Here is a 72,089-nt window from a genome sequence, read left to right as displayed (position 1 = left end):
AAGTAAAACATTGACTGGGTTCAAATTTGCACAGGCACACTCGGGTGGGGGTATCCGCAAGAAGTAATCATGCTAATTCGGCTTTTCGGGAGCTCGAAAATTAAAAAGTTTATTCCCCTGGCAGGGAAAAGGGAAGAGCGGCCATCTTGTTTTTCTAATAGTCAACTCTGGAAATCGCGTTTTGACGGTGCAAATCGACCAAGTTGAGCATCCTGAACAACTTTCCTGTGTGGAGTCATGCAAAATTCGTACAACCTTGGGATTTACAACTTTTTGGTGCAAAAGTGACGTCATAATTTGTCCAAAAATCGTCGATTACCGCCAAAGTAAAACATTGACGGGGTTCAGATTTGCACCGGCACACTCGGGTGGGGTATCCGCAAGAAGTAATCACGCTAATTCGGCTCTTCGGGGTGGCTCGAAAATTAAAAAGTTTATTCCCCGGGCAGGGAAAAGGGAAGAGCGGCCATCTTGTTTTTCTAATAGTCAACTCTGGAAATCGCGTTTTTACGGTGCAAATCGACCAAGTTGAGCATCCTGAACAACTTTCCTGTGTGGAGTCATGCAAAATTCGCAAAACCTTGGGAATTACAACTTTTTGGTGCAAAAGTGACGTCTTAATTTGACAAAAAATCGTCGATTACCGCCAAAGTAAAACATTGATGGGGTTCAAATTTGCACAGGCTCACTCGGGTGGGGTATCCGCAAGAAGTAATCACGCTAATTCGGCTTTTCGGGAGCTCGAAAATTAAAAAGTTTATTCCCCGGGCAGGGAAAAGGGAAGAGCGGCCATCTTGTTTTTCTAATAGTCAACTCTGGAAATCGCGTTTTGACGGTGCAAATCGACCAAGTTGAGCATCCTGAACAACTTTCCTGTGTGGAGTCATGCAAAATTCGTAAAACCTTGGGAATTACAACTTTTTGGTGCAAAAGTGACGTCATAATTTGACAAAAAATCGTCGATTACCGCCAAAGTAAAACATTGATGGGGTTCAAATTTGCACAGGCACACTCGGGTGGGGTATCCGCAAGAAGCCAGATTAGCGTGATTACTTCTTGCGGATACCCCACCCGAGTGTGCCTGTGCAAATTTGAACCCCATCAATGTTTTACTTTGGCGGTAATCGACGATTTTTTGTCAAATTATGACGTCACTTTTGCACCAAAAAGTTGTAATTCCCAAGGTTTTGCGAATTTTGCATGACTCCACACAGGAAAGTTGTTCAGGATGCTCAACTTGGTCGATTTGCACCGTCAAAACGCGATTTCCAGAGTTGACTATTAGAAAACAAGATGGCCGCTCTTCCCTTTTCCCTGCCCGGGGAATAAACTTTTTAATTTTCGAGCTCCCGAAAAGCCGAATTAGCGTGATTACTTCTTGCGGATACCCCACCCGAGTGTGCCGGTGCAAATTTGAACCCATTTAATGTTTCACTTTGGCGGTAATCGACGATTTTTGGTCAAATTATGACGTCACTTTTGCACCAAAAAGTTGTAATTCCCAAGGTTTTACGAATTTTGCATGACTCCACACAGGAAAGTTGTTCAGGATGCTCAACTTGGTCGATTTGCACCGTCAAAACGCGATTTCCAGAGTTGACTATTAGAAAAACAAGATGGCCGCTCTTCCCTTTTCCCTGCCCGGGGAAAGAACTTTTTAATTTTCGAGCTCCCTAAAAGACAAATTAGCGTGATTACTTCTTGCGGATACCCCACCCGAGTGTGCCTGTGCAAATTTGAACCCCATCAATGTTTTACTTTGGCGGTAATCGACGATTTTTTTGTCAAATTATGACGTCACTTTTGCACCAAAAAGTTGTAATTCCCAAGGTTTTGCGAATTTTGCATGACTCCACACAGGAAAGTTGTTCAGGATGCTCAACTTGGACGATTTGCACCGTCAAAACGCGATTTCCAGAGTTGACTATTAGAAAAACAAGATGGCCGCTCTTCCCTTTTCCCTGCCCGGGGAATAAACTTTTTAATTTTCGAGCACCCAAAAAGCCAAATTAGCGTGATTACTTCTTGCGGATACCCCACCCGAGTGTGCCTGTGCAAATTTGAACCCCATCAATGTTTTACTTTGGCGGTAATCGACGATTTTTGGTCAAAATATGACGTCACTTTTTCACCAAAAAGTTGTAATTCCCAAGGTTTTGCGAATTTTGCATGACTCAACACAGGAAAGTTGTTCAGGATGCTCAACTTGGTCGATTTGCACCGTCAAAACTCGATTTCCAGAGTTGACTATTAGAAAAACAAGATGGCCGCTCTTCCCTTTTCCCTGCCCGGGGAATAAACTTTTTAATTTTCGAGCTCCCGAAAAGCCGAATGAGCGTGATTACTTCTTGCGGATAGCCCACCCGAGTGTGCCTGTGCAAATTTGAACCCCATCAATGTTTTACTTTGGCGGTAATCGACGATTTTTTGTCAAATTATGACGTCACTTTTGCACCAAAAAGTTGTAATTCCCAAGGTTTTACGAATTTTGCATGACTCCACACAGGAAAGTTGTTCAGGATGCTCAACTTGGTCGATTTGGCGCGTAAAAACGCGATTTCCAGAGTTGACTCTTAGAAAAACAAGATGGCCGCTCTTCCCTTTTCCCTGCCCGGGGAATAAACTTTTTAATTTTCGAGCTCCCGAAAAGCCGAATGAGCGTGATTACTTCTTGCGGATAGCCCACCCGAGTGTGCCTGTGCAAATTTGAACCCCATCAATGTTTTACTTTGGCGGTAATCGACGATTTTTTGTCAAACTATGACGTCACTTTTGCACCAAAAAGTTGTAATTCCCAAGGTTTTACGAATTTTGCATGACTCCACACAGGAAAGTTGTTCAGGATGCTCAACTTGGTCGATTTGGCGCGTAAAAACGCGATTTCCAGAGTTGACTCTTAGAAAAACAAGATGGCCGCTCTTCCCTTTTCCCTGCCCGGGGAATAAACTTTTTAATTTTCGAGCTCCCGAAAAGCCGAATTAGCGTGATTACTTCTTGCGGATACCCCACCCGAGTGTGCCTGTGCAAATTTGAACCCCATCAATGTTTTACTTTGGCGGTAATCGACGATTTTTTGTCAAACTATGACGTCACTTTTGCACCAAAAAGTTGTAATTCCCAAGGTTTTACGAATTTTGCATGACTCCACACAGGAAAGTTGTTCAGGATGCTCAACTTGGTCGATTTGCACCGTCAAAACGCGATTTCCAGAGTTGACTATTAGAAAAACAAGATGGCCGCTCTTCCCTTTTCCCTGCCCGGGGAATAAACTTTTTAATTTTCGAGCTCCCAAAAAGCCAAATTAGCGTGATTACTTCTTGCGGATACCCCACCCGAGTGTGCATGTGCAAATTTGAACCCCATCAATGTTTTACTTTGGCGGTAATCGACGATTTTTTGTCAAATTATGACGTCACTTTTGCACCAAAAAGTTGTAATTCCCAAGGTTTTGCGAATTTTGCATGACTCCACACAGGAAAGTTGTTCAGGATGCTCAACTTGGTCGATTTGCACCGTCAAAACGCGATTTCCAGAGTTGACTATTAGAAAACAAGATGGCCGCTCTTCCCTTTTCCCTGCCCGGGGAATAAACTTTTTAATTTTCGAGCTCCCGAAAAGCCGAATTAGCGTGATTACTTCTTGCGGATACCCCACCCGAGTGTGCCGGTGCAAATTTGAACCCATTTAATGTTTCACTTTGGCGGTAATCGACGATTTTTGGTCAAATTATGACGTCACTTTTGCACCAAAAAGTTGTAATTCCCAAGGTTTTACGAATTTTGCATGACTCCACACAGGAAAGTTGTTCAGGATGCTCAACTTGGTCGATTTGCACCGTCAAAACGCGATTTCCAGAGTTGACTATTAGAAAAACAAGATGGCCGCTCTTCCCTTTTCCCTGCCCGGGGAAAGAACTTTTTAATTTTCGAGCTCCCTAAAAGACAAATTAGCGTGATTACTTCTTGCGGATACCCCACCCGAGTGTGCCTGTGCAAATTTGAACCCCATCAATGTTTTACTTTGGCGGTAATCGACGATTTTTTTGTCAAATTATGACGTCACTTTTGCACCAAAAAGTTGTAATTCCCAAGGTTTTGCGAATTTTGCATGACTCCACACAGGAAAGTTGTTCAGGATGCTCAACTTGGACGATTTGCACCGTCAAAACGCGATTTCCAGAGTTGACTATTAGAAAAACAAGATGGCCGCTCTTCCCTTTTCCCTGCCCGGGGAATAAACTTTTTAATTTTCGAGCACCCAAAAAGCCAAATTAGCGTGATTACTTCTTGCGGATACCCCACCCGAGTGTGCCTGTGCAAATTTGAACCCCATCAATGTTTTACTTTGGCGGTAATCGACGATTTTTGGTCAAATTATGACGTCACTTTTTCACCAAAAAGTTGTAATTCCCAAGGTTTTGCGAATTTTGCATGACTCAACACAGGAAAGTTGTTCAGGATGCTCAACTTGGTCGATTTGCACCGTCAAAACGCGATTTCCAGAGTTGACTATTAGAAAACAAGATGGCCGCTCTTCCCTTTTCCCTGCCGGGGAATAAACTTTTTAATTTTCGAGCTCCCAAAAAGCCAAATTAGCGTGATTACTTCTTGCGGATACCCCACCCGAGTGTGCCTGTGCAAATTTGAACCCCATCAATGTTTTACTTTGGCGGTAATCGACGATTTTTTGTCAAATTATGACGTCACTTTTGCACCAAAAAGTTGTAATTCCCAAGGTTTTACGAATTTTGCATGACTCCACACAGGAAAGTTGTTCAGGATGCTCAACTTGGTCGATTTGCACCGTCAAAACGCGATTTCCAGAGTTGAATATTAGAAAAACAAGATGGCCGCTCTTTCATTTTCCCTGACCGGAGAATAACTTTTTAATTTTCGAGCCACCCCGAAAAGCCGAATTAGCGTGATTACTTGTTGCGGATACCCCACCCGAGTGTGCCGGTGCAAATCTGAACCCCGTCAATGTTTTACTTTGGCGGTAATCGACGATTTTTGGTCAAATTATGACGTCACTTATGCACCAAAAAGTTGTAATTCCCAAGGTTGTACGAATTTTGCATGACTCCACACAGGAAAGTTGTTCAGGATGCTCAACTTGGTCGATTTGCACCGTCAAAACGCGATTTCCAGAGTTGACTATTAGAAAAACAAGATGGCCGCTCTTCACTTTTCCCTGCCCGGGGAATAAACTTTTTAATTTTCGAGCTCCCAAAAAGCCGAATTAGCGTGATTACTTCTTGCGGATACCCCACCCGAGTGTGCCTGTGCAAATTTGAACCCCGTCAATGTTTTACTTTGGCGGTAATCGACGATTTTTGGTCAAATAATGACGTCACTTTTGCACCAAAAAGTTGTAATTCCCTAGGTTTTGCGAATTTTGCATGACTCCACACAGGAAAGTTGTTCAGGATGCTCAACTTGGTCGATTTGCACCGTCAAAACGCGATTTCAAGAGTTGAATATTAGAAAAACAAGATGGTCGCTCTTTCATTTTCCCTGACCGGAGAATAACTTTTTAATTTTCGAGCCACCCCGAAAAGCCGAATTAGCGTGATTACTTCTTGCGGATACCCCACCCGAGTGTGCCGGTGCAAATCTGAACCCCGTCAATGTTTTACTTTGGCGGTAATCGACGATTTTTGGACAAATTATGACGTCACTTTTGCACCAAAAAGTTGTAATTCCCAAGGTTTTACGAATTTTGCATGACTCCACACAGGAAAATGTTCAGGATGCTCAACTTGGTCGATTTGCACCGTCAAAACGCGATTTCCAGAGTTGACTATTAGAAAAACAAGATGGCCGCTCTTCCCTTTTCCCTGCCCGGGGAATAAACTTTTTAATTTTCGAGCCACCCCGAAAAGCCGAATTAGCGTGATTACTTCTTGCGGATACCCCACCCGAGTGTGCCGGTGCAAATTTGAACCCCGTCAATGTTTTACTTTGGCGGTAATCGACGATTTTTGGACAAATTACGACGTCACTTTTGCACCAAAAAGTTGTAATTTCCAAGGTTTTACGAATTTTGCACGACTCCACACAGGAAAGTTGTTCAGGATGCTCAACTTGGTCGATTTGCACCGTCAAAACGCGATTTCCAGAGTTGACTATTAGAAAACAAGATGGCCGCTCTTCCCTTTTCCCTGCCCGGGGAATAAACTTTTTAATTTTCGAGCCACCCCGAAAAGCCGAATTAGCGTGATTACTTCTTGCGGATACCCCACCCGAGTGTGCCGGTGCAAATTTGAACCCATTTAATGTTTCACTTTGGCGGTAATCGACGATTTTTGGTCAAATTATGACGTCACTTTTGCACCAAAAAGTTGTAATTCCCAAGGTTTTACGAATTTTGCTTGACTCCACACAGGAAAGTTGTTCAGGATGCTCAACTTGGTCGATTTGCACCGTCAAAACGCGATTTCCATAGTTGACTATTAGAAAAACAAGATGGCCGCTCTTCCCTTTTCCCTGCCCGGGGAACAAACTTTTTAATTTTCGAGCTCCCAAAAAGCCGAATTAGCGTGATTACTTCTTGCGGATACCCCACCCGAGTGTGCCTGTGCAAATTTGAACCCCATCAATGTTTTACTTTGACGGTAATCGACGATTTTTTGTCAAATTATGACGTCACTTTTGCACCAAAAAGTTGTAATTCCCAAGGTTTTGCGAATTTTGCATGACTCCACACAGGAAAGTTGTTCAGGATGCTCAACTTGGTCGATTTGCACCGTCGAAACGCGATTTCCAGAGTTGAGTATTAGAAAAACAAGATGGCCGCTCTTCCATTTTCCCTGACCGGAGAATAACTTTTTAATTTTCGAGCCACCCCGAAAAGCCGAATTAGCGTGATTACTTCTTGCGGATACCCCACCCGAGTGTGCCGGTGCAAATCTGAACCCCGTCAATGTTTTACTTTGGCGGTAATCGACGATTTTTGGACAAATTATGACGTCACTTTTGCACCAAAAAGTTGTAATTCCCAAGGTTTTACGAATTTTGCATGACTCCACACAGGAAAGTTGTTCAGGATGCTCAACTTGGTCGATTTGCACCGTCAAAACGCGATTTCCAGAGTTGAATATTAGAAAAACAAGATGGCCGCTCTTTCATTTTCCCTGACCGGAGAATAACTTTTTAATTTTCGAGCCACCCCGAAAAGCCGAATTAGCGTGATTACTTGTTGCGGATACCCCACCCGAGTGTGCCGGTGCAAATCTGAACCCCGTCAATGTTTTACTTTAGCGGTAATCGACGATTTTTGGTCAAATTATGACGTCACTTATGCACCAAAAAGTTGTAATTCCCAAGGTTGTACGAATTTTGCATGGCTCCACACAGGAAAGTTGTTCAGGATGCTCAACTTGGTCGATTTGCACCGTCAAAACGCGATTTCCAGAGTTGACTATTAGAAAAACAAGATGGCCGCTCTTCACTTTTCCCTGCCCGGGGAATAAACTTTTTAATTTTCGAGCTCCCAAAAAGCCGAATTAGCGTGATTACTTCTTGCGGATACCCCACCCGAGTGTGCCTGTGCAAATTTGAACCCCGTCAATGTTTTACTTTGGCGGTAATCGACGATTTTTTGTCAAACTATGACGTCACTTTTGCACCAAAAAGTTGTAATTCCCAAGGTTTTACGAATTTTGCATGACTCCACACAGGAAAGTTGTTCAGGATGCTCAACTTGGTCGATTTGGCGCGTAAAAACGCGATTTCCAGAGTTGACTCTTAGAAAAACAAGATGGCCGCTCTTCCCTTTTCCCTGCCCGGGGAATAAACTTTTTAATTTTCGAGCTCCCGAAAAGCCGAATTAGCGTGATTACTTCTTGCGGATACCCCACCCGAGTGTGCCTGTGCAAATTTGAACCCCATCAATGTTTTACTTTGGCGGTAATCGACGATTTTTTGTCAAACTATGACGTCACTTTTGCACCAAAAAGTTGTAATTCCCAAGGTTTTACGAATTTTGCATGACTCCACACAGGAAAGTTGTTCAGGATGCTCAACTTGGTCGATTTGCACCGTCAAAACGCGATTTCCAGAGTTGACTATTAGAAAAACAAGATGGCCGCTCTTCCCTTTTCCCTGCCCGGGGAATAAACTTTTTAATTTTCGAGCTCCCAAAAAGCCAAATTAGCGTGATTACTTCTTGCGGATACCCCACCCGAGTGTGCATGTGCAAATTTGAACCCCATCAATGTTTTACTTTGGCGGTAATCGACGATTTTTTGTCAAATTATGACGTCACTTTTGCACCAAAAAGTTGTAATTCCCAAGGTTTTGCGAATTTTGCATGACTCCACACAGGAAAGTTGTTCAGGATGCTCAACTTGGTCGATTTGCACCGTCAAAACGCGATTTCCAGAGTTGACTATTAGAAAACAAGATGGCCGCTCTTCCCTTTTCCCTGCCCGGGGAATAAACTTTTTAATTTTCGAGCTCCCGAAAAGCCGAATTAGCGTGATTACTTCTTGCGGATACCCCACCCGAGTGTGCCGGTGCAAATTTGAACCCATTTAATGTTTCACTTTGGCGGTAATCGACGATTTTTGGTCAAATTATGACGTCACTTTTGCACCAAAAAGTTGTAATTCCCAAGGTTTTACGAATTTTGCATGACTCCACACAGGAAAGTTGTTCAGGATGCTCAACTTGGTCGATTTGCACCGTCAAAACGCGATTTCCAGAGTTGACTATTAGAAAAACAAGATGGCCGCTCTTCCCTTTTCCCTGCCCGGGGAAAGAACTTTTTAATTTTCGAGCTCCCTAAAAGACAAATTAGCGTGATTACTTCTTGCGGATACCCCACCCGAGTGTGCCTGTGCAAATTTGAACCCCATCAATGTTTTACTTTGGCGGTAATCGACGATTTTTTTGTCAAATTATGACGTCACTTTTGCACCAAAAAGTTGTAATTCCCAAGGTTTTGCGAATTTTGCATGACTCCACACAGGAAAGTTGTTCAGGATGCTCAACTTGGACGATTTGCACCGTCAAAACGCGATTTCCAGAGTTGACTATTAGAAAAACAAGATGGCCGCTCTTCCCTTTTCCCTGCCCGGGGAATAAACTTTTTAATTTTCGAGCACCCAAAAAGCCAAATTAGCGTGATTACTTCTTGCGGATACCCCACCCGAGTGTGCCTGTGCAAATTTGAACCCCATCAATGTTTTACTTTGGCGGTAATCGACGATTTTTGGTCAAATTATGACGTCACTTTTTCACCAAAAAGTTGTAATTCCCAAGGTTTTGCGAATTTTGCATGACTCAACACAGGAAAGTTGTTCAGGATGCTCAACTTGGTCGATTTGCACCGTCAAAACGCGATTTCCAGAGTTGACTATTAGAAAACAAGATGGCCGCTCTTCCCTTTTCCCTGCCGGGGAATAAACTTTTTAATTTTCGAGCTCCCAAAAAGCCAAATTAGCGTGATTACTTCTTGCGGATACCCCACCCGAGTGTGCCTGTGCAAATTTGAACCCCATCAATGTTTTACTTTGGCGGTAATCGACGATTTTTTGTCAAATTATGACGTCACTTTTGCACCAAAAAGTTGTAATTCCCAAGGTTTTACGAATTTTGCATGACTCCACACAGGAAAGTTGTTCAGGATGCTCAACTTGGTCGATTTGCACCGTCAAAACGCGATTTCCAGAGTTGAATATTAGAAAAACAAGATGGCCGCTCTTTCATTTTCCCTGACCGGAGAATAACTTTTTAATTTTCGAGCCACCCCGAAAAGCCGAATTAGCGTGATTACTTGTTGCGGATACCCCACCCGAGTGTGCCGGTGCAAATCTGAACCCCGTCAATGTTTTACTTTGGCGGTAATCGACGATTTTTGGTCAAATTATGACGTCACTTATGCACCAAAAAGTTGTAATTCCCAAGGTTGTACGAATTTTGCATGACTCCACACAGGAAAGTTGTTCAGGATGCTCAACTTGGTCGATTTGCACCGTCAAAACGCGATTTCCAGAGTTGACTATTAGAAAAACAAGATGGCCGCTCTTCACTTTTCCCTGCCCGGGGAATAAACTTTTTAATTTTCGAGCTCCCAAAAAGCCGAATTAGCGTGATTACTTCTTGCGGATACCCCACCCGAGTGTGCCTGTGCAAATTTGAACCCCGTCAATGTTTTACTTTGGCGGTAATCGACGATTTTTGGTCAAATAATGACGTCACTTTTGCACCAAAAAGTTGTAATTCCCTAGGTTTTGCGAATTTTGCATGACTCCACACAGGAAAGTTGTTCAGGATGCTCAACTTGGTCGATTTGCACCGTCAAAACGCGATTTCAAGAGTTGAATATTAGAAAAACAAGATGGTCGCTCTTTCATTTTCCCTGACCGGAGAATAACTTTTTAATTTTCGAGCCACCCCGAAAAGCCGAATTAGCGTGATTACTTCTTGCGGATACCCCACCCGAGTGTGCCGGTGCAAATCTGAACCCCGTCAATGTTTTACTTTGGCGGTAATCGACGATTTTTGGACAAATTATGACGTCACTTTTGCACCAAAAAGTTGTAATTCCCAAGGTTTTACGAATTTTGCATGACTCCACACAGGAAAATGTTCAGGATGCTCAACTTGGTCGATTTGCACCGTCAAAACGCGATTTCCAGAGTTGACTATTAGAAAAACAAGATGGCCGCTCTTCCCTTTTCCCTGCCCGGGGAATAAACTTTTTAATTTTCGAGCCACCCCGAAAAGCCGAATTAGCGTGATTACTTCTTGCGGATACCCCACCCGAGTGTGCCGGTGCAAATTTGAACCCCGTCAATGTTTTACTTTGGCGGTAATCGACGATTTTTGGACAAATTACGACGTCACTTTTGCACCAAAAAGTTGTAATTTCCAAGGTTTTACGAATTTTGCACGACTCCACACAGGAAAGTTGTTCAGGATGCTCAACTTGGTCGATTTGCACCGTCAAAACGCGATTTCCAGAGTTGACTATTAGAAAACAAGATGGCCGCTCTTCCCTTTTCCCTGCCCGGGGAATAAACTTTTTAATTTTCGAGCCACCCCGAAAAGCCGAATTAGCGTGATTACTTCTTGCGGATACCCCACCCGAGTGTGCCGGTGCAAATTTGAACCCATTTAATGTTTCACTTTGGCGGTAATCGACGATTTTTGGTCAAATTATGACGTCACTTTTGCACCAAAAAGTTGTAATTCCCAAGGTTTTACGAATTTTGCTTGACTCCACACAGGAAAGTTGTTCAGGATGCTCAACTTGGTCGATTTGCACCGTCAAAACGCGATTTCCATAGTTGACTATTAGAAAAACAAGATGGCCGCTCTTCCCTTTTCCCTGCCCGGGGAACAAACTTTTTAATTTTCGAGCTCCCAAAAAGCCGAATTAGCGTGATTACTTCTTGCGGATACCCCACCCGAGTGTGCCTGTGCAAATTTGAACCCCATCAATGTTTTACTTTGACGGTAATCGACGATTTTTTGTCAAATTATGACGTCACTTTTGCACCAAAAAGTTGTAATTCCCAAGGTTTTGCGAATTTTGCATGACTCCACACAGGAAAGTTGTTCAGGATGCTCAACTTGGTCGATTTGCACCGTCGAAACGCGATTTCCAGAGTTGAGTATTAGAAAAACAAGATGGCCGCTCTTCCATTTTCCCTGACCGGAGAATAACTTTTTAATTTTCGAGCCACCCCGAAAAGCCGAATTAGCGTGATTACTTCTTGCGGATACCCCACCCGAGTGTGCCGGTGCAAATCTGAACCCCGTCAATGTTTTACTTTGGCGGTAATCGACGATTTTTGGACAAATTATGACGTCACTTTTGCACCAAAAAGTTGTAATTCCCAAGGTTTTACGAATTTTGCATGACTCCACACAGGAAAGTTGTTCAGGATGCTCAACTTGGTCGATTTGCACCGTCAAAACGCGATTTCCAGAGTTGAATATTAGAAAAACAAGATGGCCGCTCTTTCATTTTCCCTGACCGGAGAATAACTTTTTAATTTTCGAGCCACCCCGAAAAGCCGAATTAGCGTGATTACTTGTTGCGGATACCCCACCCGAGTGTGCCGGTGCAAATCTGAACCCCGTCAATGTTTTACTTTAGCGGTAATCGACGATTTTTGGTCAAATTATGACGTCACTTATGCACCAAAAAGTTGTAATTCCCAAGGTTGTACGAATTTTGCATGGCTCCACACAGGAAAGTTGTTCAGGATGCTCAACTTGGTCGATTTGCACCGTCAAAACGCGATTTCCAGAGTTGACTATTAGAAAAACAAGATGGCCGCTCTTCACTTTTCCCTGCCCGGGGAATAAACTTTTTAATTTTCGAGCTCCCAAAAAGCCGAATTAGCGTGATTACTTCTTGCGGATACCCCACCCGAGTGTGCCTGTGCAAATTTGAACCCCGTCAATGTTTTACTTTGGCGGTAATCGACGATTTTTTGTCAAACTATGACGTCACTTTTGCACCAAAAAGTTGTAATTCCCAAGGTTTTACGAATTTTGCATGACTCCACACAGGAAAGTTGTTCAGGATGCTCAACTTGGTCGATTTGGCGCGTAAAAACGCGATTTCCAGAGTTGACTCTTAGAAAAACAAGATGGCCGCTCTTCCCTTTTCCCTGCCCGGGGAATAAACTTTTTAATTTTCGAGCTCCCGAAAAGCCGAATTAGCGTGATTACTTCTTGCGGATACCCCACCCGAGTGTGCCTGTGCAAATTTGAACCCCATCAATGTTTTACTTTGGCGGTAATCGACGATTTTTTGTCAAACTATGACGTCACTTTTGCACCAAAAAGTTGTAATTCCCAAGGTTTTACGAATTTTGCATGACTCCACACAGGAAAGTTGTTCAGGATGCTCAACTTGGTCGATTTGCACCGTCAAAACGCGATTTCCAGAGTTGACTATTAGAAAAACAAGATGGCCGCTCTTCCCTTTTCCCTGCCCGGGGAATAAACTTTTTAATTTTCGAGCTCCCAAAAAGCCAAATTAGCGTGATTACTTCTTGCGGATACCCCACCCGAGTGTGCATGTGCAAATTTGAACCCCATCAATGTTTTACTTTGGCGGTAATCGACGATTTTTTGTCAAATTATGACGTCACTTTTGCACCAAAAAGTTGTAATTCCCAAGGTTTTGCGAATTTTGCATGACTCCACACAGGAAAGTTGTTCAGGATGCTCAACTTGGTCGATTTGCACCGTCAAAACGCGATTTCCAGAGTTGACTATTAGAAAACAAGATGGCCGCTCTTCCCTTTTCCCTGCCCGGGGAATAAACTTTTTAATTTTCGAGCTCCCGAAAAGCCGAATTAGCGTGATTACTTCTTGCGGATACCCCACCCGAGTGTGCCGGTGCAAATTTGAACCCATTTAATGTTTCACTTTGGCGGTAATCGACGATTTTTGGTCAAATTATGACGTCACTTTTGCACCAAAAAGTTGTAATTCCCAAGGTTTTACGAATTTTGCATGACTCCACACAGGAAAGTTGTTCAGGATGCTCAACTTGGTCGATTTGCACCGTCAAAACGCGATTTCCAGAGTTGACTATTAGAAAAACAAGATGGCCGCTCTTCCCTTTTCCCTGCCCGGGGAAAGAACTTTTTAATTTTCGAGCTCCCTAAAAGACAAATTAGCGTGATTACTTCTTGCGGATACCCCACCCGAGTGTGCCTGTGCAAATTTGAACCCCATCAATGTTTTACTTTGGCGGTAATCGACGATTTTTTTGTCAAATTATGACGTCACTTTTGCACCAAAAAGTTGTAATTCCCAAGGTTTTGCGAATTTTGCATGACTCCACACAGGAAAGTTGTTCAGGATGCTCAACTTGGTCGATTTGCACCGTCAAAACGCGATTTCCAGAGTTGAATATTAGAAAAACAAGATGGCCGCTCTTTCATTTTCCCTGACCGGAGAATAACTTTTTAATTTTCGAGCCACCCCGAAAAGCCGAATTAGCGTGATTACTTGTTGCGGATACCCCACCCGAGTGTGCCGGTGCAAATCTGAACCCCGTCAATGTTTTACTTTGGCGGTAATCGACGATTTTTGGTCAAATTATGACGTCACTTATGCACCAAAAAGTTGTAATTCCCAAGGTTGTACGAATTTTGCATGACTCCACACAGGAAAGTTGTTCAGGATGCTCAACTTGGTCGATTTGCACCGTCAAAACGCGATTTCCAGAGTTGACTATTAGAAAAACAAGATGGCCGCTCTTCACTTTTCCCTGCCCGGGGAATAAACTTTTTAATTTTCGAGCTCCCAAAAAGCCGAATTAGCGTGATTACTTCTTGCGGATACCCCACCCGAGTGTGCCTGTGCAAATTTGAACCCCGTCAATGTTTCACTTTGGCGGTAATCGACGATTTTTGGTCAAATAATGACGTCACTTTTGCACCAAAAAGTTGTAATTCCCTAGGTTTTGCGAATTTTGCATGACTCCACACAGGAAAGTTGTTCAGGATGCTCAACTTGGTCGATTTGCACCGTCAAAACGCGATTTCAAGAGTTGAATATTAGAAAAACAAGATGGTCGCTCTTTCATTTTCCCTGACCGGAGAATAACTTTTTAATTTTCGAGCCACCCCGAAAAGCCGAATTAGCGTGATTACTTCTTGCGGATACCCCACCCGAGTGTGCCGGTGCAAATCTGAACCCCGTCAATGTTTTACTTTGGCGGTAATCGACGATTTTTGGACAAATTACGACGTCACTTTTGCACCAAAAAGTTGTAATTCCCAAGGTTTTACGAATTTTGCATGACTCCACACAGGAAAATGTTCAGGATGCTCAACTTGGTCGATTTGCACCGTCAAAACGCGATTTCCAGAGTTGACTATTAGAAAAACAAGATGGCCGCTCTTCCCTTTTCCCTGCCCGGGGAATAAACTTTTTAATTTTCGAGCCACCCCGAAAAGCCGAATTAGCGTGATTACTTCTTGCGGATACCCCACCCGAGTGTGCCGGTGCAAATCTGAACCCCGTCAATGTTTTACTTTGGCGGTAATCGACGATTTTTGGACAAATTATGACGTCACTTTTGCACCAAAAAGTTGTAATTCCCAAGGTTTTACGAATTTTGCACGACTCCACACAGGAAAGTTGTTCAGGATGCTCAACTTGGTCGATTTGCACCGTCAAAACGCGATTTCCAGAGTTGACTATTAGAAAACAAGATGGCCGCTCTTCCCTTTTCCCTGCCCGGGGAATAAACTTTTTAATTTTCGAGCCACCCCGAAAAGCCGAATTAGCGTGATTACTTCTTGCGGATACCCCACCCGAGTGTGCCGGTGCAAATTTGAACCCATTTAATGTTTCACTTTGGCGGTAATCGACGATTTTTGGTCAAATTATGACGTCACTTTTGCACCAAAAAGTTGTAATTCCCAAGGTTTTACGAATTTTGCTTGACTCCACACAGGAAAGTTGTTCAGGATGCTCAACTTGGTCGATTTGCACCGTCAAAACGCGATTTCCATAGTTGACTATTAGAAAAACAAGATGGCCGCTCTTCCCTTTTCCCTGCCCGGGGAACAAACTTTTTAATTTTCGAGCTCCCAAAAAGCCGAATTAGCGTGATTACTTCTTGCGGATACCCCACCCGAGTGTGCCTGTGCAAATTTGAACCCCATCAACGTTTTACTTTGACGGTAATCGACGATTTTTTGTCAAATTATGACGTCACTTTTGCACCAAAAAGTTGTAATTCCCAAGGTTTTGCGAATTTTGCATGACTCCAAACAGGAAAGTTGTTCAGGATGCTCAACTTGGTCGATTTGCACCGTCGAAACGCGATTTCCAGAGTTGAATATTAGAAAAACAAGATGGCCGCTCTTCCATTTTCCCTGACCGGAGAATAACTTTTTAATTTTCGAGCCACCCCGAAAAGCCGAATTAGCGTGATTACTTCTTGCGGATACCCCACCCGAGTGTGCCGGTGCAAATCTGAACCCCGTCAATGTTTTACTTTGGCGGTAATCGACGATTTTTGGACAAATTATGACGTCACTTTTGCACCAAAAAGTTGTAATTCCCAAGGTTTTACGAATTTTGCATGACTCCACACAGGAAAGTTGTTCAGGATGCTCAACTTGGTCGATTTGCACCGTCAAAACGCGATTTCCAGAGTTGAATATTAGAAAAACAAGATGGCCGCTCTTTCATTTTCCCTGACCGGAGAATAACTTTTTAATTTTCGAGCCACCCCGAAAAGCCGAATTAGCGTGATTACTTGTTGCGGATACCCCACCCGAGTGTGCCGGTGCAAATCTGAACCCCGTCAATGTTTTACTTTGGCGGTAATCGACGATTTTTGGTCAAATTATGACGTCACTTATGCACCAAAAAGTTGTAATTCCCAAGGTTGTACGAATTTTGCATGACTCCACACAGGAAAGTTGTTCAGGATGCTCAACTTGGTCGATTTGCACCGTCAAAACGCGATTTCCAGAGTTGACTATTAGAAAAACAAGATGGCCGCTCTTCACTTTTCCCTGCCCGGGGAATAAACTTTTTAATTTTCGAGCTCCCAAAAAGCCGAATTAGCGTGATTACTTCTTGCGGATACCCCACCCGAGTGTGCCTGTGCAAATTTGAACCCCGTCAATGTTTTACTTTGGCGGTAATCGACGATTTTTGGTCAAATAATGACGTCACTTTTGCACCAAAAAGTTGTAATTCCCTAGGTTTTGCGAATTTTGCATGACTCCACACAGGAAAGTTGTTCAGGATGCTCAACTTGGTCGATTTGCACCGTCAAAACGCGATTTCAAGAGTTGAATATTAGAAAAACAAGATGGTCGCTCTTTCATTTTCCCTGACCGGAGAATAACTTTTTAATTTTCGAGCCACCCCGAAAAGCCGAATTAGCGTGATTACTTCTTGCGGATACCCCACCCGAGTGTGCCGGTGCAAATCTGAACCCCGTCAATGTTTTACTTTGGCGGTAATCGACGATTTTTGGACAAATTATGACGTCACTTTTGCACCAAAAAGTTGTAATTCCCAAGGTTTTACGAATTTTGCATGACTCCACACAGGAAAGTTGTTCAGGATGCTCAACTTGGTCGATTTGCACCGTCAAGACGCGATTTCCAGAGTTGACTATTAGAAAAACAAGATGGCCGCTCATCCCTTTTCCCTGCCCGGGGAATAAACTTTTTAATTTTCGAGCTCCCTAAAAGCCGAATTAGCGTGATTACTTCATGGGGATACCCCACCCGAGTGTGCCTGTGCAAATTTGAACCCCATCAATGTTTTACTTTGGCGGTAATCGACGATTTTTGGACAAATTATGACGTCACTTTTGCACCAAAAAGTTGTAATTCCCAAGGTTTTACGAATTTTGCATGACTCCACACAGGAAAGTTGTTCAGGATGCTCAACTTGGTCGATTTGCACCGTCAAAACGCGATTTCCAGAGTTGACTATTAGAAAACAAGATGGCCGCTCTTCCCTTTTCCCTGCCCGGGGAATAAACTTTTTAATTTTCGAGCCACCCCGAAAAGCCGAATTAGCGTGATTACTTCTTGCGGATACCCCACCCGAGTGTGCCGGTGCAAATTTGAACCCATTTAATGTTTCACTTTGGCGGTAATCGACGATTTTTGGTCAAATTATGACGTCACTTTTGCACCAAAAAGTTGTAATTCCCAAGGTTTTACGAATTTTGCTTGACTCCACACAGGAAAGTTGTTCAGGATGCTCAACTTGGTCGATTTGCACCGTCAAAACACGATTTCCAGAGTTGAATATTAGAAAAACAAGATGGCCGCTCTTCCATTTTCCCTGACCGGAGAATAACTTTTTAATTTTCGAGCCACCCCGAAAAGCCAAATTAGCGTGATTACTTCTTGCGGATACCCCACCCGAGTGTGCCGGTGCAAATCTGAACCCCGTCAATGTTTTACTTTGGCGGTAATCGACGATTTTTGGACAAATTATGACGTCACTTTTGCACCAAAAAGTTGTAATTCCCAAGGTTTTACGAATTTTGCATGACTCCACACAGGAAAGTTGTTCAGGATGCTCAACTTGGTCGATTTGCACCGTCAAAACGCGATTTCCAGAGTTGACTATTAGAAAAACAAGATGGCCGCTCTTCCCTTTTCCCTGCCCGGGGAATAAACTTTTTAATTTTCGAGCTCCCAAAAAGCCGAATTAGCGTGATTACTTCATGGGGATACCCCACCCGAGTGTGCCTGTGCAAATTTGAACCCCATCAATGTTTTACTTTGGCGGTAATCGACGATTTTTTGTCAAATTATGACGTCACTTTTGCACCTAAAAGTTGTAATTCCCAAGGTTTTGCGAATTTTGCATGACTCCACACAGGAAAGTTGTTCGTGATGCTCAACTTGGTCGATTTGCACCGTCAAAACGCGATTTCCAGAGTTGACTATTAGAAAACAAGATGGCCGCTCTTCCTTTTTCCCTGCCCGGGGAATAAACTTTTTAATTTTCGAGCCACCCCGAAAAGCCGAATTAGCGTGATTACTTCTTGCGGATACCCCACCCGAGTGTGCCGGTGCAAATCTGAACCCCGTCAATGTTTTACTTTGGCGGTAATCGGCGATTTTTGGACAAATTATGACGTCACTTTTGCACCAAAAAGTTGTAATTCCCAAGGTTTTACGAATTTTGCATGACTCCACACAGGAAAATGTTCAGGATGCTCAACTTGGTCGATTTGCACCGTCAAAACGCGATTTCCAGAGTTGACTATTAGAAAAACAAGATGGCCGCTCTTCCCTTTTCCCTGCCCGAGGAATAAACTTTTTAATTTTCGAGCCACCCCGAAAAGCCGAATTAGCGTGATTACTTCTTGCGGATACCCCACCCGAGTGTGCCGGTGCAAATCTGAACCCCGTCAATGTTTTACTTTGGCGGTAATCGACGATTTTTGGACAAATTATGACGTCACTTTTGCACCAAAAAGTTGTAATTCCCAAGGTTTTACGAATTTTGCATGACTCCACACAGGAAAGTTGTTCAGGATGCTCAACTTGGTCGATTTGCACCGTCAAAACGCGATTTCCAGAGTTGACTATTAGAAAACAAGATGGCCGCTCTTCCCTTTTCCCTGCCCGGGGAATAAACTTTTTAATTTTCGAGCCACCCCGAAAAGCCGAATTAGCGTGATTACTTCTTGCGGATACCCCACCCGAGTGTGCCGGTGCAAATTTGAACCCATTTAATGTTTCACTTTGGCGGTAATCGACGATTTTTGGTCAAATTATGACGTCACTTTTGCACCAAAAAGTTGTAATTCCCAAGGTTTTACGAATTTTGCTTGACTCCACACAGGAAAGTTGTTCAGGATGCTCAACTTGGTCGATTTGCACCGTCAAAACACGATTTCCAGAGTTGAATATTAGAAAAAGAAGATGGCCGCTCTTCCATTTTCCCTGACCGGAGAATAACTTTTTAATTTTCGAGCCACCCCGAAAAGCCGAATTAGCGTGATTACTTCTTGCGGATACCCCACCCGAGTGTGCCGGTGCAAATCTGAACCCCGTCAATGTTTTACTTTGGCGGTAATCGACGATTTTTGGACAAATTATGACGTCACTTTTGCACCAAAAAGTTGTAATTCCCAAGGTTTTACGAATTTTGCATGACTCCACACAGGAAAGTTGTTCAGGATGCTCAACTTGGTCGATTTGCACCGTCAAAACGCGATTTCCAGAGTTGACTATTAGAAAAACAAGATGGCCGCTCTTCCCTTTTCCCTGCCCGGGGAATAAACTTTTTAATTTTCGAGCTCCCAAAAAGCCGAATTAGCGTGATTACTTCATGGGGATACCCCACCCGAGTGTGCCTGTGCAAATTTGAACCCCATCAATGTTTTACTTTGGCGGTAATCGACGATTTTTTGTCAAATTATGACGTCACTTTTGCACCAAAAAGTTGTAATTCCCAAGGTTTTGCGAATTTTGCATGACTCCAAACAGGAAAGTTGTTCGTGATGCTCAACTTGGTCGATTTGCACCGTCAAAACGCGATTTCCAGAGTTGACTATTAGAAAACAAGATGGCCGCTCTTCCTTTTTCCCTGCCCGGGAAATAAACTTTTTAATTTTCGAGCCACCCCGAAAAGCCGAATTAGCGTGATTACTTCTTGCGGATACCCCACCCGAGTGTGCCGGTGCAAATCTGAACCCCGTCAATGTTTTACTTTGGCGGTAATCGACGATTTTTGGACAAATTATGACGTCACTTTTGCACCAAAAAGTTGTAATTCCCAAGGTTTTACGAATTTTGCATGACTCCACACAGGAAAATGTTCAGGATGCTCAACTTGGTCGATTTGCACCGTCAAAACGCGATTTCCAGAGTTGACTATTAGAAAAACAAGATGGCCGCTCTTCCCTTTTCCCTGCCCGGGGAATAAACTTTTTAATTTTCGAGCCACCCCGAAAAGCCGAATTAGCGTGATTACTTCTTGCGGATACCCCACCCGAGTGTGCCGGTGCAAATCTGAACCCCGTCAATGTTTTACTTTGGCGGTAATCGACGATTTTTTGACAAATTATGACGTCACTTTTGCACCAAAAAGTTGTAATTCCCAAGGTTTTACGAATTTTGCTTGACTCCACACAGGAAAGTTGTTTAGGATGCTCAACTTGGTCGATTTGCACCGTCAAAACGCGATTTCCAGAGTTGAATATTAGAAAAACAAGATGGCCGCTCTTCCCTTTTCCCTGCCCGGGGAACAAACTTTTTAATTTTCGAGCTCCCAAAAAGCCGAATTAGCGTGATTACTTCTTGCGGATACCCCACCCGAGTGTGCCTGTGCAAATTTGAACCCCATCAATGTTTTACTTTGGCGGTAATCGACGATTTTTTGTCAAATTATGACGTCACTTTTGCACCAAAAAGTTGTAATTCCCAAGGTTTTGCGAATTTTGCATGACTCCACATGGGAAAGTTGTTCAGGACGCTCAACTTAGTCGATTTGCAAAGTCGAAACGCGATTTCCAGAGTTGAATATTAGAAAAACAAGATGGCCGCTCTTCCATTTTCCCTGACCAGAGAATAACTTTTTAATTTTCGAGCCAACCCGAAAAGCCGAATTAGCGTCATTACTTCTTGCGGATACCCCACCCGAGTGTGCCGGTGCAAATCTGAACCCCGTCAATGTTTTACTTTGGCGGTAATCGACGATTTTTGGACAAATTATGACGTCACTTTTGCACCAAAAAGTTGTAATTCCCAAGGTTTTACGAATTTTGCATGACTCCACTCAGGAAAGTTGTTCAGGATGCTCAACTTGGTCGATTTGCACCGTCAAAACGCGATTTCCAGAGTTGACTATTAGAAAACAAGATGGCCGCTCTTCCCTTTTCCCTGCCCGGGGAATAAACTTTTTAATTTTCGAGCTCCCGAAAAGCCGAATTAGCGTGATTACTTCTTGCGGATACCCCACCCGAGTGTGCCGGTGCAAATTTGAACCCATTTAATGTTTCACTTTGGCGGTAATCGACGATTTTTGGTCAAATTATGACGTCACTTTTGCACCAAAAAGTTGTAATTCCAAAGGTTTTACGAATTTTGCATGACTCCACACAGGAAAGTTGTTCAGGATGCTCAACTTGGTCGATTTGCACCGTCAAAACGCGATTTCCAGAGTTGACTATTAGAAAAACAAGATGGCCGCTCTTCCCTTTTCCCTGCCCGGGGAATAAACTTTTTAATTTTCGAGCTCCCAAAAAGCCAAATTAGCGTGATTACTTCTTGCGGATACCCCACCCGAGTGTGCCTGTGCAAATCTGAACCCCGTCAATGTTTTACTTTGGCGGTAATCGACGATTTTTGGAAAAATTATGACGTCACTTTTGCACCAAAAAGTTGTAATTCCCAAGGTTTTGCGGATTTTGCATGACTCTACACAGGAAAGTTGTTCAGGATGCTCAACTTGGTCGATTTGCACCGTCAAAACGCGATTACCAGAGTTGACTATTAGAAAACAAGATGGCCGCTCTTCCCTTTTCCCTGCCCGGGGAATAAACTTTTTAATTTTCGAGCCACCCCGAAAAGCCGAATTAGCGTGATTACTTCTTGCGGATACCCCACCCGAGTGTGCCGGTGCAAATTTGAACCCATTTAATGTTTCACTTTGGCGGTAATCGACGATTTTTGGTCAAATTATGACGTCACTTTTGCACCAAAAAGTTGTAATTCCCAAGGTTTTACGAATTTTGCATGACTCCACACAGGAAAGTTGTTCAGGATGCTCAACTTGGTCGATTTGCACCGTCAAAACGCGATTTCCAGAGTTGACTATTAGAAAACAAGATGGCCGCTCTTCCCTTTTCCCTGCCCGGTGAATAAACTTTTTAATTTTCGAGCTCCCGAAAAACCGAATTAGCGTGATTACTTCTTGCGGATACCCCACCCGAGTGTGCCGGTCTAATTTGAACCCATTTAATGTTTCACTTTGGCGGTAATCGACGATTTTTGGTCAAATTATGACGTCACTTTTGCACCAAAAAGTTGTAATTCCCAAGGTTTTACGAATTTTGCTTGACTCCACACAGGAAAGTTGTTCAGGATGCTCAACTTGGTCGATTTGCAACGTCAAAACGCGTTTTCCATAGTTGACTATTAGAAAAACAAGATGGCCGCTCTTCCCTTTTCCCTGCCCGGGGAACAAACTTTTTAATTTTCGAGCTCCCAAAAAGCCGAATTAGCGTGATTACTTCTTGCGGATACCCCACCCGAGTGTGCCTGTGCAAATTTGAACCCCATCAATGTTTTACTTTGGCGGTAATCGACGATTTTTGGACAAATTATGACGTCACTTTTGCACCAAAAAGTTGTAATTCCCAAGGTTTTACGAATTTTGCATGACTCCACACAGGAAAGTTGTTCAGGATGCTCAACTTGGTCGATTTGCACCGTCAAAACGCGATTTCCAGAGTTGACTATTAGAAAACAAGATGGCCGCTCTTCCCTTTTCCCTGCCCGGTGAATAAACTTTTTAATTTTCGAGCTCCCGAAAAGCCGAATTAGCGTGATTACTTCTTGCGGATACCCCACCCGAGTGTGCCGGTGCAAATTTGAACCCATTTAATGTTTCACTTTGGCGGTAATCGACGATTTTTGGTCAAATTATGACGTCACTTTTGCACCAAAAAGTTGTAATTCCCAAGGTTTTACGAATTTTGCATGACTCCACACAGGAAAGTTGTTCAGGATGCTCAACTTGGTCGATTTGCACCGTCAAAACGCGATTTCCAGAGTTGACTATTAGAAAAACAAGATGGCCGCTCTTCCCTTTTCCCTTCCCGGGGAATAAACTTTTTAATTTTCGAGCTCCCAAAAAGCCAAATTAGCGTGATTACTTCTTGCGGATACCCCACCCGAGTGTGCCTGTGCAAATTTGAACCCCATCAATGTTTTACTTTGGCGGTAATCGACGATTTTTTGTCAAATTATGACGTCACTTTTGCACCAAAAAGTTGTAATTCCCAAGGTTTTGCGAATTTTGCATGACTCCACATGGGAAAGTTGTTCAGGACGCTCAACTTAGTCGATTTGCAAAGTCGAAACGCGATTTCCAGAGTTGAATATTAGAAAAACAAGATGGCCGCTCTTCCATTTTCCCTGACCAGAGAATAACTTTTTAATTTTCGAGCCAACCCGAAAAGCCGAATTAGCGTCATTACTTCTTGCGGATACCCCACCCGAGTGTGCCGGTGCAAATCTGAACCCCGTCAATGTTTTACTTTGGCGGTAATCGACGATTTTTGGACAAATTATGACGTCACTTTTGCACCAAAAAGTTGTAATTCCCAAGGTTTTACGAATTTTGCATGACTCCACTCAGGAAAGTTGTTCAGGATGCTCAACTTGGTCGATTTGCACCGTCAAAACGCGATTTCCAGAGTTGACTATTAGAAAACAAGATGGCCGCTCTTCCCTTTTCCCTGCCCGGGGAATAAACTTTTTAATTTTCGAGCTCCCGAAAAGCCGAATTAGCGTGATTACTTCTTGCGGATACCCCACCCGAGTGTGCCGGTGCAAATTTGAACCCATTTAATGTTTCACTTTGGCGGTAATCGACGATTTTTGGTCAAATTATGACGTCACTTTTGCACCAAAAAGTTGTAATTCCAAAGGTTTTACGAATTTTGCATGACTCCACACAGGAAAGTTGTTCAGGATGCTCAACTTGGTCGATTTGCACCGTCAAAACGCGATTTCCAGAGTTGACTATTAGAAAAACAAGATGGCCGCTCTTCCCTTTTCCCTGCCCGGGGAATAAACTTTTTAATTTTCGAGCTCCCAAAAAGCCAAATTAGCGTGATTACTTCTTGCGGATACCCCACCCGAGTGTGCCGGTGCAAATTTGAACCCATTTAATGTTTCACTTTGGCGGTAATCGACGATTTTTGGTCAAATTATGACGTCACTTTTGCACCAAAAAGTTGTAATTCCCAAGGTTTTACGAATTTTGCATGACTCCACACAGGAAAGTTGTTCAGGATGCTCAACTTGGTCGATTTGCACCGTCAAAACGCGATTTCCAGAGTTGACTATTAGAAAACAAGATGGCCGCTCTTCCCTTTTCCCTGCCCGGTGAATAAACTTTTTAATTTTCGAGCTCCCGAAAAACCGAATTAGCGTGATTACTTCTTGCGGATACCCCACCCGAGTGTGCCGGTCTAATTTGAACCCATTTAATGTTTCACTTTGGCGGTAATCGACGATTTTTGGTCAAATTATGACGTCACTTTTGCACCAAAAAGTTGTAATTCCCAAGGTTTTACGAATTTTGCTTGACTCCACACAGGAAAGTTGTTCAGGATGCTCAACTTGGTCGATTTGCAACGTCAAAACGCGTTTTCCATAGTTGACTATTAGAAAAACAAGATGGCCGCTCTTCCCTTTTCCCTGCCCGGGGAACAAACTTTTTAATTTTCGAGCTCCCAAAAAGCCGAATTAGCGTGATTACTTCTTGCGGATACCCCACCCGAGTGTGCCTGTGCAAATTTGAACCCCATCAATGTTTTACTTTGGCGGTAATCGACGATTTTTGGACAAATTATGACGTCACTTTTGCACCAAAAAGTTGTAATTCCCAAGGTTTTACGAATTTTGCATGACTCCACACAGGAAAGTTGTTCAGGATGCTCAACTTGGTCGATTTGCACCGTCAAAACGCGATTTCCAGAGTTGACTATTAGAAAACAAGATGGCCGCTCTTCCCTTTTCCCTGCCCGGTGAATAAACTTTTTAATTTTCGAGCTCCCGAAAAGCCGAATTAGCGTGATTACTTCTTGCGGATACCCCACCCGAGTGTGCCGGTGCAAATTTGAACCCATTTAATGTTTCACTTTGGCGGTAATCGACGATTTTTGGTCAAATTATGACGTCACTTTTGCACCAAAAAGTTGTAATTCCCAAGGTTTTACGAATTTTGCATGACTCCACACAGGAAAGTTGTTCAGGATGCTCAACTTGGTCGATTTGCACCGTCAAAACGCGATTTCAAGAGTTGACTATTAGAAAAACAAGATGGCCGCTCTTCCCTTTTCCCTTCCCGGGGAATAAACTTTTTAATTTTCGAGCTCCCAAAAAGCCAAATTAGCGTGATTACTTCTTGCGGATACCCCACCCGAGTGTGCCTGTGCAAATTTGAACCCCATCAATGTTTTACTTTGGCGGTAATCGACGATTTTTTTGTCAAATTATGACGTCACTTTTGCACCAAAAAGTTGTAATTCCCAAGGTTTTTTGAATTTTGCATGACTCCACACAGGAAAGTTGTTCAGGATGCTCAACTTGGTCGATTTGCACCGTCAAAACGCGATTTCCAGAGTTGAATATTAGAAAAACAAGATGGCCGCTCTTCCATTTTCCCTGACCGGAGAATAACTTTTTAATTTTCGAGCCAACCCGAAAAGCCGAATTAGCGTGATTACTTCTTGCGGATACCCCACCCGAGTGTGCCGGTGCAAATCTGAACCCCGTCAATGTTTTACTTTGGCGGTAATCGACGATTTTTGGACAAATTATGACGTCACTTTTGCACCAAAAAGTTGTAATTCCCAAGGTTTTACGAATTTTGCATGACTCCACTCAGGAAAGTTGTTCAGGATGCTCAACTTGGTCGATTTGCACCGTCAAAACGCGATTTCCAGAGTTGACTATTAGAAAACAAGATGGCCGCTCTTCCCTTTTCCCTGCCCGGTGAATAAACCTTTTAATTTTCGAGCTCCCGAAAAGCCGAATTAGCGTGATTACTTCTTGCGGATACCCCACCCGAGTGTGCCGGTGCAAATCTGAACCCCGTCAATGTTTTACTTTGGCGGTAATCGACGATTTTTGGACAAATTATGACGTCACTTTTGCACCAAAAAGTTGTAATTCCCAAGGTTTTACGAATTTTGCATGACTCCACTCAGGAAAGTTGTTCAGGATGCTCAACTTGGTCGATTTGCACCGTCAAAACGCGATTTCCAGAGTTGACTATTAGAAAACAAGATGGCCGCTCTTCCCTTTTCCCTGCCCGGTGAATAAACGTTTTAATTTTCGAGCTCCCGAAAAGCCGAATTAGCGTGATTACTTCTTGCGGATACCCCACCCGAGTGTGCCGGTGCAAATTTGAACCCATTTAATGTTTCACTTTGGCGGTAATCGACGATTTTTGGTCAAATTATGACGTCACTTTTGCACCAAAAAGTTGTAATTCCCAAGGTTTTTTGAATTTTGCATGACTCCACACAGGAAAGTTGTTCAGGATGCTCAACTTGGTCGATTTTCACCGTCAAAACGCGATTTCCAGAGTTGAATATTAGAAAAACAAGATGGCCGCTCTTCCATTTTCCCTGACCGGAGAATAACTTTTTAATTTTCGAGCCAACCCGAAAAGCCGAATTAGCGTGATTACTTCTTGCGGATACCCCACCCGAGTGTGCCGGTGCAAATCTGAACCCCGTCAATGTTTTACTTTGGCGGTAATCGACGATTTTTGGACAAATTATGACGTCACTTTTGCACCAAAAAGTTGTAATTCCCAAGGTTTTACGAATTTTGCATGACTCCACTCAGGAAAGTTGTTCAGGATGCTCAACTTGGTCGATTTGCACCGTCAAAACGCGATTTCCAGAGTTGACTATTAGAAAACAAGATGGCCGCTCTTCCCTTTTCCCTGCCCGGTGAATAAACTTTTTAATTTTCGAGCTCCCGAAAAGCCGAATTAGCGTGATTACTTCTTGCGGATACCCCACCCGAGTGTGCCGGTGCAAATTTGAACCCATTTAATGTTTCACTTTGACGGTAATCGACGATTTTTGGTCAAATTATGACGTCACTTTTGCACCAAAAAGTTGTAATTCCCAAGGTTTTACGAATTTTGCTTGACTCCACACAGGAAAGTTGTTCAGGATGCTCAACTTGGTCGATTTGCACCGTCAAAACGCGATTTCCAGAGTTGACTATTAGAAAAACAAGATGGCCGCTCTTCCCTTTTCCCTTCCCGGGGAATAAACTTTTTAATTTTCGAGCTCCCAAAAAGCCAAATTAGCGTGATTACTTCTTGCGGATACCCCACCCGAGTGTGCCTGTGCAAATTTGAACCCCATCAATGTTTTACTTTGGCGGTAATCGACGATTTTTTGGTCAAATTATGACGTCACTTTTGCACCAAAAAGTTGTAATTCCCAAGGTTTTGCGAATTTTGCATGACTCCACACAGGAAAGTTGTTCAGGATGCTCAACTTGGTCGATTTGCACCGTCAAAACGCGATTTCCAGAGTTGACTATTAGAAAACAAGATGGCCGCTCTTCCCTTTTCCCTGCCCGGTGAATAAACTTTTTAATTTTCGAGCTCCCGAAAGCCGAATTAGCGTGATTACTTCTTGCGGATACCCCACCCGAGTGTGCCGGTGCAAATTTGAACCCATTTAATGTTTCACTTTGGCGGTAATCGACGATTTTTGGTCAAATTATGACGTCACTTTTGCACCAAAAAGTTGTAATTCCCAAGGTTTTACGAATTTTGCATGACTCCACACAGGAAAGTTGTTCAGGATGCTCAACTTGGTCGATTTGCACCGTCAAAACGCGATTTCCAGAGTTGACTATTAGAAAAACAAGATGGCCGCTCTTCCCTTTTCCCTGCCCGGGGAATAAACTTTTTAATTTTCGAGCTCCCAAAAAGCCAAATTAGCGTGATTACTTCTTGCGGATACCCCACCCGAGTGTGCCTGTGCAAATTTGAACCCCATCAATGTTTTACTTTGGCGGTAATCGACGATTTTTGGACAAATTATGACGTCACTTTTGCACCAAAAAGTTGTAATTCCCAAGGTTTTACGAATTTTGCATGACTCCACTCAGGAAAGTTGTTCAGGATGCTCAACTTGGTCGATTTGCACCGTCAAAACGCGATTTCCAGAGTTGACTATTAGAAAACAAGATGGCCGCTCTTCCCGTTTCCCTGCCCGGTGAATAAACTTTTTAATTTTCGAGCTCCCGAAAAGCCGAATTAGCGTGATTACTTCTTGCGGATACCCCACCCGAGTGTGCCGGTGCAAATTTGAACCCATTTAATGTTTCACTTTGGCGGTAATCGACGATTTTTGGTCAAATTATGACGTCACTTTTGCACCAAAAAGTTGTAATTCCCAAGGTTTTGCGAATTTTGCATGACCCCACACAGGAAAGTTGTTCAGGATGCTCAACTTGGTCGATTTGCACCGTCAAAACGCGATTTCCAGAGTTGACTATTAGAAAACAAGATGGCCGCTCTTCCCTTTTCCCTGCCCGGGGAATAAACTTTTTAATTTTCGAGCCACCCCGAAAAGCCGAATTAGCGTGATTACTTCTTGCGGATACCCCACCCGAGTGTGCCGGTGCAAATTTGAACCCATTTAATGTTTCACTTTGGCGGTAATCGACGATTTTTGGTCAAATTATGACGTTCCTTTTTGCACCAAAAAGTTGTAATTCCCAAGGTTTTACGAATTTTGCTTGACTCCACACAGGAAAGTTGTTCAGGATGCTCAACTTGGTCGATTTGCACCGTCAAAACGCGATTTCCATAGTTGACTATTAGAAAAACAAGATGGCCGCTCTTCCCTTTTCCCTGCCCGGGGAACAAACTTTTTAATTTTCGAGCTCCCAAAAAGCCGAATTAGCGTGATTACTTCTTGCGGATACCCCACCCGAGTGTGCCTGTGCAAATTTGAACCCCATCAATGTTTTACTTTGACGGTTTTCGACGATTTTTTTGTCAAATTATGACGTCACTTTTGCACCAAAAAGTTGTAATTCCCAAGGTTTTGCGAATTTTGCATGACTCCACACAGGAAAGTTGTACAGGATGCTCAACTTGGTCGATTTGCACCGTCAAAACGCGATTTCCAGAGTTGAATATTAGAAAAACAAGATGGCCGCTCTTCCATTTTCCCTGACCGGAGAATAACTTTTTAATTTTCGAGCCAACCCGAAAAGCCGAATTAGCGTGATTACTTCTTGCGGATACCCCACCCGAGTGTGCCGGTGCAAATTTGAACCTCGTCAATGTTTTACTTTGGCGGTAATCGACGATTTTTGGACAAATTATGACGTCACTTTTGCACCAAAAAGTTGTAATTCCCAAGGTTTTACGAATTTTGCATGACTCCACACAGGAAAGTTGTTAAGGATGCTCAACTTGGTCGATTTGCACCGTCAAAACGCGATTTCCAGAGTTGACTATTAGAAAAACAAGATGGCCGCTCTTCCCTTTTCCCTGCCCGGGGAATAAACTTTTTAATTTTCGAGCTCCCAAAAAGCCAAATTAGCGTGATTACTTCTTGCGGATACCCCACCCGAGTGTGCCTGTGCAAATTTGAACCCCATCAATGTTTTACTTTGGCGGTAATCGACGATTTTTGGACAAATTATGACGTCACTTTTGCACCAAAAAGTTGTAATTCCCAAGGTTTTACGAATTTTGCATGACTCCACTCAGGAAAGTTGTTCAGGATGCTCAACTTGGTCGATTTGCACCGTCAAAACGCGATTTCCAGAGTTGACTATTAGAAAACAAGATGGCCGCTCTTCCCTTTTCCCTGCCCGGTGAATAAACTTTTTAATTTTCGAGCTCCCGAAAAGCCGAATTAGCGTGATTACTTCTTGCGGATACCCCACCCGAGTGTGCCGGTGCAAATTTGAACCCATTTAATGTTTCACTTTGGCGGTAATCGACGATTTTTGGTCAAATTATGACGTCACTTTTGCACCAAAAAGTTGTAATTCCCAAGGTTTTACGAATTTTGCATGACTCCACACAGGAAAGTTGTTCAGGATGCTCAACTTGGTCGATTTGCACCGTCAAAACGCGATTTCCAGAGTTGACTATTAGAAAAACAAGATGGCCGCTCTTCCCTTTTCCCTTCCCGGGGAATAAACCTTTTAATTTTCGAGCTCCCAAAAAGCCAAATTAGCGTGATTACTTCTTGCGGATACCCCACCCGAGTGTGCCTGTGCAAATTTAAACCCCATCAATGTTTTACTTTGGCGGTAATCGACGATTTTTTTGTCAAATTATGACGTCACTTTTGCACCAAAAAGTTGTAATTCCCAAGGTTTTTTGAATTTTGCATGACTCCACACAGGAAAGTTGTTCAGGATGCTCAACTTGGTCGATTTGCACCGTCAAAACGCGATTTCCAGAGTTGAATATTAGAAAAACAAGATGGCCGCTCTTCCATTTTCCCTGACCGGAGAATAACTTTTTAATTTTCGAGCCAACCCGAAAAGCCGAATTAGCGTGATTACTTCTTGCGGATACCCCACCCGAGTGTGCCGGTGCAAATCTGAACCCCGTCAATGTTTTACTTTGGCGGTAATCGACGATTTTTGGACAAATTATGACGTCACTTTTGCACCAAAAAGTTGTAATTCCCAAGGTTTTACGAATTTTGCATGACTCCACTCAGGAAAGTTGTTCAGGATGCTCAACTTGGTCGATTTGCACCGTCAAAACGCGATTTCCAGAGTTGACTATTAGAAAACAAGATGGCCGCTCTTCCCTTTTCCCTGCCCGGTGAATAAACTTTTTAATTTTCGAGCTCCCGAAAAGCCGAATTAGCGTGATTACTTCTTGCGGATACCCCACCCGAGTGTGCCGGTGCAAATTTGAACCCATTTAATGTTTCACTTTGGCGGTAATCGACGATTTTTGGTCAAATTATGACGTCACTTTTGCACCAAAAAGTTGTAATTCCCAAGGTTTTACGAATTTTGCTTGACTCCACACAGGAAAGTTATTCAGGATGCTCAACTTGGTCGATTTGCACCGTCAAAACGCGATTTCCAGAGTTGACTATTAGAAAAACAAGATGGCCGCTCTTCCCTTTTCCCTTCCCGGGGAATAAACTTTTTAATTTTCGAGCTCCCAAAAAGCCAAATTAGCGTGATTACTTCTTGCGGATACCCCACCCGAGTGTGCCTGTGCAAATTTGAACCCCATCAATGTTTTACTTTGGCGGTAATCGACGATTTTTTGGTCAAATTATGACGTCACTTTTGCACCAAAAAGTTGTAATTCCCAAGGTTTTGCGAATTTTGCATGACTCCACACAGGAAAGTTGTTCAGGATGCTCAACTTGGTCGATTTGCACCGTCAAAACGCGATTTCCAGAGTTGACTATTAGAAAACAAGATGGCCGCTCTTCCCTTTTCCCTGCCCGGTGAATAAACTTTTTAATTTTCGAGCTCCCGAAAAGCCGAATTAGCGTGATTACTTCTTGCGGATACCCCACCCGAGTGTGCCGGTGCAAATTTGAACCCATTTAATGTTTCACTTTGGCGGTAATCGACGATTTTTGGTCAAATTATGACGTCACTTTTGCACCAAAAAGTTGTAATTCCCAAGGTTTTACGAATTTTGCATGACTCCACACAGGAAAGTTGTTCAGGATGCTCAACTTGGTCGATTTGCACCGTCAAAACGCGATTTCCAGAGTTGACTATTAGAAAAACAAGATGGCCGCTCTTCCCTTTTCCCTGCCCGGGGAATAAACTTTTTAATTTTCGAGCTCCCAAAAAGCCAAATTAGCGTGATTACTTCTTGCGGATACCCCACCCGAGTGTGCCTGTGCAAATTTGAACCCCATCAATGTTTTACTTTGGCGGTAATCGACGATTTTTGGACAAATTATGACGTCACTTTTGCACCAAAAAGTTGTAATTCCCAAGGTTTTACGAATTTTGCATGACTCCACTCAGGAAAGTTGTTCAGGATGCTCAACTTGGTCGATTTGCACCGTCAAAACGCGATTTCCAGAGTTGACTATTAGAAATACAAGATGGCCGCTCTTCCCTTTTCCCTTCCCGGGGAATAAACTTTTTAATTTTCGAACTCCCAAAAAGCCAAATTAGCGTGATCACTTCTTGCGGATACCCCACCCGAGTGTGCCTGTGCAAATTTGAACCCCATCAATGTTTTACTTTGGCGGTAATCGACGATTTCTTTGTCAAATTATGACGTCACTTTTGCACCAAAAAGTTGTAATTCCCAAGGTTTTGCGAATTTTGCATGACTCCACACAGGAAAGTTGTTCAGGATGCTCAACTTGGTCGATTTGCACCGTCAAAACGCGATTTCCAGAGTTGACTATTAGAAAAACAAGATGGTCGCTCTTCCCTTTTCCCTGCCCGGGGAATAAACTTTTTAATTTTCGAGCTCCCGAAAAGCCGAATTAGCATGAACACTTCTTGCGGATACCCCCACCCGAGTGTGCCTGTGCAAATTTGAACCCAGTCAACGTTTTACTTTGGCGGTAATCGACGATTTTTGGTCAAATAATGACGTCACTTTTGCACCAAAAAGTTGTAATTCCCTAGGTTTTGCGAATTTTGCATGACTCCACACAGGAAAGTTGATCAGGATGCTCAACTTGGTCGATTTGCACCGTCAAAACGCGATTTCCAGAGTTGAATATTAGAATAACAAGATGGCCGCTCTTCCCTTTTCCCTGCCCGGGGAATAAACTTTTTAATTTTCGAGCTCCCAAAAACCCAAATTAGCGTGATTACTTATTGCGGATACCCCACCCGAGTGTGCCTGAGTAAATTTGAACCCCGTCAATGTTTTACTTTGGCGGTAATCGACGATTTTTTGTCAAATTATGACGTCACTTTTGCACCAAAAAGTTGTAATTCCCAAGGTTTTGCGAATTTTGCATGACTCCACACAGGAAAGTTGTTCAGGATGCTCAACTTGGTCGATTTGCACCGTCAAAACGCGATTTCCAGAGTTGACTATTAGAAAACAAGATGGCCGCTCTTCCCTTTTCCCTGCCCGGGGAATAAACTTTTTAATTTTCGAGCTCCCGAATAGCCGATTTAGCGTGATTACTTCTTGCGGATACCCCACCCGAGTGTGCCGGTGCAAACCTGAACCCCGTCAATGTTTAACTTTGGCGGTAATCGACGATTTTTGGACAAATTATGACGTAACTTTTGCACAAAAAAGTTGTAATTCCCAAGGTTTTGCGAATTTTGCATGACTCCGCACAGGAAAGTTGTTCAGGATGCTCAACTTGGTCGATTTGCACCGTCAAAACGCGATTTCCAGAGTTGACTATTAGAAAACAAGATGGCCGATCTTCCCTTTTCCCTGCCCGGGGAATAAACTTTTTAATTTTCGAGCCACCCCGAAAAGCCGATTTAGCGTGATTACTTCTTGCGGATACCCCACCCGAGTGTGCCGGTGCAAATTTGAACCCATTTAATGTTTCACTTTGGCGGTAATCGACGATTTTTGGTCAAATTATGACGTCACTTTTGCACCAAAAAAATGTAATTCCCAAGGTTTTACGAATTTTGCTTGACTCCACACAGGAAAGTTGTTCAGGATGCTCAACTTGGTCGATTTGCACCGTCAAAACGCGATTTCCAGAGTTGACTATTAGAAAACAAGATGGCCGCTCTTCCCTTTTCCCTGCCCGGGGAATAAACTTTTTAATTTTCGAGGCACCCCGAAAAGCCGAATTAGCGTGATTACTTCTTGCGGATACCCCACCCGAGTGTGCCTGTGCAAATTTGAACCCCATCATTGTTTTACTTTGGCGGTAATCGACGATTTTTGGTCAAATAATGACGTCACTTTTGCACCAAAAAGTTGTAATTCCCTAGGTTTTGCGAATTTTGCATGACTCCACACAGGAAAGTTGTTCAGGATGCTCAACTTGGTCGATTTGCACCGTCAAAACGCGATTCCCAGAGTTGACTATTAGAAAACAAGATGGCCGCTCTTCCCTTTTCCCTGCCCGGGGAATAAACTTTTTAATTTTCGAGGCACCCCGAAAAGCCGAATTAGCGTGATTACTTCTTGCGGATACCCCACCCGAGTGTGCCGGTGCAAATCTGAACCCCGTCAATGTTTTACTTTGGCGGTAATCGACGATTTTTGGACAAATTATGACGTCACTTTTGCACCCAAAAGTTGTAATTCCCAAGGTTTTACGAATTTTGCATGACTCCACACAGGAAAGTTGTTCAGGATGCTCAACTTGGTCGATTTGCACCGTCAAAACGCGATTTCCAGAGTTGACTATTAGAAAAACAAGATGGCCGCTCTTCCCTTTTCCCTGCCCGGGGAATAAACTTTTTAATTTTCGAGCTCCCGAAAAGCCGAATTAGCATGAACACTTCTTGCGGATACCCCCACCCGAGTGTGCCTGTGCAAATTTGAACCCAGTCAACGTTTTACTTTGGCGGTAATCGACGATTTTTGGTCAAATAATGACGTCACTTTTGCACCAAAAAGTTGTAATTCCCTAGGTTTTGCGAATTTTGCATGACTCCACACAGGAAAGTTGATCAGGATGCTCAACTTGGTCGATTTGCACCGTCAAAACGCGATTTCCAGAGTTGAATATTAGAATAACAAGATGGCCGCTCTTCCCTTTTCCCTGCCCGGGGAATAAACTTTTTAATTTTCGAGCTCCCAAAAACCCAAATTAGCGTGATTACTTATTGCGGATACCCCACCCGAGTGTGCCTGAGTAAATTTGAACCCCGTCAATGTTTTACTTTGGCGGTAATCGACGATTTTTTGTCAAATTATGACGTCACTTTTGCACCAAAAAGTTGTAATTCCCAAGGTTTTGCGAATTTTGCATGACTCCACACAGGAAAGTTGTTCAGGATGCTCAACTTGGTCGATTTGCACCGTCAAAACGCGATTTCCAGAGTTGACTATTAGAAAACAAGATGGCCGCTCTTCCCTTTTCCCTGCCCGGGGAATAAACTTTTTAATTTTCGAGCTCCCGAATAGCCGATTTAGCGTGATTACTTCTTGCGGATACCCCACCCGAGTGTGCCGGTGCAAACCTGAACCCCGTCAATGTTTAACTTTGGCGGTAATCGACGATTTTTGGACAAATTATGACGTAACTTTTGCACAAAAAAGTTGTAATTCCCAAGGTTTTGCGAATTTTGCATGACTCCGCACAGGAAAGTTGTTCAGGATGCTCAACTTGGTCGATTTGCACCGTCAAAACGCGATTTCCAGAGTTGACTATTAGAAAACAAGATGGCCGCTCTTCCCTTTTCCCTGCCCGGGGAATAAACTTTTTAATTTTCGAGCCACCCCGAAAAGCCGATTTAGCGTGATTACTTCTTGCGGATACCCCACCCGAGTGTGCCGGTGCAAATTTGAACCCATTTAATGTTTCACTTTGGCGGTAATCGACGATTTTTTGTCAAATTATGACGTCACTTTTGCACCAAAAAAATGTAATTCCCAAGGTTTTACGAATTTTGCTTGACTCCACACAGGAAAGTTGTTCAGGATGCTCAACTTGGTCGATTTGCAACGTCAAAACGCGATTTCCATAGTTGAATATTAGAAAAACAAGATGGCCGCTCTTCCATTTTCCCTGACCGGAGAATAACTTTTTAATTTTCGAGCCAACCCGAAAAGCCGAATTAGCGTGATTACTTCTTGCGGATACCCCACCCGAGTGTGCCGGTGCAAATCTGAACCCCGTCAATGTTTTACTTTGGCGGTAATCAACGATTTTTGGACAAATTATGACGTCACTTTTGCACCAAAAAGTTGTAATTCCCAAGGTTTTACGAATTTTGCATGACTCCACTCAGGAAAGTTGTTCAGGATGCTCAACTTGGTCGATTTGCACCGTCAAAACGCGATTTCCAGAGTTGACTATTAGAAAACAAGATGGCCGCTCTTCCCTTTTCCCTGCCCGGGGAATAAACTTTTTAATTTTCGAGCTCCCGAAAAGCCGATTTAGCGTGATTACTTCTTGCGGATACCCCACCCGAGTGTGCCGGTGCAAATCTGAACCCCGTCAATGTTTTACTTTGGCGGTAATCGACGATTTTTGGACAAATTATGACGTAACTTTTGCACCAAAAAGTTGTAATTCCCAAAGTTTTACGAATTTTGCATGACTCCACACAGGAAAGTTGTTCAGGATGCTCAACTTGGTCGATTTGCACCGTCAAAACGCGATTTCCAGAGTTGACTATTAGAAAAACAAGATGGCCGCTCTTCCCTTTTCCCTGCCCGGGGAATAAACTTTTTAATTTTCGAGCTCCCGAAAAGCCGAATTAGCATGATTACTTCTTGCGGATACCCCCACCCGAGTGTGCCTGTGCAAATTTGAACCCAGTCAATGTTTTACTTTGGCGGTAATCGACGATTTTTGGTCAAATAATGACGTCACTTTTGCACCAAAAAGTTGTAATTCCCTAGGTTTTGCGAATTTTGCATGACTCCACACAGGAAAGTTGATCAGGATGCTCAACTTGGTCGATTTGCACCGTCAAAACGCGATTTCCAGAGTTGACTATTAGAAAAACAAGATGGCCGCTCTTCCCTTTTCCCTGCCCGGGGAATAAACTTTTTAATTTTCGAGCTCCCGAAAAGCCGAATTAGCATGATTACTTCTTGCGGATACCCCCACCCGAGTGTGCCTGTGCAAATTTGAACCCAGTCAATGTTTTACTTTGGCGGTAATCGACGATTTTTGGTCAAATAATGACGTCACTTTTGCACCAAAAAGTTGTAATTCCCAAGGTTTTGCGAATTTTGCATGACTCCACACAGGAAAGTTGATCAGGATGCTCAACTTGGTCGATTTGCACCGTCAAAACGCGATTTCCAGAGTTGAATATTAGAAAAACAAGATGGCCGCTCTTCCCTTTTCCCTGCCCGGGGAATAAACTTTTTAATTTTCGAGCCACCCCAAAAAGCCGAATTAGCGTGATTACTTCTTGCGGATACCCCACCCGAGTGTGCCGGTGCAAATCTGAACCCCGTCAATGTTTTACTTTGGCGGTAATCGACGATTTTTGGACAAATTATGACGTCACTTTTGCACCAAAAAATTGTAATTCCCAAGGTTTTACGAATTTTTCATGACTCCACACAGGAAAGTTGTTCAGGATGCTCAACTTGGTCGATTTGCACCGTCAAAACGCGATTTCCAGAGTTGACTATTAGAAAAACAAGATGGCCGCTCTTCCCTTTTCCCTGCCCGGGGAATAAACTTTTTAATTTTCGAGCTCCCGAAAAGCCGAATTAGCGTGATTACTTCTTGCGGATACCCCACCCGAGTGTGCCTGTGCAAATCTGAACCCCGTCAATGTTTTACTTTGGCGGTAATCGACGATTTTTGGTCAAACTATGACGTCACTTTTGCACCAAAAAGTTGTAATTCCCAAGGTTTTGCGGATTTTGCATGACTCTACACAGGAAAGTTGTTCAGGATGCTCAACTTGGTCGATTTGCACCGTCAAAACGCGATTTCCAGAGTTGACTATTAGAAAACAAGATGGCCGCTCTTCCCTTTTCCCTGCCCGGGGAATAAACTTTTTAATTTTCGAGCCACCCCGAAAAGCCGAACTAGCGTGATTACTTTTTGCGGATACCCCACCCGAGTGTGCCGGTGCAAATCTGAACCCCGTCAATGTTTTACTTTGGCGGTAATAGACGATTTTTGGACAAATTATGACGTCACTTTTGCACCAAAAACTTGTAATTCCCAACGTTTTACGAATTTTGCATGACTCCACACAGGAAAGTTGTTCAGGATGCTCAACTTGGTCGATTTGCACCGTCAAAACGCGATTTCCAGAGTTGACTATTAAAAAAAAAACAAGATGGCCGCTCTTCTCTTTTCCCTGCCCGGGGAATAAACTTTTTAATTTTCGAGCCACCCCGAAAAGCCGAATTAGCGTGATTACTTCTTGCGGATACCCCACCCGAGAGTGCCGGTGCAAATTTGAACCCCGTCAATGTTTTACTTTCATGACTCCACACAGGAAAGTTGTTCAGGATGCTCAACTTGGTCGATTTGCACCGTCAAAACGCGATTTCCAGAGTTGACTATTAGAAAAACAAGATGGCCGCTCTTCCCTTTTCCCTGCCCGGGGAATAAACTTTTTAATTTTCGAGCTCCCGAAAAGCCGAATTAGCGTGATTACTTCTTGCGGATACCCCACCCGAGTGTGCCTGTGCAAATCTGAACCCCGTCAATGTTTTACTTTGGCGGTAATCGACGATTTTTGGTCAAACTATGACGTCACTTTTGCACCAAAAAGTTGTAATTCCCAAGGTTTTGCGGATTTTGCATGACTCTACACAGGAAAGTTGTTCAGGATGCTCAACTTGGTCGATTTGCACCGTCAAAACGCGATTTCCAGAGTTGACTATTAGAAAACAAGATGGCCGCTCTTCCCTTTTCCCTGCCCGGGGAATAAACTTTTTAATTTTCGAGCCACCCCGAAAAGCCGAACTAGCGTGATTACTTTTTGCGGATACCCCACCCGAGTGTGCCGGTGCAAATCTGAACCCCGTCAATGTTTTACTTTGGCGGTAATAGACGATTTTTGGACAAATTATGACGTCACTTTTGCACCAAAAACTTGTAATTCCCAACGTTTTACGAATTTTGCATGACTCCACACAGGAAAGTTGTTCAGGATGCTCAACTTGGTCGATTTGCACCGTCAAAACGCGATTTCCAGAGTTGACTATTAAAAAAAAAACAAGATGGCCGCTCTTCTCTTTTCCCTGCCCGGGGAATAAACTTTTTAATTTTCGAGCCACCCCGAAAAGCCGAATTAGCGTGATTACTTCTTGCGGATACCCCACCCGAGAGTGCCGGTGCAAATTTGAACCCCGTCAATGTTTTACTTTGGCGGTAATCGACGATTTTTTGTCAAATGATGACGTCACTTTTGCACCAAAAAGTTGTAATTCCCAAGGTTTTGCGGATTTTGCATGACTCCACACAGGAAAGTTGTTCAGGATGCTCAACTTGGTCGATTTGCACCGTCAAAACGCGATTTCCAGAGTTGACTATTAGAAAACAAGATGGCCGCTCTTCCCTTTTCCCTGCCCGGGGAATAAACTTTTTAATTTTCGAGCCACCCCGAAAAGCCGAATTAGCGTGATTACTTTTTGCGGATACCCCACCCGAGTGTGCCGGTGCAAATCTGAACCCCGTCAATGTTTTACTTTGGCGGTAATCGACGATTTTTGGACAAATTATGACGTCACTTTTGCACCAAAAACTTGTAATTCCCAAGGTTTTACGAATTTTGCATGACTCCACACAGGAAAGTTGTTCAGGATGCTCAACTTGGTCGATTTGCACCGTCAAAACGCGATTTCCAGAGTTGACTATTAAAAAAAAAACAAGATGGCCGCTCTTCCCTTTTCCCTGCCCGGGGAATAAACTTTTTAATTTTCGAGCCACCCCGAAAAGCCGAATTAGCGTGATTACTTCTTGCGGATACCCCACCCGAGAGTGCCGGTGCAAATTTGAACCCCGTCAATGTTTTACTTTGGCGGTAATCGACGATTTTTTGTCAAATGATGACGTCACTTTTGCACCAAAAAGTTGTAATTCCCAAGGTTTTACGAATTTTGCATGACTCCACACAGGAAAGTTGTTCAGGATGCTCAACTTGGTCGATTTGCACCGTCAAAACGCGATTTCCAGAGTTGACTATTAGAAAACAAGATGGCCGCTCTTCCCTTTTCCCTGCCCGGGGAATAAACTTTTTAATTTTCGAGCTCCCGAAAAGCCGATTTAGCGTGATTACTTCTTGCGGATACCCCACCCGAGTGTGCCGGTGCAAATCTGAACCCCGTCAATGTTTAACTTTGGCGGTAATCGACGTTTTTTGGACAAATTATGACGTAACTTTTGCACCAAAAAGTTGTAATTCCCAAGGTTTTACGAATTTTGCATGACTCCACACAGGAAAGTTGTTCAGGATGCTCAACTTGGTCGATTTGCACCGTCAAAACGCGATTTCCAGAGTTGACTATTAGAAAAACAAGATGGCCGCTCTTCCCTTTTCCCTGCCCGGGGAATAAACTTTTTAATTTTCGAGCTCCCGAAAAGCCGAATTAGCATGATTACTTCTTGCGGATACCCCCACCCGAGTGTGCCTGTGCAAATTTGAACCCAGTCAATGTTTTACTTTGGCGGTAATCGACGATTTTTGGTCAAATAATGACGTCACTTTTGCACCAAAAAGTTGTAATTCCCAAGGTTTTGCGAATTTTGCATGACTCCACACAGGAAAGTTGATCAGGATGCTCAACTTGGTCGATTTGCACCGTCAAAACGCGATTTCCAGAGTTGACTATTAGAAAAACAAGATGGCCGCTCTTCCCTTTTCCCTGCCCGGGGAATAAACTTTTTAATTTTCGAGCCACCCCGAAAAGCCGAATTAGCGTGATTACTTCTTGCGGATACCCCACCCGAGTGTGCCGGTGCAAATCTGAACCCCGTCAATGTTTTACTTTGGCGGTAATCGACGATTTTTGGACAAATTATGACGTCACTTTTGCACCAAAAAATTGTAATTCCCAACGTTTTACGAATTTTGCATGACTCCACACAGGAAAGTTGTTCAGGATGCTCAACTTGGTCGATTTGCACCGTCAAAACGCGATTTCCAGAGTTGACTATTAGAAAAACAAGATGGCCGCTCTTCCCTTTTCCCTGCCCGGGGAATAAACTTTTTACTTTTCGAGCTCCCGAAAAGCCGAATTAGCGTGATTACTTTTTGCGGATACCCCACCCGAGTGTGCCGGTGCAAATTTGAACCCATTTAATGTTTCACTTTGGCGGCAATCGACGATTTTTGGTCAAACTATGACGTCACTTTTGCACCAAAAAGTTGTAATTCCCAAGGTTTTGCGGATTTTGCATGACTCTACACAGGAAAGTTGTTCAGGATGCTCAACTTGGTCGATTTGCACCGTCAAAACGCGATTTCCAGAGTTGACTATTAGAAAACAAGATGGCCGCTCTTCCCTTTTCCCTGCCCGGGGAATAAACTTTTTAATTTTCGAGCCACCCCGAAAAGCCGAATTAGCGTGATTACTTTTTGCGGATACCCCACCCGAGTGTGCCGGTGCAAATCTGAACCCCGTCAATGTTTTACTTTGGCGGTAATCGACGATTTTTGGACAAATTATGACGTCACTTTTGCACCAAAAACTTGTAATTCCCAACGTTTTACGAATTTTGCATGACTCCACACAGGAAAGTTGTTCAGGATGCTCAACTTGGTCGATTTGCACCGTCAAAACGCGATTTCCAGAGTTGACTATTAAAAAAAAAACAAGATGGCCGCTCTTCTCTTTTCCCTGCCCGGGGAATAAACTTTTTAATTTTCGAGCCACCCCGAAAAGCCGAATTAGCGTGATTACTTCTTGCGGATACCCCACCCGAGAGTGCCGGTGCAAATTTGAACCCCGTCAATGTTTTACTTTGGCGGTAATCGACGATTTTTTGTCAAATGATGACGTCACTTTTGCACCAAAAAGTTGTAATTCCCAAGGTTTTGCGAATTTTGCATGACTCCACACAGGAAAGTTGTTCAGGATGCTCAACTTGGTCGATTTGCACCGTCAAAACGCGATTTCCAGAGTTGACTATTAGAAAACAAGATGGCCGCTCTTCCCTTTTCCCTGCCCGGGGAATAAACTTTTTAATTTTCGAGCCACCCCGAAAAGCCGAATTAGCGTGATTACTTTTTGCGGATACCCCACCCGAGTGTGCCGGTGCAAATCTGAACCCCGTCAATGTTTTACTTTGGCGGTAATCGACGATTTTTGGACAAATTATGACGTCACTTTTGCACCAAAAACTTGTAATTCCCAACGTTTTACGAATTTTGCCTGACTCCACACAGGAAAGTTGTTCAGGATGCTCAACTTGGTCGATTTGCACCGTCAAAACGCGATTTCCAGAGTTGACTATTAAAAAAAAAACAAGATGGCCGCTCTTCCCTTTTCCCTGCCCGGGGAATAAACTTTTTAATTTTCGAGCCACCCCGAAAAGCCGAATTAGCGTGATTACTTCTTGCGGATACCCCACCCGAGAGTGCCGGTGCAAATTTGAACCCCGTCAATGTTTTACTTTGGCGGTAATCGACGATTTTTTGTCAAATGATGACGTCACTTTTGCACCAAAAAGTTGTAATTCCCAAGGTTTTGCGAATTTTGCATGACTCCACACAGGAAAGTTGTTCAGGATGCTCAACTTGGTCGATTTGCACCGTCAAAACGCGATTTCCAGAGTTGACTATTAGAAAACAAGATGGCCGCTCTTCCCTTTTCCCTGCCCGGGGAATAAACTTTTTAATTTTCGAGCCACCCCGAAAAGCCGAATTAGCGTGATTACTTCTTGCGGATACCCCACCCGAGTGTGCCGGTGCAAATCTGAACCCCGTCAATGTTTTACTTTGGCGGTAATCGACGATTTTTGGACAAATTATGACGTCACTTTTGCACCAAAAAGTTGTAATTCCCAAGGTTTTGCGAATTTTGCATGACTCCACACAGGAAAGTTGTTCAGGATGCTCAACTTGGTCGATTTGCACCGTCAAAACGCGATTTCCAGAGTTGACTATTAGAAAAACAAGATGGCCGCTCTTCCCTTTTCCCTGCCCGGGGAATAAACTTTTTAATTTTCGAGCACCCGAAAAGCCGAATTAGCATGATTACTTCTTGCGGATACCCCCACCCGAGTGTGCCTGTGCAAATTTGAACCCAGTCAATGTTTTACTTTGGCGGTAATCAACGATTTTTGGTCAAATAATGACGTCACTTTTGCACCAAAAAGTTGTAATTCCCTAGGTTTTGCGAATTTTGCATGACTCCACACAGGAAAGTTGATCAGGATTCTCAACTTGGTCGATTTGCACCGTCAAAACGCGATTTCCAGAGTTGAATATTAGAAAAACAAGATGGCCGCTCTTCCCTTTTCCCTGCCCGGGGAATAAACTTTTTAATTTTCGAGCCACCCCGAAAAGCCGAATTAGCGTGATTACTTCTTGCGGATACCCCACCCGAGTGTGCCGGTGCAAATCTGAACCCCGTCAATGTTTTACTTTGGCGGTAATCGACGATTTTTGGACAAATAATGACGTCACTTTTGCACCAAAAAGTTGTAATTCCCAAGGTTTACGAATTTTGCATGACTCCACACAGGAAAGTTGTTCAGGATGCTCAACTTGGTCGATTTGCACCGTCAAAACGCGATTTCCAGAGTTGAATATTAGAAAAACAAGATGGCCGCTCTTCCCTTTCCCCTGCCCGGGGAATAAACTTTTTACTTTTCGAGCTCCCGAAAAGCCGAATTAGCGTGATTACTTTTTGCGGATACCCCACCCGAGTGTGCCGGTGCAAATTTGAACCCATTTAATGTTTCACTTTGGCGGTAATCGACGATTTTTGGTCAAATAATGACGTCACTTTTGCACCAAAAAGTTGTAATTCCCTAGGTTTTGCGAATTTTGCATGACTCCACACAGGAAAGTTGTTCAGGATGCTCAACTTGGTCGATTTGCACCGTCAAAACGCGATTTCCAGAGTTGACTATTGGAAAAACAAGATGGCCGCTCTTCCCTTTTCCCTGCCCGGGGAATAAACTTTTTAATTTTCGAGCTCCCGAAAAGCCGAATTAGCATGATTACTTATTGCGGATACCCCCACCCGAGTGTGCCTGTGCAAATTTGAACCCAGTCAATGTTTTACTTTGGCGGTAATCGACGATTTTTGGTCAAATAATGACGTCACTTTTGCACCAAAAAGTTGTAATTCCCAAGGTTTTGCGAATTTTGCATGACTCCACACAGGAAAGTTGTTCAGGATGCTCAACTTGGTCGATTTGCACCGTCAAAACGCGATTTCCAGAGTTGACTATTAGAAAACAAGATGGCCGCTCTTCCCTTTTCCCTGCCCGGGGAATAAACTTTTTAATTTTCGAGCCACCCCGAAAAGCCGAATTAGCGTGATTACTTCTTGCGGATACCCCACCCGAGTGTGCCGGTGCAAATCTGAACCCAGTCAATGTTTTACTTTGGCGGTAATCGACGATTTTTGGACAAATTATGACGTCACTTTTGCATCAAAAAGTTGTAATTCCCAAGGTTTTACGAATTTTGCATGACTCCACACAGGAAAGTTGTTCAGGATGCTCAACTTGGTCGATTTGCACCGTCAAAACTCGATTTCCAGAGTTGACTATTAGAAAAACAAGATGGCCGCTCTTCCCTTTTCCCTGCACGGGGAATAAACTTTTTAATTTTCGAGCTCCCGAAAAGCCGAATTAGCGTGATTACTTCTTGCGGATACCCCACCCGAGTGTGCCGGTGCAAATCTGAACCCAGTCAATGTTTTACTTTGGCGGTAATCGACGATTTTTGGACAAATTATGACGTCACTTTTGCATCAAAAAGTTGTAATTCCCAAGGTTTTACGAATTTTGCATGACTCCACACAGGAAAGTTGTTCAGGATGCTCAACTTGGTCGATTTGCACCGTCAAAACTCGATTTCCAGAGTTGACTATTAGAAAAACAAGATGGCCGCTCTTCCCTTTTCCCTGCACGGGGAATAAACTTTTTAATTTTCGAGCTCCCGAAAAGCCGAATTAGCGTGATTACTTCTTGCGGATACCCCACCCGAGTGTGCCGGTGCAAATTTGAACCCATTTAATGTTTCACTTTGGCGGTAATCGACGATTTTTGGTCAAACTATGACGTCACTTTTGCACCAAAAAGTTGTAATTCCCAAGGTTTTACGAATTTTGCATGACTCCACACAGGAAAGTTGTTCAGGATGCTCAACTTGGTCGATTTGCACCGTCAAAACGCGATTTCCAGAGTTGACTATTAGAAAAACAAGATGGCCGCTCTTCCCTTTTCCCTGCCCGGGGAATAAACTTTTTAATTTTCGAGCCACCCCGAAAAGCCGAATTAGCGTGATTACTTTTTGCGGATACCCCACCCGAGTGTGCCGGTGCAAATCTGAACCCCGTCAATGTTTTACTTTGGCGGTAATCGACGATTTTTGGACAAATAATGACGTCACTTTTGCACCAAAAAGTTGTAATTCCCAAGGTTTTACGAATTTTGCATGACTCCACACAGGAAAGTTGTTCAGGATGCTCAACTTGGTCGATTTACACCGTCAAAACGCGATTTCCAGAGTTGAATATTAGAAAAACAAGATGGCCGCTCTTCCCTTTCCCCTGCCCGGGGAATAAACTTTTTACTTTTCGAGCTCCCGAAAAGCCGAATTAGCGTGATTACTTTTTGCGGATACCCCACCCGAGTGTGCCGGTGCAAATTTGAACCCATTTAATGTTTCACTTTGGCGGTAATCGACGATTTTTGGTCAAATAATGACGTCACTTTTGCACCAAAAAGTTGTAATTCCCTAGGTTTTGCGAATTTTGCATGACTCCACACAGGAAAGTTGTTCAGGATGCTCAACTTGGTCGATTTGCACCGTCAAAACGCGATTTCCAGAGTTGACTATTAGAAAAACAAGATGGCCGCTCTTCCCTTTTCCCTGCCCGGGGAATAAACTTTTTAATTTTCGAGCTCCCGAAAAGCCGAATTAGCATGATTACTTCTTGCGGATACCCCCACCCGAGTGTGCCTGTGCAAATTTGAACCCAGTCAATGTTTTACTTTGGCGGTAATCGACGATTTTTGGTCAAATAATGACGTCACTTTTGCACCAAAAAGTTGTAATTCCCTAGGTTTTGCGAATTTTGCATGACTCCACACAGGAAAGTTGTTCAGGATGCTCAACTTGGTCGATTTGCACCGTCAAAACGCGATTTCCAGAGTTGACTATTAGAAAACAAGATGGCCGCTCTTCCCTTTTCCCTGCCCGGGGAATAAACTTTTTAATTTTCGAGCCACCCCGAAAAGCCGAATTAGCGTGATTACTTCTTGCGGATACCCCACCCGAGTGTGCCGGTGCAAATCTGAACCCAGTCAATGTTTTACTTTGGCGGTAATCGACGATTTTTGGACAAATTATGACGTCACTTTTGCATCAAAAAGTTGTAATTCCCAAGGTTTTACGAATTTTGCATGACTCCACACAGGAAAGTTGTTCAGGATGCTCAACTTGGTCGATTTGCACCGTCAAAACTCGATTTCCAGATATGACTATTAGAAAAACAAGATGGCCGCTCTTCCCTTTTCCCTGCACGGGGAATAAACTTTTTAATTTTCGAGCTCCCGAAAAGCCGAATTAGCGTGATTACTTCTTGCGGATACCCCACCCGAGTGTGCCGGTGCAAATTTGAACCCATTTAATGTTTCACTTTGGCGGTAATCGACGATTTTTGGTCAAACTATGACGTCACTTTTGCACCAAAAAGTTGTAATTCCCAAGGTTTTACGAATTTTGCATGACTCCACACAGGAAAGTTGTTCAGGATGCTCAACTTGGTCGATTTGCACCGTCAAAACGCGATTTCCAGAGTTGACTATTAGAAAAACAAGATGGCCGCTCTTCCCTTTTCCCTGCCCGGGGAATAAACTTTTTAATTTTCGAGCCACCCCGAAAAGCCGAATTAGCGTGATTACTTTTTGCGGATACCCCACCCGAGTGTGCCGGTGCAAATCTGAACCCCGTCAATGTTTTACTTTGGCGGTAATCGACGATTTTTGGACAAATTATGACGTCACTTTTGCACCAAAAACTTGTAATTTCCAACGTTTTACGAATTTTGCATGACTCCACACAGGAAAGTTGTTCAGGATGCTCAACTTGGTCGATTTGCACCGTCAAAACGCGATTTCCAGAGTTGACTATTAGAAAAACAAGATGGCCGCTCTTCCCTTTTCCCTGCCCGGGGAATAAACTTTTTAACTTTCGAGCTCCCGAAAAGCCGAATTAGCATGATTACTTCTTGCGGATACCCCCACCCGAGTGTGCCTGTGCAAATTTGAACCCAGTCAATGTTTTACTTTGGCGGTAATCGACGATTTTTGGTCAAATAATGACGTCACTTTTGCACCAAAAAGTTGTAATTCCCAAGGTTTTACGAATTTTGCATGACTCCACACAGGAAAGTTGTTCAGGATGCTCAACTTGGTCGATTTGCACCGTCAAAACGCGATTTCCAGAGTTGACTATTAGAAAAACAAGATGGCCGCTCTTCCCTTTTCCCTGCCCGGGGAATAAACTTTTTAATTTTCGAGCTCCCGAAAAGCCGAATTAGCATGATTACTTCTTGCGGATACCCCCACCCGAGTGTGCCTGTGCAAATTTGAACCCAGTCAATGTTTTACTTTGGCGGTAATCGACGTTTTTTGGTCAAATAATGACGTCACTTTTGCACCAAAAAGTTGTAATTCCCTAGGTTTTGCGAATTTTGCATGACTCCACACAGGAAAGTTGTTCAGGATGCTCAACTTGGTCGATTTGCACCGTCAAAACGCGATTTCCAGAGTTGACTATTAGAAAAACAAGATGGCCGCTCTTCCCTTTTCCCTGCCCGGGGAATAAACTTTTTAATTTTCGAGCTCCCGAAAAGCCGAATTAGCATGATTACTTCTTGCGGATACCCCCACCCGAGTGTGCCTGTGCAAATTTGAACCCAGTCAATGTTTTACTTTGGCGGTAATCGACGATTTTTGGTCAAATAATGACGTCACTTTTGCACCAAAAAGTTGTAATTCCCTAGGTTTTGCGAATTTTGCATGACTCCACACAGGAAAGTTGTTCAGGATGCTCAACTTGGTCGATTTGCACCGTCAAAACGCGATTTCCAGAGTTGACTATTAGAAAACAAGATGGCCGCTCTTCCCTTTCCCTGCCCGGGGAATAAACTTTTTAATTTTCGAGCCACCCCGAAAAGCCGAATTAGCGTGATTACTTCTTGCGGATACCCCACCCGAGTGTGCCGGTGCAAATCTGAACCCCGTCAATGTTTTACTTTGGCGGTAATCGACGATTTTTGGACAAATTATGACGTCACTTTTGCATCAAAAAGTTGTAATTCCCAAGGTTTTACGAATTTTGCATGACTCCACACAGGAAAGTTGTTCAGGATGCTCAACTTGGTCGATTTGCACCGTCAAAACTCGATTTCCAGAGTTGACTATTAGAAAAACAAGATGGCCGCTCTTCCCTTTTCCCTGCACGGGGAATAAACTTTTTAATTTTCGAGCTCCCGAAAAGCCGAATTAGCGTGATTACTTCTTGCGGATACCCCACCCGAGTGTGCCGGTGCAAATTTGAACCCATTTAATGTTTCACTTTGGCGGTAATCGACGATTTTTGGTCAAACTATGACGTCACTTTTGCACCAAAAAGTTGTAATTCCCAAGGTTTTACGAATTTTGCATGACTCCACACAGGAAAGTTGTTCAGGATGCTCAACTTGGTCGATTTGCACCGTCAAAACGCGATTTCCAGAGTTGACTATTAGAAAAACAAGATGGCCGCTCTTCCCTTTTCCCTGCCCGGGGAATAAACTTTTTAATTTTCGAGCCACCCCGAAAAGCCGAATTAGCGTGATTACTTTTTGCGGATACCCCACCCGAGTGTGCCGGTGCAAATCTGAACCCCGTCAATGTTTTACTTTGGCGGTAATCGACGATTTTTGGACAAATTATGACGTCACTTTTGCACCAAAAACTTGTAATTCCCAACGTTTTACGAATTTTGCATGACTCCAGACAGGAAAGTTGTTCAGGATGCTCAACTTGGTCGATTTGCACCGTCAAAACGCGATTTCCAGAGTTGACTATTAAAAAAAAAACAAGATGGCCGCTCTTCCCTTTTCCCTGCCCGGGGAATAAACTTTTTAATTTTCGAGCCACCCCGAAAAGCCGAATTAGCGTGATTACTTCTTGCGGATACCCCACCCGAGAGTGCCGGTGCAAATTTGAACCCCGTCAATGTTTTACTTTGGCGGTAATCGACGATTTTTTGTCAAATGATGACGTCACTTTTGCACCAAAAAGTTGTAATTCCCAAGGTTTTGCGAATTTTGCATGACTCCACACAGGAAAGTTGTTCAGGATGCTCAACTTGGTCGATTTGCACCGTCAAAACGCGATTTCCAGAGTTGACTATTAGAAAACAAGATGGCCGCTCTTCCCTTTTCCCTGCCCGGGGAATAAACTTTTTAATTTTCGAGCCACCCCGAAAAGCCGAATTAGCGTGATTACTTCTTGCGGATACCCCACCCGAGTGTGCCGGTGCAAATCTGAACCCCGTCAATGTTTTACTTTGGCGGTAATCGACGATTTTTGGACAAATTATGACGTCACTTTTGCACCAAAAAGTTGTAATTCCCAAGGTTTTGCGAATTTTGCATGACTCCACACAGGAAAGTTGTTCAGGATGCTCAACTTGGTCGATTTGCACCGTCAAAACGCGATTTCCAGAGTTGACTATTAGAAAAACAAGATGGCCGCTCTTCCCTTTTCCCTGCCCGGGGAATAAACTTTTTAATTTTCGAGCTCCCGAAAAGCCGAATTAGCATGATTACTTCTTGCGGATACCCCCACCCGAGTGTGCCTGTGCAAATTTGAACCCAGTCAATGTTTTACTTTGGCGGTAATCGACGATTTTTGGTCAAATAATGACGTCACTTTTGCACCAAAAAGTTGTAATTCCCAAGGTTTTACGAACTTTGCATGACTCCACACAGGAAAGTTGTTCAGGATGCTCAACTTGGTCGATTTGCACCGTCAAAACGCGATTTCCAGAGTTGAATATTAGAAAAACAAGATGGCCGCTCTTCCCTTTCCCCTGCCCGGGGAATAAACTTTTTACTTTTCGAGCTCCCGAAAAGCCGAATTAGCGTGATTACTTTTTGCGGATACCCCACCCGAGTGTGCCGGTGCAAATTTGAACCCATTTAATGTTTCACTTTGGCGGTAATCGACGATTTTTGGTCAAACTATGACGTCACTTTTGCACCAAAAAGTTGTAATTTTCAAGGTTTTACGAATTTTGCATGACTCCACACAGGAAAGTTGTTCAGGATGCTCAACTTGGTCGATTTGCACCGTCAAAACGCGATTTCCAGAGTTGACTATTAGAAAAACAAGATGGCCGCTCTTCCCTTTTCCCTGCCCGGGGAATAAACTTTTTAATTTTCGAGCTCCCGAAAAGCCGAATTAGCATGATTACTTCTTGCGGATACCCCCACCCGAGGGTGCCTGTGCAAATTTGAACCCAGTCAATGTTTTACTTTGGCGGTAATCGACGATTTTTGGTCAAATAATGACGTCACTTTTGCACCAAAAAGTTGTAATTCCCTAGGTTTTGCGAATTTTGCATGACTCCACACAGGAAAGTTGATCAGGATGCTCAACTTGGTCGATTTGCACCGTCAAAACGCGATTTCCAGAGTTGACTATTAAAAAAAAAACAAGATGGCCGCTCTTCCCTTTTCCCTGCCCGGGGAAAAAACTTTTTAATTTTCGAGCCACCCCGAAAAGCCGAATTAGCGTGATTACTTCTTGCGGATACCCCACCCGAGTGTGCCGGTGCAAATCTGAACCCCGTCAATGTTTTACTTTGGCGGTAATCGACGATTTTTGGACAAATTATGACGTCACTTTTGCACCAAAAAGTTGTAATTCCCAAGGTTTTGCGAATTTTGCATGACTCCACACAGGAAAGTTGTTCAGGATGCTCAACTTGGTCGATTTGCACCGTCAAAACGCGATTTCCAGAGTTGACTATTAGAAAAACAAGATGGCCGCTCTTCCCTTTTCCCTGCCCGGGGAATAAACTTTTTAATTTTCGAGCTCCCGAAAAGCCGAATTAGCATGATTACTTCTTGCGGATACCCCCACCCGAGTGTGCCTGTGCAAATTTGAACCCATTTAATGTTTTACTTTGGCGGTAATCGACGATTTTTGGTCAAATAATGACGTCACTTTTGCACCAAAAAGTTGTAGTTCCCTAGGTTTTGCGAATTTTGCATGACTCCACACAGGAAAGTTGATCAGGATGCTCAACTTGGTCGATTTGCACCGTCAAAACGCGATTTCCAGAGTTGAATATTAGAAAAACAAGATGGCCGCTCTTCCCTTTTCCCTGCCCGGGGAATAAACTTTTTAATTTTCGAGCTCCCGAAAAGCCGAATTAGCATGATTACTTCTTGCGGATACCCCCACCCGAGTGTGCCTGTGCAAATTTGAACCCAGTCAATGTTTTACTTTGGCGGTAATCGACGATTTTTGGTCAAATAATGACGTCACTTTTGCACCAAAAAGTTGTAATTCCCAAGGTTTTACGAATTTTGCATGACTCCACACAGGAAAGTTGTTCAGGATGCTCAACTTGGTCGATTTGCACCGTCAAAACGCGATTTCCAGAGTTGAATATTAGAAAAACAATATGGCCGCTCTTCCCTTTCCCCTGCCCGGGGAATAAACTTTTTACTTTTCGAGCTCCCGAAAAGCCGAATTAGCGTGATTACTTTTTGCGGATACCCCCACCCGAGTGTGCCTGTGCAAATTTGAACCCAGTCAATGTTTTACTTTGGCGGTAATCGACGATTTTTGGTCAAATAATGACGTCACTTTTGCACCAAAAAGTTGTAATTCCCTAGGTTTTGCGAATTTTGCATGACTCCACACAGGAAAGTTGATCAGGATGCTCAACTTGGTCGATTTGCACCGTCAAAACGCGATTTCCAGAGTTGAATATTAAAAAAAAAACAAGATGGCCGCTCTTCCCTTTTCCCTGCCCGGGGAATAAACTTTTTAATTTTCGAGCCACCCCGAAAAGCCGAATTAGCGTGATTACTTCTTGCGGATACCCCACCCGAGTGTGCCGGTGCAAATCTGAACCCCGTCAATGTTTTACTTTGGCGGTAATCGACGATTTTTGGACAAATTATGACGTCACTTTTGCACCAAAAAGTTGTAATTCCCAAGGTTTTGCGAATTTTGCATGACTCCACACAGGAAAGTTGTTCAGGATGCTCAACTTGGTCGATTTGCACCGTCAAAACGCGATTTCCAGAGTTGACTATTAGAAAAACAAGATGGCCGCTCTTCCCTTTTCCCTGCCCGGGGAATAAACTTTTTAATTTTCGAGCTCCCGAAAAGCCGAATTAGCATGATTACTTCTTGCGGATACCCCCACCCGAGTGTGCCTGTGCAAATTTGAACCCAGTCAATGTTTTACTTTGGCGGTAATCGACGATTTTTGGTCAAATAATGACGTCACTTTTGCACCAAAAAGTTGTAATTCCCTAGGTTTTGCGAATTTTGCATGACTCCACACAGGAAAGTTGATCAGGATGCTCAACTTGGTCGATTTGCACCGTCAAAACGCGATTTCCAGAGTTGAATATTAGAAAAACAAGATGGCCGCTCTTCCCTTTTCCCTGCCCGGGGAATAAACTTTTTAATTTTCGAGCTCCCGAAAAGCCGAATTAGCATGATTACTTCTTGCGGATACCCCCACCCGAGTGTGCCTGTGCAAATTTGAACCCAGTCAATGTTTTACTTTGGCGGTAATCGACGATTTTTGGTCAAATAATGACGTCACTTTTGCACCAAAAAGTTGTAATTCCCAAGGTTTTACGAATTTTGCATGACTCCACACAGGAAAGTTGTTCAGGATGCTCAACTTGGTCGATTTGCACCGTCAAAACGCGATTTCCAGAGTTGAATATTAGAAAAACAAGATGGCCGCTCTTCCCTTTCCCCTGCCCGGGGAATAAACTTTTTAATTTTCGAGCTCCCGAAAAGCCGAATTAGCGTGATTACTTCTTGCGGATACCCCACCCGAGTGTGCCGGTGCAAATTTGAACCCATTTAATGTTTCACTTTGGCGGTAATCGACGATTTTTGGTCAAATTATGACGTCACTTTTGCACCAAAAAGTTGTAATTCCCTAGGTTTTGCGAATTTTGCATGACTCCACACAGGAAAGTTGATCAGGATGCTCAACTTGGTCGATTTGCACCGTCAAAACGCGATTTCCAGAGTTGACTATTAAAAAAAAAACAAGATGGCCGCTCTTCCCTTTTCCCTGCCCGGGGAAAAAACTTTTTAATTTTCGAGCCACCCCGAAAAGCCGAATTAGCGTGATTACTTCTTGCGGATACCCCACCCGAGTGTGCCGGTGCAAATCTGAACCCCGTCAATGTTTTACTTTGGCGGTAATCGACGATTTTTGGACAAATTATGACGTCACTTTTGCACCAAAAAGTTGTAATTCCCAAGGTTTTGCGAATTTTGCATGACTCCACACAGGAAAGTTGTTCAGGATGCTCAACTTGGTCGATTTGCACCGTCAAAACGCGATTTCCAGAGTTGACTATTAGAAAAACAAGATGGCCGCTCTTCCCTTTTCCCTGCCCGGGGAATAAACTTTTTAATTTTCGAGCTCCCGAAAAGCCGAATTAGCATGATTACTTCTTGCGGATACCCCCACCCGAGTGTGCCTGTGCAAATTTGAACCCATTTAATGTTTTACTTTGGCGGTAATCGACGATTTTTGGTCAAATAATGACGTCACTTTTGCACCAAAAAGTTGTAGTTCCCTAGGTTTTGCGAATTTTGCATGACTCCACACAGGAAAGTTGATCAGGATGCTCAACTTGGTCGATTTGCACCGTCAAAACGCGATTTCCAGAGTTGAATATTAGAAAAACAAGATGGCCGCTCTTCCCTTTTCCCTGCCCGGGGAATAAACTTTTTAATTTTCGAGCTCCCGAAAAGCCGAATTAGCATGATTACTTCTTGCGGATACCCCCACCCGAGTGTGCCTGTGCAAATTTGAACCCAGTCAATGTTTTACTTTGGCGGTAATCGACGATTTTTGGTCAAATAATGACGTCACTTTTGCACCAAAAAGTTGTAATTCCCAAGGTTTTACGAATTTTGCATGACTCCACACAGGAAAGTTGTTCAGGATGCTCAACTTGGTCGATTTGCACCGTCAAAACGCGATTTCCAGAGTTGAATATTAGAAAAACAATATGGCCGCTCTTCCCTTTCCCCTGCCCGGGGAATAAACTTTTTAATTTTCGAGCTCCCGAAAAGCCGAAAAAGCATGATTACTTCTTGCGGATACCCCCACCCGAGTGTGCCTGTGCAAATTTGAACCCAGTCAATGTTTTACTTTGGCGGTAATCGACGATTTTTGGTCAAATAATGACGTCACTTTTGCACCAAAAAGTTGTAATTCCCTAGGTTTTGCGAATTTTGCATGACTCCACACAGGAAAGTTGATCAGGATGCTCAACTTGGTCGATTTGCACCGTCAAAACGCGATTTCCAGAGTTGAATATTAGAAAAACAAGATGGCCGCTCTTCCCTTTTCCCTGCCCGGGGAATAAACTTTTTAATTTTCGAGCTCCCGAAAAGCCGAATTAGCATGATTACTTCTTGCGGATACCCCCACCCGAGTGTGCCTGTGCAAATTTGAACCCAGTCAATGTTTTACTTTGGCGGTAATCGACGATTTTTGGTCAAATAATGACGTCACTTTTGCACCAAAAAGTTGTAATTCCCAAGGTTTTACGAATTTTGCATGACTCCACACAGGAAAGTTGTTCAGGATGCTCAACTTGGTCGATTTGCACCGTCAAAACGCGATTTCCAGAGTTGAATATTAGAAAAACAAGATGGCCGCTCTTCCCTTTCCCCTGCCCGGGGAATAAACTTTTTAATTTTCGAGCTCCCGAAAAGCCGAATTAGCGTGATTACTTCTTGCGGATACCCCACCCGAGTGTGCCGGTGCAAATTTGAACCCATTTAATGTTTCACTTTGGCGGTAATCGACGATTTTTGGTCAAATTATGACGTCACTTTTGCACCAAAAAGTTGTAATTCCCTAGGTTTTGCGAATTTTGCATGACTCCACACAGGAAAGTTGATCAGGATGCTCAACTTGGTCGATTTGCACCGTCAAAACGCGATTTCCAGAGTTGACTATTAAAAAAAAAACAAGATGGCCGCTCTTCCCTTTTCCCTGCCCGGGGAAAAAACTTTTTAATTTTCGAGCCACCCCGAAAAGCCGAATTAGCGTGATTACTTCTTGCGGATACCCCACCCGAGTGTGCCGGTGCAAATCTGAACCCCGTCAATGTTTTACTTTGGCGGTAATCGACGATTTTTGGACAAATTATGACGTCACTTTTGCACCAAAAAGTTGTAATTCCCAAGGTTTTGCGAATTTTGCATGACTCCACACAGGAAAGTTGTTCAGGATGCTCAACTTGGTCGATTTGCACCGTCAAAACGCGATTTCCAGAGTTGACTATTAGAAAAACAAGATGGCCGCTCTTCCCTTTTCCCTGCCCGGGGAATAAACTTTTTAATTTTCGAGCTCCCGAAAAGCCGAATTAGCATGATTACTTCTTGCGGATACCCCCACCCGAGTGTGCCTGTGCAAATTTGAACCCATTTAATGTTTTACTTTGGCGGTAATCGACGATTTTTGGTCAAATAATGACGTCACTTTTGCACCAAAAAGTTGTAGTTCCCTAGGTTTTGCGAATTTTGCATGACTCCACACAGGAAAGTTGATCAGGATGCTCAACTTGGTCGATTTGCACCGTCAAAACGCGATTTCCAGAGTTGAATATTAGAAAAACAAGATGGCCGCTCTTCCCTTTTCCCTGCCCGGGGAATAAACTTTTTAATTTTCGAGCTCCCGAAAAGCCGAATTAGCATGATTACTTCTTGCGGATACCCCCACCCGAGTGTGCCTGTGCAAATTTGAACCCAGTCAATGTTTTACTTTGGCGGTAATCGACGATTTTTGGTCAAATAATGACGTCACTTTTGCACCAAAAAGTTGTAATTCCCAAGGTTTTACGAATTTTGCATGACTCCACACAGGAAAGTTGTTCAGGATGCTCAACTTGGTCGATTTGCACCGTCAAAACGCGATTTCCAGAGTTGAATATTAGAAAAACAATATGGCCGCTCTTCCCTTTCCCCTGCCCGGGGAATAAACTTTTTACTTTTAAAGCTCCCGAAAAGCCGAATTAGCGTGATTACTTTTTGCGGATACCCCCACCCGAGTGTGCCTGTGCAAATTTGAACCCAGTCAATGTTTTACTTTGGCGGTAATCGACGATTTTTGGTCAAATAATGACGTCACTTTTGCACCAAAAAGTTGTAATTCCCAAGGTTTTACGAATTTTGCATGACTCCACACAGGAAAGTTGTTCAGGATGCTCAACTTGGTCGATTTGCACCGTCAAAACGCGATTTCCAGAGTTGAATATTAGAAAAACAAGATGGCCGCTCTTCCCTTTCCCCTGCCCGGGGAATAAACTTTTTAATTTTCGAGCTCCCGAAAAGCCGAATTAGCGTGATTACTTCTTGCGGATACCCCACCCGAGTGTGCCGGTGCAAATTTGAACCCATTTAATGTTTCACTTTGGCGGTAATCGACGATTTTTGGTCAAATTATGACGTCACTTTTGCACCAAAAAGTTGTAATTCCCTAGGTTTTGCGAATTTTGCATGACTCCACACAGGAAAGTTGATCAGGATGCTCAACTTGGTCGATTTGCACCGTCAAAACGCGATTTCCAGAGTTGACTATTAAAAAAAAAACAAGATGGCCGCTCTTCCCTTTTCCCTGCCCGGGGAAAAAACTTTTTAATTTTCGAGCCACCCCGAAAAGCCGAATTAGCGTGATTACTTCTTGCGGATACCCCACCCGAGTGTGCCGGTGCAAATCTGAACCCCGTCAATGTTTTACTTTGGCGGTAATCGACGATTTTTGGACAAATTATGACGTCACTTTTGCACCAAAAAGTTGTAATTCCCAAGGTTTTGCGAATTTTGCATGACTCCACACAGGAAAGTTGTTCAGGATGCTCAACTTGGTCGATTTGCACCGTCAAAACGCGATTTCCAGAGTTGACTATTAGAAAAACAAGATGGCCGCTCTTCCCTTTTCCCTGCCCGGGGAATAAACTTTTTAATTTTCGAGCTCCCGAAAAGCCGAATTAGCATGATTACTTCTTGCGGATACCCCCACCCGAGTGTGCCTGTGCAAATTTGAACCCATTTAATGTTTTACTTTGGCGGTAATCGACGATTTTTGGTCAAATAATGACGTCACTTTTGCACCAAAAAGTTGTAGTTCCCTAGGTTTTGCGAATTTTGCATGACTCCACACAGGAAAGTTGATCAGGATGCTCAACTTGGTCGATTTGCACCGTCAAAACGCGATTTCCAGAGTTGAATATTAGAAAAACAAGATGGCCGCTCTTCCCTTTTCCCTGCCCGGGGAATAAACTTTTTAATTTTCGAGCTCCCGAAAAGCCGAATTAGCATGATTACTTCTTGCGGATACCCCCACCCGAGTGTGCCTGTGCAAATTTGAACCCAGTCAATGTTTTACTTTGGCGGTAATCGACGATTTTTGGTCAAATAATGACGTCACTTTTGCACCAAAAAGTTGTAATTCCCAAGGTTTTACGAATTTTGCATGACTCCACACAGGAAAGTTGATCAGGATGCTCAACTTGGTCGATTTGCACCGTCAAAACGCGATTTCCAGAGTTGAATATTAAAAAAAAAACAAGATGGCCGCTCTTCCCTTTTCCCTGCCCGGGGAATAAACTTTTTAATTTTCGAGCCACCCCGAAAAGCCGAATTAGCGTGATTACTTCTTGCGGATACCCCACCCGAGTGTGCCGGTGCAAATCTGAACCCCGTCAATGTTTTACTTTGGCGGTAATCGACGATTTTTGGACAAATTATGACGTCACTTTTGCACCAAAAAGTTGTAATTCCCAAGGTTTTGCGAATTTTGCATGACTCCACACAGGAAAGTTGTTCAGGATGCTCAACTTGGTCGATTTGCACCGTCAAAACGCGATTTCCAGAGTTGACTATTAGAAAAACAAGATGGCCGCTCTTCCCTTTTCCCTGCCCGGGGAATAAACTTTTTAATTTTCGAGCTCCCGAAAAGCCGAATTAGCATGATTACTTCTTGCGGATACCCCCACCCGAGTGTGCCTGTGCAAATTTGAACCCAGTCAATGTTTTACTTTGGCGGTAATCGACGATTTTTGGTCAAATAATGACGTCACTTTTGCACCAAAAAGTTGTAATTCCCTAGGTTTTGCGAATTTTGCATGACTCCACACAGGAAAGTTGATCAGGATGCTCAACTTGGTCGATTTGCACCGTCAAAACGCGATTTCCAGAGTTGAATATTAGAAAAACAAGATGGCCGCTCTTCCCTTTTCCCTGCCCGGGGAATAAACTTTTTAATTTTCGAGCTCCCGAAAAGCCGAATTAGCATGATTACTTCTTGCGGATACCCCCACCCGAGTGTGCCTGTGCAAATTTGAACCCAGTCAATGTTTTACTTTGGCGGTAATCGACGATTTTTGGTCAAATAATGACGTCACTTTTGCACCAAAAAGTTGTAATTCCCAAGGTTTTACGAATTTTGCATGACTCCACACAGGAAAGTTGTTCAGGATGCTCAACTTGGTCGATTTGCACCGTCAAAACGCGATTTCCAGAGTTGAATATTAGAAAAACAAGATGGCCGCTCTTCCCTTTCCCCTGCCCGGGGAATAAACTTTTTAATTTTCGAGCTCCCGAAAAGCCGAATTAGCGTGATTACTTCTTGCGGATACCCCACCCGAGTGTGCCGGTGCAAATTTGAACCCATTTAATGTTTCACTTTGGCGGTAATCGACGATTTTTGGTCAAATTATGACGTCACTTTTGCACCAAAAAGATGTAATTCCCAAGGTTTTACGAATTTTGCATGACTCCACACAGGAAAGTTGTTCAGGATGCTCAACTTGGTCGATTTGCACCGTCAAAACGCGATTTCCATAGTTGACTATTAGAAAAACAAGATGGCCGCTCTTCCCTTTTCCCTGCCCGGGGAATAAACTTTTTAAATTTCGAGCTCCCAAAAAGCCGAATTAGCGTGATTACTTCTTGCGGATACCCCACCCGAGAGTGCCTGTGCAAATTTGAACCCCATCAATGTTTTACTTTGGCGGTAATCGACGATTTTTTGTCAAATTATGACGTCACTTTTGCACCAAAAAGTTGTAATTCCCAAGGTTTTGCGAATTTTGCATGACTCCACACAGGAAAGTTGTTCGTGATGCTCAACTTGGTCGATTTGCACCGTCAAAACTTGATTTCCAGAGTTGACTATTAGAAAAACAAGATGGCCGCTTTTCCCTTTTCCCTGCCCGGGGAATAAACTTTTTAATTTTCGAGCTCCCGAAAGCCGAATTAGCGTGATTACTTTATGCGGATACCCCACCCGAGTGTGCCGGTGCAAATCTGAACCCCGTCAATGTGTTACTTTGGCGGTAATCGACGATTTTTGGACAAATTATGACGTCACTTTTGCACCAAAAAGTTGTAATTCCCAAGGTTTTACGAATTTTGCATGACTCCACACAGGAAAGTTGTTCAGGATGCTCAACTTGGTCGATTTGCACCGTCAAAACGCGATTTCCAGAGTTGACTATTAGAAAAACAAGATGGCCGCTCTTCCTTTTTCCCTGCACGGGGAATAAACTTTTTAATTTTCGAGCTCCCGAAAAGCCGAATTAGCGTGATTACTTCTTGCGGATACCCCACCCGAGTGTGCCGGTGCAAATTTGAACCCATTTAATGTTTCACTTTGGCGGTAATCGACGATTTTTGGTCAAATTATGACGTCACTTTTGCATTAAAAAGATGTAATTCCCAAGGTTTTACGAATTTTGCATGACTCCACACAGGAAAGTTGTTCAGGATGCTCAACTTGGTCGATTTGCACCGTCAAAACGCGATTTCCATAGTTGACTATTAGAAAAACAAGATGGCCGCTCTTCCCTTTTCCCTGCCCGGGGAATAAACTTTTTAAATTTCGAGCTCCCAAAAAGCCGAATTAGCGTGATTACTTCTTGCGGATACCCCACCCGAGTGTGCCTGTGCAAATTTGAACCCCATCAATGTTTTACTATGGCGGTAATCGACGATTTTTGGTCAAATTATGACGTCACTTTTGCACCAAAAAGTTGTAATTCCCAAGGTTTTGCGAATTTTGCATGACTCCACACAGGAAAGTTGTTCGTGATGCTCAACTTGGTCGATTTGCACCGTCAAAACTTGATTTCCAGAGTTGACTATTAGAAAAACAAGATGGCCGCTCTTCCCTTTTCCCTGCCCGGGGAATAAACTTTTTAATTTTCGAGCTCCCGAAAGCCGAATTAGCGTGATTACTTTATGCGGATACCCCACCCGAGTGTGCCGGTGCAAATCTGAACCCCGTCAATGTGTTACTTTGGCGGTAATCGACGATTTTTGGACAAATTATGACGTCACTTTTGCACCAAAAAGTTGTAATTCCCAAGGTTTTACGAATTTTGCATGACTCCACACAGGAAAGTTGTTCAGGATGCTCAACTTGGTCGATTTGCACCGTCAAAACGCGATTTCCAGAGTTGACTATTAGAAAAACAAGATGGCCGCTCTTCCCTTTTCCCTGCACGGGGAATTAACTTTTTAATTTTCGAGCTCCCGAAAAGCCGAATTAGCGTGATTACTTCTTGCGGATACCCCACCCGAGTGTGCCGGTGCAAATTTGAACCCATTTAATGTTTCACTTTGGCGGTAATCGACGATTTTTGGTCAAACTATGACGTCACTTTTGCACCAAAAAGTTGTAATTCCCAAGGTTTTACGAATTTTGCATGACTCCACACAGGAAAGTTGTTCAGGATGCTCAACTTGGTCGATTTGCACGGTCAAAACGCGATTTCCAGAGTTGACTATTAGAAAAACAAGATGGCCGCTCTTCCCTTTTCCCTGCCCGGGGAATAAACTTTTTAATTTTCGAGATCCCGAAAAGCCGAATTAGCATGATTACTTCTTGCGGATACCCCACCCGAGTGTGCCTGTGCAAATTTGATCCCAGTCAATGTTTTACTTTGGCGGTAATCGACGATTTTTGGTCAAATAATGACGTCACTTTTGCACCAAAAAGTTGTAATTCCCAAGGTTGTACGAATTTTGCATGACTCCACACAGGAAAGTTGTTCAGGATGCTCAACTTGGTCGATTTGCACCGTCAAAACGCGATTTCCATAGTTGACTATTAGAAAAACAAGATGGCCGCTCTTCCCTTTTCCCTGCCCGGGGAATAAACTTTTTAATTTTCGAGCTCCCAAAAAGCCGAATTAGCGTGATAGCGTGATTACTTCTTGCGGATACCCCACCCGAGTGTGCCTGCGCAAATTTGAACCCCATCAATGTTTTACTTTGGCGGTAATCGACGATTTTTGGTCAAATTATGACGTCACTTTTGCACCAAAAAGTTGTAATTCCCAAGGTTTTGCGAATTTTGCATGACTCCACACAGGAAAGTTGTTCGTGATGCTCAACTTGGTCGATTTGCACCGTCAAAACTTGATTTCCAGAGTTGACTATTAGAAAAACAAGATGGCCGCTCTTCCCTTTTCCCTGCACGGGGAATTAACTTTTTAATTTTCGAGCTCCCGAAAAGCCGAATTAGCGTGATTACTTCTTGCGGATACCCCACCCGAGTGTGCCGGTGCAAATTTGAACCCATTTAATGTTTCACTTTGGCGGTAATCGACGATTTTTGGTCAAACTATGACGTCACTTTTGCACCAAAAAGTTGTAATTCCCAAGGTTTTACGAATTTTGCATGACTCCACACAGGAAAGTTGTTCAGGATGCTCAACTTGGTCGATTTGCACGGTCAAAACGCGATTTCCAGAGTTGACTATTAGAAAAACAAGATGGCCGCTCTTCCCTTTTCCCTGCCCGGGGAATAAACTTTTTAATTTTCGAGATCCCGAAAAGCCGAATTAGCATGATTACTTCTTGCGGATACCCCACCCGAGTGTGCCTGTGCAAATTTGATCCCAGTCAATGTTTTACTTTGGCGGTAATCGACGATTTTTGGTCAAATAATGACGTCACTTTTGCACCAAAAAGTTGTAATTCCCAAGGTTGTACGAATTTTGCATGACTCCACACAGGAAAGTTGTTCAGGATGCTCAACTTGGTCGATTTGCACCGTCAAAACGCGATTTCCATAGTTGACTATTAGAAAAACAAGATGGCCGCTCTTCCCTTTTCCCTGCCCGGGGAATAAACTTTTTAATTTTCGAGCTCCCAAAAAGCCGAATTAGCGTGATAGCGTGATTACTTCTTGCGGATACCCCACCCGAGTGTGCCTGCGCAAATTTGAACCCCATCAATGTTTTACTTTGGCGGTAATCGACGATTTTTGGTCAAATTATGACGTCACTTTTGCTCCAAAAAGTTGTAATTCCCAAGGTTTTGCGAATTTTGCATGACTCCACACAGGAAAGTTGTTCGTGATGCTCAACTTGGTCGATTTGCACCGTCAAAACTTGATTTCCAGAGTTGACTATTAGAAAAACAAGATGGCCGCTCTTCCCTTTTCCCTGCCCGGGGAATAAACTTTTTAATTTTCGAGCTCCCGAAAGCCGAATTAGCGTGATTACTTTATGCGGATACCCCACCCGAGTGTGCCGGTGCAAATCTGAACCCCGTCAATGTGTTACTTTGGCGGTAATCGACGATTTTTGGACAAATTATGACGTCACTTTTGCACCAAAAAGTTGTAATTCCCAAGGTTTTACGAATTTTGCATGACTCCACACAGGAAAGTTGTTCAGGATGCTCAACTTGGTCGATTTGCACCGTCAAAACGCGATTTCCAGAGTTGACTATTAGAAAAACAAGATGGCCGCTCTTCCCTTTTCCCTGCACGGGGAATAAACTTTTTAATTTTCGAGCGCCCGAAAAGCCGAATTAGCGTGATTACTTCTTGCGGATACCCCACCCGAGTGTGCCGGTGCAAATTTGAACCCATTTAATGTTTCACTTTGGCGGTAATCGACGATTTTTGGTCAAATTATGACGTCACTTTTGCACCAAAAAGATGTAATTCCCAAGGTTTTACGAATTTTGCATGACTCCACACAGGAAAGTTGTTCAGGATGCTCAACTTGGTCGATTTGCACCGTCAAAACGCGATTTCCATAGTTGACTATTAGAAAAACAAGATGGCCGCTCTTCCCTTTTCCCTGCCCGGGGAAATAAACTTTTTAAATTTCGAGCTCCCAAAAAGCCGAATTAGCGTGATTACTTCTTGCGGATACCCCACCCGAGTGTGCCTGTGCAAATTTGAACCCCATCAATGTTTTACTTTGGCGGTAATCGACGATTTTTTGTCAAATTATGACGTCACTTTTGCACCAAAAAGTTGTAATTCCCAAGGTTTTGTGAATTTTGCATGACTCCACACAGGAAAGTTGTTCGTGATGCTCAACTTGGTCGATTTGCACCGTCAAAACTTGATTTCCAGAGTTGACTATTAGAAAAACAAGATGGCCGCTCTTCCCTTTTCCCTGCCCGGGGAATAAACTTTTTAATTTTCGAGCTCCCGAAAGCCGAATTAGCGTGATTACTTTATGCGGATACCCCACCCGAGAGTGCCTGTGCAAATTTGAACCCCATCAATGTTTTACTTTGGCGGTAATCGACGATTTTTTGTCAAATTATGACGTCACTTTTGCACCAAAAAGTTGTAATTCCCAAGGTTTTACGAATTTTGCATGACTCCACACAGGAAAGTTGTTCAGGATGCTCAACTTGGTCGATTTGCACCGTCAAAACGCGATTTCCAGAGTTGACTATTAGAAAAACAAGATGGCCGCTCTTCCCTTTTCCCTGCACGGGGAATTAACTTTTTAATTTTCGAGCTCCCGAAAAGCCGAATTAGCGTGATTACTTCTTGCGGATACCCCACCCGAGTGTGCCGGTGCAAATTTGAACCCATTTAATGTTTCACTTTGTCGGTAATCGACGATTTTTGGTCAAACTATGACGTCACTTTTGCACCAAAAAGTTGTAATTCCCAAGGTTTTACGAATTTTGCATGACTCCACACAGGAAAGTTGTTCAGGATGCTCAACTTGGTCGATTTGCACGGTCAAAACGCGATTTCCAGAGTTGACTATTAGAAAAACAAGATGGCCGCTCTTCCCTTTTCCCTGCCCGGGGAATAAACTTTTTAATTTTCGAGATCCCGAAAAGCCGAATTAGCATGATTACTTCTTGCGGATACCCCACCCGAGTGTGCCTGTGCAAATTTGATCCCAGTCAATGTTTTACTTTGGCGGTAATCGACGATTTTTGGTCAAATAATGACGTCACTTTTGCACCAAAAAGTTGTAATTCCCAAGGTTGTACGAATTTTGCATGACTCCACACAGGAAAGTTGTTCAGGATGCTCAACTTGGTCGATTTGCACCGTCAAAACGCGATTTCCATAGTTGACTATTAGAAAAACAAGATGGCCGCTCTTCCCTTTTCCCTGCCCGGGGAATAAACTTTTTAATTTTCGAGCTCCCAAAAAGCCGAATTAGCGTGATAGCGTGATTACTTCTTGCGGATACCCCACCCGAGTGTGCCGGTGCAAATCTGAACCCCGTCAATGTTTTACTTTGGCGGTAATCGACGAATTTTGGACAAATTTCAACGTAACTTTAGCACCCAAAAGTTGTAATTCCCAAGGTTTTACGAATTTTGCATGACTCCACACAGGAAAGTTGTTCAGGATGCTCAACTTGGTCGATTTGCACCGTCAAAACGCGATTTCCAGAGTTGACTATTAGAAAACAAGATGGCCGCTCTTCCCTTTTCCCTGCCCGGGGAATAAACTTTTTAATTTTCGAGCCACCCCGAAAAGCCGAATTAGCGTGATTACTTTTTGCGGATACCCCACCCGAGTGTGCCGGTGCAAATTTGAACCCATTTAATGTTTCACTTTGGCGGTAATCGACGATTTTTGGTCAAACTATGACGTCACTTTTGCACCAAAAAGTTGTAATTCACAAGGTTTTACGAATTTTGCATGACTCCACACAGGAAAGTTGTTCAGGATGCTCAACTTGGTCGATTTGCACCGTCAAAACGCGATTTCCAGAGTTGACTATTAGAAAAACAAGATGGCCGCTCTTCCCTTTTCCCTGCCCGGGGAATAAACTTTTTAATTTTCGAGCTCCCGAAAAGCCGAATTAGCATGATTACTTCTCGCGGATACCCCCACCCGAGTGTGTCTGTGCAAATTTGAACCCAGTCAATGTTTTACTTTGGCGGTAATCGACGATTTTTGGTCAAATAATGACGTCACTTTTGCACCAAAAAGTTGTAATTCCCTAGGTTTTGCGAATTTTGCATGACTCCACACAGGAAAGTTGTTCAGGATGCTCAACTTGGTCGATTTGCACCGTCAAAACGCGATTTCCAGAGTTGACTATTAGAAAACAAGATGGCCGCTCTTCCCTTTTCCCTGCCCGGGGAATAAACTTTTTAATTTTCGAGCCACCCCGAAAAGCCGAATTAGCGTGATTACTTCTTGCGGATACCCCACCCGAGTGTGCCAGTGCAAATCTGAACCCCGTCAATGTTTTACTTTGGCGGTAATCGACGATTTTTGGACAAATTATGACGTCACTTTAGCACCAAAAAGTTGTAATTCCCAAGGTTTTACGAATTTTGCATGACTCCACACAGGAAAGTTGTTCAGGATGCTCAACTTGGTCGATTTGCACCGTCAAAACGCGATTTCCAGAGTTGACTATTAGAAAAACAAGATGGCCGCTCTTCCTTTTTCCCTGCACGGGGAATACACTTTTTAATTTTCGAGCTCCCGAAAAGCCGAATTAGCGTGATTACTTCTTGCGGATACCCCACCCGAGTGTGCCGGTGCAAATCTGAACCCCGTCAATGTTTTACTTTGGCGGTAATCGACGATTTTTGGACAAATTATGACGTCACTTTTGCACCAAAAAGTTGTAATTCCCAAGGTTTTGCGAATTTTGCATGACTCCACACAGGAAAGTTGTTCAGGATGCTCAACTTGGTCGATTTGCACCGTCAAAACGCGATTTCCAGAGTTGACTATTAGAAAAACAAGATGGCCGCTCTTCCCTTTTCCCTGCCCGGGGAATAAACTTTTTAATTTTCGAGCTCCCGAAAAGCCGAAATAGCATGATTACTTCTTGCGGATACCCCCACCCGAGTGTGCCTGTGCAAATTTGAACCCAGTCAATGTTTTACTTTGGCGGTAATCGACGATTTTTGGTCAAATAATGACGTCACTTTTGCACCAAAAAGTTGTAATTCCCTAGGTTTTGCGAATTTTGCATGACTCCACACAGGAAAGTTGATCAGGATGCTCAACTTGGTCGATTTGCACCGTCAAAACGCGATTTCCAGAGTTGAATATTAGAAAAACAAGATGGCCGCTCTTCCCTTTTCCCTGCCCGGGGAATAAACTTTTTAATTTTCGAGCCACCCCGAAAAGCCGAATTAGCGTGATTACTTCTTGCGGATACCCCACCCGAGTGTGCCGGTGCAAATCTGAACCCCGTCAATGTTTTACTTTGGCGGTAATCGACGATTTTTGGACAAATTTCAACGTAACTTTAGCACCAAAAAGTTGTAATTCCCAAGGTTTTACGAATTTTGCATGACTCCACACAGGAAAGTTGTTCAGGATGCTCAACTTTGTCGATTTGCACCGTCAAAACGCGATTTCCAGAGTTGACTATTAAAAAAACAAGATGGCCGCTCTTCCTTTTTCCCTGCACGGGGAATACACTTTTTAATTTTCGAGCTCCCGAAAAGCCGAATTAGCGTGATTACTTCTTGCGGATACCCCACCCGAGTGTGCCGGTGCAAATTCGAACCCATTTAATGTTTCACTTTGGCGGTAATCGACGATTTTTGGTCAAATTATGACGTCACTTTTGCACCAAAAAGTTGTAATTCCCAAGGTTTTACGAATTTTGCATGACTCCACACAGGAAAGTTGTTCAGGATGCTCAACTTGGTCGATTTGCACCGTCAAAACGCGATTTCCAGAGTTGACTCTTAGAAAAACAAGAAGGCCGCTCTTCCCTTTTCCCTCCCCGGGGAATAAACTTTTTAATTTTCGAGCCACCCCGAAAAGCCGAATTAGCGTGATTACTTTTTGCGGATACCCCACCCGAGTGTGCCGGTGCAAATTTGAACCCATTTAATGTTTCACTTTGGCGGTAATCGACGATTTTTGGTCAAACTATGACGTCACTTTTGCACCAAAAAGTTGTAATTCCCAAGGTTTTACGAATTTTGCATGACTCCACACAGGAAAGTTGTTCAGGATGCTCAACTTGGTCGATTTGCACCGTCAAAACGCGATTTCCAGAGTTGACTATTAGAAAAACAAGATGGCCGCTCTTCCCTTTTCCCTGCCCGGGGAATAAACTTTTTAATTTTCGAGCTCCCAAAAAGCCGAATTAGCGTTATTACTTCTTGCGGATACCCCACCCGAGTGTGCCTGTGCAAGTTTGAACCCCGTCAATGTTTTACTTTGGCGGTAATCGACGATTTTTGGTCAAATAATGACGTCACTTTTGCACCAAAAAGTTGTAATTCCCTAGGGTTTGCGAATTTTGCATGGCTCCACACAGGAAAGTTGTTCAGGATGCTCAACTTGGTCGATTTGCACCGTCAAAACGCGATTTCCAGAGTTGAATATTAGAAAAACAAGATGGCCGCTCTTCCATTTTCAATGACCGGAGAATAACTTTTTAAATTTCGAGCCACCACGAAAAGCCGAATTAGCGTGATTACTTCTTGCGGATACCCCACCCGAGTGTGCCGGTGCAAATCTGAACCCCGTCAATGTTTTACTTTGGCGGTAATCGACGATTTTTGGACAAATTTCAACGTAACTTTAGCACCAAAAAGTTGTAATTCCCAAGGTTTTACGAATTTTGCATGACTCCACACAGGAAAGTTGTTCAGGATGCTCAACTTGGTCGATTTGCACCGTCAAAACGCGATTTCCAGAGTTGACTATTAAAAAAACAAGATGGCCGCTCTTCCTTTTTCCCTGCACGGGGAATACACTTTTTAATTTTCGAGCTCCCGAAAAGCCGAATTAGCGTGATTACTTCTTGCGGATACCCCACCCGAGTGTGCCGGTGCAAATTCGAACCCATTTAATGTTTCACTTTGGCGGTAATCGACGATTTTTGGTCAAATTATGACGTCACTTTTGCACCAAAAAGTTGTAATTCCCAAGGTTTTACGAATTTTGCATGACTCCACACAGGAAAGTTGTTCAGGATGCTCAACTTGGTCGATTTGCACCGTCAAAACGCGATTTCCAGAGTTGACTCTTAGAAAAACAAGAAGGCCGCTCTTCCCTTTTCCCTCCCCGGGGAATAAACTTTTTAATTTTCGAGCCATCCCGAAAAGCCGAATTAGCGTGATTACTTTTTGCGGATACCCCACCCGAGTGTGCCGGTGCAAATTTGAACCCATTTAATGTTTCACTTTGGCGGTAATCGACGATTTTTGGTCAAACTATGACGTCACTTTTGCACCAAAAAGTTGTAATTCCCAAGGTTTTACGAATTTTGCATGACTCCACACAGGAAAGTTGTTCAGGATGCTCAACTTGGTCGATTTGCACCGTCAAAACGCGATTTCCAGAGTTGACTATTAGAAAAACAAGATGGCCGCTCTTCCCTTTTCCCTGCCCGGGGAATAAACTTTTTAATTTTCGAGCTCCCGAAAAGCCGAATTAGCATGATTACTTCTTGCGGATACCCCCACCCGAGTGTGCCTGTGCAAATTTGAACCCAGTCAATGTTTTACTTTGGCGGTAATCGACGATTTTTGGTCAAATAATGACGTCACTTTTGCACCAAAAAGTTGTAATTCCCTAGGTTTTGCGAATTTTCCATGACTCCACACAGGAAAGTTGTTCAGGATGCTCAACTTGGTCGATTTGCACCGTCAAAACGCGATTTCCAGAGTTGACTATTAGAAAACAAGATGGCCGCTCTTCCCTTTTCCCTGCCCGGGGAATAAACTTTTTAATTTTCGAGCCACCCCGAAAAGCCGAATTAGCGTGATTACTTCTTGCGGATACCCCACCCGAGTGTGCCGGTGCAAATCTGAACCCCGTCAATGTTTTACTTTGGCGGTAATCGACGATTTTTGGACAAATTATGACGTCACTTTTGCATCAAAAAGTTGTAATTCCCAAGGTTTTACGAATTTTGCATGACTCCACACAGGAAAGTTGTTCAGGATGCTCAACTTGGTCGATTTGCACCGTCAAAACTCGATTTCCAGAGTTGACTATTAGAAAAACAAGATGGCCGCTCTTCCCTTTTCCCTGCACGGGGAATAAACTTTTTAATTTTCGAGCTCCCGAAAAGCCGAATTAGCGTGATTACTTCTTGCGGATACCCCACCCGAGTGTGCCGGTGCAAATTTGAACCCATTTAATGTTTCACTTTGGCGGTAATCGACGATTTTTTGTCAAACTATGACGTCACTTTTGCACCAAAAAGTTGTAATTCCCAAGGTTTTACGAATTTTGCATGACTCCACACAGGAAAGTTGTTCAGGATGCTCAACTTGGTCGATTTGCACCGTCAAAACGCGATTTCCAGAGTTGACTATTAGAAAAACAAGATGGCCGCTCTTCCCTTTTCCCTGCCCGGGGAATAAACTTTTTAATTTTCGAGCTCCCAAAAAGCCGAATTAGCGTTATTACTTCTTGCGGATACCCCACCCGAGTGTGCCTGTGCAAATTTGAACCCCGTCAATGTTTTACTTTGGCGGTAATCGACGATTTTTTGGTCAAATAATGACGTCACTTTTGCACCAAAAAGTTGTAATTCCCTAGGGTTACGAATTTTGCATGACTCCACACAGGAAAGTTGTTCAGGATGCTCAACTTGGTCGATTTGCACCGTCAAAACGCGATTTCCAGAGTTGAATATTAGAAAAACAAGATGGCCGCTCTTCCATTTTCCCTGACCGGAGAATAACTTTTTAATTTTCGAGCCACCCCGAAAAGCCGAATTAGCGTGATTACTTCTTGCGGATACCCCACCCGAGTGTGCCGGTGCAAATCTGAACCCCGTCAATGTTTTACTTTGGCGGTAATCGACGATTTTTGGACAAATTTCAACGTAACTTTAGCACCAAAAAGTTGTAATTCCCAAGGTTTTACGAATTTTGCATGACTCCACACAGGAAAGTTGTTCAGGATGCTCAACTTGGTCGATTTGCACCGTCAAAACGCGATTTCCAGAGTTGACTTTTAAAAAAACAAGATGGCCGCTCTTCCTTTTTCCCTGCACGGGGAATACACTTTTTAATTTTCGAGCTCCCGAAAAGCCGAATTAGCGTGATTTCTTCTTGCGGATACCCCACCCGAGTGTGCCGGTGCAAATTCGAACCCATTTAATGTTTCACTTTGGCGGTAATCGACGATTTTTGGTCAAATTATGACGTCACTTTTGCACCAAAAAGTTGTAATTCCCAAGGTTTTACGAATTTTGCATGACTCCACACAGGAAAGTTGTTCAGGATGCTCAACTTGGTCGATTTGCACCGTCAAAACGCGATTTCCAGAGTTGACTCTTAGAAAAACAAGAAGGCCGCTCTTCCCTTTTCCCTCCCCGGGGAATAAACTTTTTAATTTTCGAGCCACCCCAAAAAGCCGAATTAGCGTGATTACTTTTTGCGGATACCCCACCCGAGTGTGCCGGTGCAAATTTGAACCCATTTAATGTTTCACTTTGGCGGTAATCGACGATTTTTGGTCAAACTATGACGTCACTTTTGCACCAAAAAGTTGTAATTCCCAAGGTTTTACGAATTTTGCATGACTCCACACAGGAAAGTTGTTCAGGATGCTCAACTTGGTCGATTTGCACCGTCAAAACGCGATTTCCAGAGTTGACTATTAGAAAAACAAGATGGCCGCTCTTCCCTTTTCCCTGCCCGGGGAATAAACTTTTTAATTTTCGAGCTCCCGAAAAGCCGAATTAGCATGATTACTTCTTGCGGATACCCCCACCCGAGTGTGCCTGTGCAAATTTGAACCCAGTCAATGTTTTACTTTGGCGGTAATCGACGATTTTTGGTCAAATAATGACGTCACTTTTGCACCAAAAAGTTGTAATTCCCTAGGTTTTGCGATTTTTCCATGACTCCACACAGGAAAGTTGTTCAGGATGCTCAACTTGGTCGATTTGCACCGTCAAAACGCGATTTCCAGAGTTGACTATTAGAAAACAAGATGGCCGCTCTTCCCTTTTCCCTGCCCGGGGAATAAACTTTTTAATTTTCGAGCCACCCCGAAAAGCCGAATTAGCGTGATTACTTCTTGCGGATACCCCACCCGAGTGTGCCGGTGCAAATTTGAACCCATTTAATGTTTCACTTTGGCGGTAATCGACGATTTTTGGTCAAATTATGACGTCACTTTTGCATCAAAAAGTTGTAATTTCCAAGGTTCTACGAATTTTGCATGACTCCACACAGGAAAGTTGTTCAGGATGCTCAACTTGGTCGATTTGCACCGTCAAAACGCGATTTCCAGAGTTGACTCTTAGAAAAACAAGATGGCCGCTCTTCCCTTTTCCCTGCCCGGGGAATAAACTTTTTAATTTTCGAGCTCCCAAAAAGCCAAATTAGCGTGATTACTTCTTGCGGATACCCCACCCGAGTGTGCCTGTGCAAATTTGAACCCCATCAATGTTTTACTTTGTCGGTAATCGACGATTTTTTGTCAAATTGTGACGTCACTTTTGCACCAAAAAGTTGTAATTCCCAAGGTTTTGCGAATTTTGCATGACTCCACACAGGAAAGTTGTTCAGGATGCTCAACTTGGTCGATTTGTACCGTCAAAACGCGA

The sequence above is a fragment of the Asterias amurensis genome, chromosome 14 (assembly GCF_032118995.1).
Source record: "Asterias amurensis chromosome 14, ASM3211899v1".
Classification (NCBI taxonomy): domain Eukaryota; kingdom Metazoa; phylum Echinodermata; class Asteroidea; order Forcipulatida; family Asteriidae; genus Asterias; species Asterias amurensis.
This window is presented reverse-complemented; position numbering follows the sequence as displayed.